The 72,089-nt window shown below is 42.6% G+C and overlaps 1 protein-coding gene across 1 annotated transcript; it reads left to right on the plus strand.

Annotated features, from left to right (window-relative positions):
• The first annotated feature begins 872 nt into the window (after positions 1-872).
• OPN5 (opsin 5) lies at positions 873-54,314 on the plus strand. The gene is made up of 7 exons (XM_074946788.1): positions 873-981; positions 24,849-25,004; positions 38,058-38,177; positions 40,060-40,230; positions 42,126-42,460; positions 51,619-51,848; positions 54,251-54,314. Exons 2-7 carry the CDS (start codon positions 24,875-24,877, stop codon positions 54,312-54,314), a joined length of 1,050 nt encoding a protein of 349 aa, XP_074802889.1. The 5' UTR covers positions 873-981; positions 24,849-24,874.
• Positions 54,315-72,089: the final 17,775 nt, after the last annotated feature.

Genomic DNA, 72,089 nt, shown 5'->3' on the forward strand with positions numbered 1-72,089 from the left:
TGCTGTTAGATGTGAACCTACACTGGCTAAAGCAAAGTGATTCTGCAGGACAGGCCATGCAGGCTCCTGAAAAATCTGTCTCTATTCTGATGAAAGGTTGTGGTTGACTCTGAGATTTCATGACTTTACATTTCTTTCACAGATACTTAATTTAAAAGTTTTCTTTAGTGATTTCTGAGGGCCAGCTCCTCGCTGCTGTAAATAGTCATCACTCCATTACTCTACACAAGCAGAGGGTCAAGCCCTGAATTTTAAAGCTGTGTACAATTTTGCCAATCAGTGGAGGGGGAAAACATCAGTGAAACAGAATAGCAAGAGATGTTTCTATTTATAACAACAACAATAAAAAGCCTTTTACTATTTAGGATGTTTTCTAGCCCATAGGGCAAGCATTACTTATTAAGGAGAAAAACCCCTAATCCTTAAACTTTAAAAGCATTCTTAATTTTTGTGCCACAGACAATGCACAGGATTATTATTATGGCCTCTGATTTACACTGGAGGGACTTTATCATTCCCAGCATGTGACTTTTTTGTTGTTCCATCTAGTTCTGCTGCTACACATCTTTGAGCCACACTTCTCCTCATTCATTCATAAGTACCGAAGCAGGGTTCTTTTTTTCTCTAAAAATGTCATAGCAAGCTGATTGGGGAAGAACCAAGGGGACTGGATGCTCTAGAAAATGATAGATCTTACCACATGAAACTATTTGCTACAGCACCACCAAATCAGAGAGAGAGAGAGAGAACAAATACTGAAACATGCAGAGCTATTAGCCTGAGAAGTCAGAAAGGGGAGGAGAGAGTGATCATTTTTATAAACAAAACCCTCCCTCCGAATTCTAAAACTTGGAACACTTAAGCAACACAGAACATGCTGTGGATTTATGCTTGCTGAAAGATTGCTTTGATCCAGATATTGACATAAAGGGGAATATTGGATCTTTGGAGGGAATGCACTATACAGAGCTCAAGAACAAGGTATTGTCTTCTGTTATAACTCTTATTAAGAAGAAAATTGAATAACAAAAGTGTGTGTGTGTGTGTGTATGCACTGTGTGTAATGTGTGCATATACACTGTCAGATATTTACTCTGTGTGTATGTAGGTCTACTCTTCATCCACCTTTCATTTATGCATGCATATCCTTCTTTTAGGGCCAGATCTGGATGACCTTCGCTCATATTGAGTAATTCTTTACTAGACAAGAAGTCCCATCAATTTCCATGGGACGTCCCACAAAATAAGGTACTACCCAGCATGAGTGAGGGTGCCAGAATCTGGCCCTTAGAAAGGTATCTAATAAATTCAAAGCTGTGGTTTTAAATGAAAGTTTTGATATATAGCAATTATGTTGGTTTCTCCTGCCCCCTTTAGCTGGTAGCATGTCTCCTATGTCTGTGTGAGATGAGTGGGCAATCCCTTCACTGGGAAACATTAGAAATGTAAAATATTGATTGACGGTTTTCAGAGTAAGAAATAGTGAATGTGTCACAACAGCAGCAAAGCTGGAGATCACTAGAGTACACTTCATGGGCTTGCTGAAGGATTTTGTTCTGAGGATCTAGAAGATATAAAAATCCCTTCCTCTAGGCTTTCTATTAGGTTTGACATAGTGTGTCTTATATGTAGATTGATACACCTATGGGCAGATCCTCAGCTGGCATAAAATGTCATTGCTCCATTGACTTCAGTGGAGCGATAGTTTACACCAGCTAAGAATCTGGTCCTTTGTATATAGGAAGTGTAAAAAAACTTAACTGTTTAATCTTTATTGTAATTTTTAAAACCCCATTTTAAATCAAGAATTAACACCAAAGTGCTTGTTAGGAGTGGTATATCAGGACAATAATACTAATGTTTATGGACAGCTTGAATGCAATGAGCCTGTGTTTTTGTTTTTCTGGAGTACACATTTTCATGTACACACATTGTGCAAATTTGGAGGGCTGAAACAGTTGCTGTTTCAGTGGCCAGCAGGCAGAGAGACAATTTTAATATATACTATATCCTGTAACTGGGGGAGTGAGTTCTCTAGTGGGGAGAGCAGAGGAATGGGCATCCGTATTCTTGGGTTACAGTCCCAGCCATTGACTCGTTGTAGTGCAAGTAACTACACTGCTCAGTAATTAACTTTACACATTGTAAAATACTTACGTGAACACATAACTCAGATGGCTTTTGAAAGACTTCATTCTTCTATGTGAGAAGTGAATACATGTGACCTTATAGGCTGGTCAACACTTCCCTCACTTTGTCAACTGTAACTCTCTATTGGTAATTATATACAGTACAATTATGTAGACAAGGCACTCTGCATATTGTTCCATTCTCCCATTGAAGGTGGAGTAGGCCCATTAATAGGAGACCTCTACCTGAAAGAGTTCTAGGATGTTTGGCATAACAATCCTAAATAATAAAAGGTCTGTTAAATTAAATAATTACAGACAATATTTTTTTTGTGGACTTGAATTTCTTTTCGGTTTTATTGATTTTTGTTTTGTTTTGTTTTTGTGCAGGGAGATTTTTGTATTTGTATTTTTCTCCTGCATTCTCATATAGGAAAGTACAACACAAAATATCATTGCAATAACTCAGTATTATTCTGTGAAAATTGTGCACATTGTTGCTTTGCTGTTGCTCTGTCTTTGGTCTGATTTCTGGGGTTTCTGAAGTTGGAGCTGCTATTTTGTGGGCATTTTTGTTCCCAAATACTCGCCTTCATGTCTGGACAGCCTTCACTGGTTTGCTGATTTTTACTACTGCTATTGAGACACCGGTCATCACTTGATTGCTATTGCTTTGACTTTTCCTAATTTTTGATCACTGTAATTGATTTAGAGCTCAGTTCTGCAAGCACTCAGTGTAGTGGTTACTACCACGAATAGCCCTATTGAAGTCCTGGACTATCCACAAGAGCAAACCAACAGTAAATATTTGCAGCTTTTATTACTTTGCAAAGCAGACTGTGACTCTGTTGTGAAGGGTGCTATTAAAATCATGTTGCTGTTATTGAAGCACTAGTATTTCCGGAACAGAGGCATCCACTGTTGAGATATTATCTCGTGTTAGTCAGAGTCTGACCTGTGGGGCACAAACATTCTTGCCACATCTTTTATTTTTATTTATATTTTTTATTAATTTTTTCAAATATAACAAATATACCAAAGCACCTGATTCATGCCACATCTCATAGTCTGGTATCACACTGCAAAGTATATTTTTTGGTGTTCTTTGCTGAGCCATAGGGATGGACCCCAAAGATGTTATAAGTTCAGACGGTTCTGAACATTATCATGCCTCCCTCACCGGGAGATGGTGAGGATTAACTAATTAATATGTTTTCTGGTTTAGCTTCCCAAATGTGGTTATTACTTGGACTATCAGAGAAATGTGTGATTAAGGATGTATATCTCTAGTAGAAACCAGCTTAGAGAAAGCGGTGCTAATTGGAGAAAATGACTGAATGAGGAGAAGCAGGTGGTTAAGGGGTATGGCACTGATTGTCATGACATGTGTTGGACTCCTTTACAATTCCATTGTGGATTTAACAGTCAGGACCGGGAGGCATAGAAGGACGCAGACGATGCTGGTGTACCATCACAGGCACATTGTCTTGTGAACTACTAGAGACTTGCAAATCTTGACCAAAGCAAAGGTTGCTTCATCCAAATGAACAGGGAAAGAAATCACTGGAGTGCAGGAATCACAAACGGAAGTCCCCTGAGGCTGTAGGGGTTTGAACTTGCAAGGGCTGAACATTCCGTAAAGTATGGACTGCCCATAACTCCCATTGAAGCCAGCTGGGGGCTGATGGTGTTCAGCATTTGGCAGGCAGGAGCCCGACATGCGGCATAGATTCCCTTTCTTAATGATTTTATAATAGTTGTAAAACACAAGCGTGAGGCAGCTTATCAATTATCTGCATCTTTATCAAGCCACAAAAGCCTGGAATTTGGCACTGGAACAGCTGAGGAGAGAACAGCTGGGATTTGCAAGGGATATTTTTAGTTGGGATCTCTCTGGCTTGAACATCCTAAATGTCCAAGACGAAATCTGGAGTTGCTTATCACTTGATAATGAACATATGATTGTGTTTTAAATCTTTCCTTTGTTAAGTTTCAGTTCCCTATATGAAGCAAAATGTTTGCAATGACTCTATGTTGTACAATTATTCTTAGATCTAATTGTGGAGACTAACTTAGGAGATACTTGGAAATGTTTATTACCTTCTTCTTCCTTGCTTACCCATCAAATGGGGTATGCGCCACGAGTCCTCTTCCTCCAAAGTGCTCTTTTCAATGCCCTATCCTCTGTCACACCACATGCTAACATGCTGTCATAAATATAAAGGGAACGGTAAACCCCTTCAAAATCCCTCCTGGCCAGAGGAAAAATCCTCTCACCTGTAAAGGGTTAAGAGGCTAAAGGTGTCCTCGCTGGCACCTGACCAAAATGACCAATGAGGAGACAAGATACTTTCAAAAGCTGGGAGGAGGGAGAGAAACAAAGGGTCTGTGTCTGTCGGTATGCTGCTTTTGCCAGGGATAGACCAGGAATGGAGTCTTAGAACTTTTAGTAAGTAATCTAGCTAGGTATGTGTTAGATTATGATTTCTTTAAATGGCTGAGAAAAGAATTGTGCTGAATAGAATGACTATTTTTGTCTGTGTGTCTTTTTTGTAACTTAAGGTTTTGCCTAGAGGTATTCTCTATGTTTTGAATCTAATTACCCTGTAAGGTATCTACCATCCTGATTTTACAGAGGTGATTCCTTTACTTCTATTTACTTCTATTTCTATTAAAAGTCTTCTTGTAAGAAAACTGAATGCTTTTTCATTGTTCTCAGATCCAAGGGTTTGGGTCTGTGGTCACCTATGCAAATTGGTGAGGATTTTTACCAAACCTTTCCCAGGAAGTGGGGTGCAAGGGTTGGGAGGATTTTGGGGGGAAAGACGTGTCCAAACTACGTTTCCCAGAAAACCCAGTTAGAGTTTGGTGGTGGCAGTGGATATTCCAAGGACAAAGGATAAAATTAATTTGTACCTTGGGGAAGTTTTAACCTAAGCTGGTAAAAGTAAGCTTAGGAGGTTTTCATGCAGGTCCCCACATCTGTACCCTAGAGTTCAGAGTGGGGGAGGAACCTTGACACATGCTTTAATTTATGACATTCCATCTCTTCTTCTCGGGGCGGCCTCTCTGTCTTTTTCGTTCAGTCATGATCTCTTGGACTGTCTTACCCACATCATTGCCAGAACTGTGCTTTACATGACCAAACTAGCTGAGCCTGCACTCCTTCATTTTTTCATTTATGGATGTTACTTTGAGCAAGTATCAAACATACACAGTCCTTATGTGGCCTTTCTTGCTTACGCCACTCCTCCCTCCCAACATTCACATTTCTGTGGAAGAAATCATTTTGCTCATGTTTCTTCTTTGTTGCCCAACGCTCAGCACCATACATTAAAACTGGACGGACCACTGTTTTATAGACTTTCCCATTTAATTTTACTGGTATCTTCCTATCACACACTAAACCACTTATCTTTCTCCATCTGAGCCAAGCATTTTTTATCCTTTGTTGTTACCATGTCAAGTAATTTTGTTACAAATTATTTTATTTTGGCCTGATCCCATGCCAGTTCAAACTGATGGAGAGGTTTGCATTGACTACATTGGGCATTACGTCAGCTAGAAATATACGAAGTGATCTAGTCCAAACATCAGAAATGCCTCCCTTTACCAAAAAGCAGAACAGGGGCACAGCATTAGATAATTAGGGCTATTGATCAAATCTGTGGAAACATGACGTTGCATTTAATAAGTGACCATGTAAAAGAAAATTTGGGCAAAATACATAAATATAATAATTTAAAAAATATTGAAAAAAGAAATCTAGTATAAACTGCCAATGAAATAAATTCATTTTAACCTAATTCATTGTTGTTTTATAATATAGCCTTTGATTCAGCAAGATGTGTGTAACTTTAAGCATGTGTTCCCCAAGGTACAATCTGGACCATTAAACAGCTGTCTCTCCCAGTTCTCCCACGAAGGGAGCCTCTTACGCTGCTTTACTATGAGATCAGCCACTCCTGGCCAGACAACCCAGTCTTCAGCATGTAACTTGCTCCCAGTTGCACAGTATTGAGTGCTACTAGCTAGCTACTCATAGATTAAATTGAAGAATAACAGCAGCACGTTCTCTAGTCCCAGACTGCTCCCTAGAAATGTGCATCTCATACTGCCCAGTCCACTCATTGCGTGGTACAAGATCATATAAAGTCCGTCATTTCTTTAAAGGAAAATGGTAATGCACCAGCCTTGTTGTCCCAAATGGAGTTGCCCACACACTTTAATTCAAACACACTGGGTAAGATAAAACAGTAAACCAAGTTTATTAACTACAGAAAGATAGATTATAAATCATGAGGCATAAAAGTCAGAACTGGTTACAAAGTGAATAAAAATGAAAAAATGTAATCTAATGTCTAAACTTAGCAAGCTAAATAAATGTAAAAGCAAAATGTTTGTCTCACCATAAACTGTAGTACATTTCACAAGCTGGCTCTCCTTTCAGCCTGGGACCCTTCCCTCTTAGGTCAGAGTCGTTCAGGTATTCTTTGATGTCTTCAGTACAGAGATGGGAGGAGGAGGAGAGGTCAAGTGGAGGCCACTGTCTCTCATTTTATACTGCCCTCCTCTTTTTGACCTGGGGTGAAGGTCACAAGCTGTCTGTTGAGGACGTGAAATTTGCACTGTCCCCACTGCTGGACAATGTGTGCTTATGTAACAAACACACCTCCTGGGTGTGGTGTTCTGTCCCCTCTAGTGGCACCAAGACCACTTAGAGAAAGAGAGATAAAATGAGTCTACTCTACAGCCCTAGCTAACAGCCAGTTGCCTTTTAGCTCATGTGGTAGAGGCTCATGCAGTAAGGTCCACAGGTCTCCGGTTTGATCCTGCCCACCGACAACCGGGGTCTGTCGGTGTTACCCTTAGATGACTCTTTAACTGGCTGGGACCAGTATGCCTTTCTCTCTGAAAAACTGGTTTGTGGGTATTACCCAGAATTATAGCATGTTTCAGTAACATTCATACAGTAGAATCTTATAACTTCATACACAGTGTCGCTACACATATCTCAAGAGGACAATAATGCTTAGCAGATTATGAGTTTTCAAGTGATACCTCACAAGGCACACTTTGTACAAAATTTATCATAGTCTTGTAAAAGTGATGAACAAAACTGTCACAGCAGTCTCATTATCTTCAAGTCACATGCTTGTGTCCCTTGCTGAATCAGGACAATAACGATAATTTCCAATTGGCTGAGTTTCTCAAGGTAAAGCATACTGAAACTTTGTTAAAAAATAACCTAAATTGGAAGAGAAGATACAGACAGACAGTCCTTAGGGCATCCCATACTGGGGAAACTTTTTATTATATATTATAACAAGAGAAGGGTGTCCAGGTTGCTGCACTGTCTAGATATTTTTCTTGTGGATTCAACAGGCCAGACAGTGAATTCCATTTACTTTGGTAGTGACAACAGTAGAGCATTTAAGGCATTGTTAATTTAACTGATCCCTGACTTTGAAAGGTTTCATTTTCATTCCACATTGGGCATGAAAAGATTTTGAAACCTCAAAATGGTTCATGAAATGGAAATGTTTTCTGCCCAGCCCTACGTATTACACCCTTTTAGATCCCAACCCTGTGAAGTTTCATTGAATTCAATGGAACTACTTGGATAAGTAAAGTTACACATGTGCCATATCTCTTTGTGGGCTTGGAACCTTTGTTAGTGAATTGTTACCCAAACTTTGTTCACATTGTTAATGTCCTATGAACTGTGGCTTCCAATGTGATTTTGCAGCAGACTCGTTTACTTGTAAAATTGAAGCTGATCTAGTTCAAGTCCTATGATATTTTTCATCTTTTGCAAAGTAGCAAACTGATCTTTATCAAATAGTTGTAGCCTTGTTCTTCTAATCTTTGAGGTTTTCCATGAAAGTAGCAAATCTTGATGCAAACAGTTATAGCAACTATTGCAAAGTGTTGTTCCTCTGTTGCCTTTTTCTCCAGTTTCTCTTTATCATCTGGAAGATACTGCCAATTTTTGATAGTTTTTGTGACTCTCCATTTGGGCATAGGTCTCAAGCTATTAAGGCCCAAATGATGGACTCAATGTGTGATGCTAACAAAGCCCCAAAATGAAGGACTTTAAATCCCATTTAAAATGCTGTGAATATAACACACTTTTTCTATAACCTTAGTTTCACAATTCTATATTTCTGATGAAAACAGAAGTGTAGGGGATGCCAAATTTGTGTGGAGCAAAGGTAACTTTAGGACTAAAATGAATGATGTCCCTCAAAATGAGGAATTCTTCAGAAGCATGCATTTGGCTACAATTACGAGGGCTATTGTCAAAGATATTAGGGGGAGAGGCCAAGGAGCACATTTTAAACTTCGGACAAGATAAGACTCTTTTTTTCCTTCACTTTAACATAATGGTCCAATTTAACTTTGGTCTTTTACCATTCCAGATGAAATTGTTTACAATTGTATGGAGGTTTTAAAAAGAAATCTATTTGGTATTGTGATAAGGAGGAAAGTTTTTGTTTTTTTGTTTTTAAAGACAATCACTGTTTGCCACTTCACCATTTTCAATACATTAATTCTTCCAAGCCAGTTAATGAAGGAGGGAATATAGTACAAAGGGCCAACACAGTGTTATACACCACTTTATTTTGTGAGCTTATCTGGAATTTATAAGCTGATGTAGTGGGGCCTTAACCCTGTGCTGGCCTTTTGTACTGGAGTGAATTTTACCCTAATGGATTAGACCATTTTTAAAAATCCTCCATAACTCGCTCCAGTAAGATGTTTGTGGTATATATGTCCTTGATCTCAAGCCTTATACTGGTATCTAGGTACTTAGGGCCTAACCCAAAGTCTATTGAAGTCAATCGAAAAATTTAAATCAGTGGGCTTCAGATAAGGCCCATAAAGCCTTTTTTGGGACACTGAGGGTATATCTACACAGCAGCTGGGAGGATGATTCCCAACTTGGGTAGACATTCACATGGAAGCTCTGCTCAAGCTAGTGCTTAAAAATAGCAGTGTGGCCATGGCAGCACAGTTTGTGGATGGTGGATCAGGTTAGCTGCCCAAATACAATCCCACCCAACCCCTGTGTATGGACTTGGGCAACTAGCCCAAGTCGCCGCCCATGCTGCTATTTTTAGGCGTGAGTTCGAGCAGACCTACTGCATTTATTTCTACCCAAGCTGGGACTCACTCTCCCACTTGCTGTGTAGATCTACCCAAACAAAGGGCAGTGATTAATTGCTTTCTTTACCCTTTCCCAATCCTTACGGAGGATTTGTTTGTCTTTATTTTAAATCCAGAGATGTGTTGCCCCAATTCCTCAGAAAAAAAAATTGAATTAAGCCTGCTTGGTACAGGAGCACATAGCATCTGTATGGAGAACAAAAGCAAAAAAGGAACTTTGGCAAATTGGTTATCCTGGATGCCTTTATTAAACTCCCAGTTCAGGAAAGTAATTAAGTATGTGCTTAACTTTCAGTATGTAATCAGTCTTATTTATTTCAACAGGACTGTGTATGTGCCTAAGTACCTTCCTGAATCAGGGCCATAGGCCATGTCTACACTAGCAATTATGTCATAAAAACTTGTCTCTCTCAGGAGTGTGAAAAAAACAACCCGAGTGACATAAGTGTCGCCAGCTTAAGTGCTCACGTGTGCAGTGCTGTGTCGGTGCGAGAGCTTTTCCCGCTGACATAGCTACCACCACTCATTGAGGTTGTTTTATTATGTCGATGGGAGAGCTCTCTTCTGTCAGCATAGAGTGGCTACACAAGCAATCTTACAGGGGTGCAGCTGCGTTGGTACAGCTGTGTCTCTGTAAGTTCGTTAGTGTGGACATGCCCTTTGTCTTGGTGTTTGTACCAGGGGTCCAAGGGTAGTATTAAATAAAATTGGTGAAAGGCCTCCTGGCCTTCATCTCCCTTCCATCTTAAAATGTACAGATTTATCCCCTATTCACAGTTATAACAGCCATAGGACCGGCATATATCCCCCTCGTCCAATGTCAGAAGTGCGAGGGGCGGACCCTGTTTGTCAGCAGGGGAGTCCCCATTGGCCCAGTGTGGGTTGGTACACCACATCACACAGTCATCTGTGCTCCCTGGGGGATCAAATAATTGGAACAATGTGCTCTCGGGACCTCTAGCGAGGTCAAACAAATATCTATCCGTGGCCCATGGGTAGCTCCTGAGTGGGGCAGAGCAAACAGCAACTGGAGTTCTGACCCTCAGGGCAGGGGAGAACACAGTCAGTTTGTAGCCCCCAGGTGGGGCAGAGCAAACAAGCAGTAGCCGCAGCTAGTGGCAAGGTGCTTCTCATGCATCTCCCCGGTTGGCAGTGACTTCGCTTCCCCGTCAATCTGTGTGGCCGTCTGGTCGCTCCCAGCATAGTCCTGGTCTATGGTTTCCGCCCCCTGGGAGTCTCCAGCATCTCCACAGGAGCTTGCAACACATGTTCTTCCTTCTCCTCAGCCAGACCAAACTGAGCTGGGCTGCCTTCTTTTGTCTGTCCCTTCCACCTGGAGCATGCGCAGCAGGTTTGAGGGACATGGCCTCCTGAGCCCACAGTGATTGATCCATCCCCATTGGCTCAGAGCAGGGTGGGTACACCCCATCACAAGAATTTTCCCTAAAATCTCATCACCACTGATTGGAACAAGTGACTACAGTCACTCTAAAGCTTATATCTGTATTAGCAGAGTCTTTTGATAGATCCCTTCTTCTCCTGTCTTATTTTGTGCCACAGCCTATCCTGCCATGTACTCACATGATGTTATTGTTATTAATATTACACCAGTGCCAGGGTACACTAAGCAAGATTGAGACCCCTTTCTGCTAAGCACTGCTCAGACACAGAATAAGAGGTACTCTCTGACCTGAAGAGCTTGCAATCTAAATAGAAAAGCCAGGCCCAGATTTGGGAGGAAAAGGTTATAACACACAAGCAGAGGGAGCAATGTGATGGTCAGCAAATGGCTTGTTAATGCACTTTCCATTGTAGATTTTGCTTCTAGGTCTAGGGGCTCCAGGGGAGGGGAGAAGGGGAACATTAGGTGTCTCAGCTCCTCACTCCCGCCCCCGGCCCCCGCCATTCTGTGTTCTTCATGATGAAAGCTGCCTGGGTAGCTTTACTCACATGGGGTGAGAAGGCATCGTGCTGACTTTCTGCCAAGGGATGAATTTAATGCATGACTAGTCCCACTGACATCAATGGGGCTACTCACATGAATAAAGCAGCTCATGTGCTTAAGTGATTGCATCATACACGGTGGCTGGGACTCAACCATTTTTACAGAGTTTTCAACAACATTGTACAGAACTGGAATGAAGGAGGCATGAAATTCTGTGGGCATTATTTTAATTGTGTTAATATCCACTGATAATATTACATTCAAATCTTGGCTTTGCACATCAGTTATAGTAGTAAATTGTAACGTAGTCAACGTTTTGTTTTGTTTTTCTTTTTTCTTTTCAAGTTCACCATTTCTAGGGATTGGAGAACCGGACAGAGGTTGGCAGATGGAAATACATAATTTTCTAATAGCATCATGGTTCTTTGATGAAATAGCAAAGACTCGTTGCACCAGGCTCGTCATTCCTTTGCTATGCATTGCAATATTGTCCTTAGTTTCTTTAAAACAAAATTTGGAAATCAGTGTTTGAGGCACAGATATTAAAATAAATTGAAAAATTCTTACCCTGGCCTTGTATTAATACCATAAAACCATCTTCAGTCTTTATTGTTATTTTCCAGCATTGAATGGGAAATATTTGTTTACCAGGGTTGCAACTCCTATTGATTTTGAATGACAAGAGGAACAGTAAACTCACTAATCTGTTCTGCTTTAGTTTCTAGTGTTCTTGAATCAATTCTATATTCGAGTTCCTTTTTGGATGTAAGAAAAGGCATGCTTTCTTATTTTAGGATAATTTAGGCCTTTTGTAATAAGAGGCTGAATTCATTTCTCCACCAGTCAATAAGATAAACTTTTAAAGAAATAGCCCATTTTTAAAAGTCAAGAATACCATGGTTTTGGTACAAACTAGGAAAGAGAAAATCCATTGAAATGAGATAAAGCTACATTTTTTTGTATAAAAAGATAAGGTTGGATTTTCTCTTTCCTGGTTTGTACCAAAACCATGGTATTCCCGACATTTTCTTAAATCTCTAAGGGCTGAATTTCCACCTTGCAGTCCAGCCAAAGCAGGGCAGAGCATGTAGCTCTGCAGTCCGAAGAGCAGGGCAGGAAGCTGACAGTGACTCCAAAGGGTCACAATCTATTCCATGCTTCCCCCTTGCTTCAAGTGGGGAGTAACAGCCTGGTGGTGACTGCGCTCCCCCAAACCCAGTTTGGCTGGTATTGGAAGACTTGCTATTTGCTCCCCTACACATTTACATAGCCAGGCTCATGACTGAGTGCAAAGAGAATCCACCCGACTCACACTAATAACAGTGAAAAAATTGTAAGAACTGGTGCAGCCTGGGCCTTCACCACTGGTGTGTTTTTTGGGAAAATTCCATAAAATGAAAAATTTCATAAGCTCATAATGACCATACTGGGAGCAATGATTCATCTAGCCCACTATCCTGACTTCCTACAGTGGCCAGTGCCAGATCTTCAGAGGGAATGAATAGAACAGGGCAACTATCAAATGATCCAGTCCCTGTTGTCCAGTCCCAGCTTCTAGCAGTCATAGTTTTAGGGACACCCAGAGCATGGGGTTGCATCCCTGACCATCTTGGCTAATAGCCATGGATGGACCTATCCTCCATGAACTTATCCAATTCTTTTCTGAACCCGGTTAATTTTGAGGTTTCAACATTTGGTTACAGACTTTTTGAAAAAATTTCATGAAAAAGCAGACAGTGAGTGAGGACCAACCCATAAAGTCAGTCTCTCTTTCTTCCCAGAGAATATTTACTTACGTAAGATGGAACAGTTTGAACACAAGTGAGTGAGAGCCCCCACCCGGAATCGCCTGATGTTTAGGGAACTCACGTGGGATATGGGAGACCCAAGGTCAAGTTTCTTCACTGAATCAGGCAGAGGAGAAACTTGAGCCTGGGTGTCTCACGTCTCAGATGAGTATTGCAGCCATGAGGTGGGTCTTGCCCCCTCTCTCTGGTTTTCATTGGAAACTCCATTCTGAATCGGAGAAGTCTGCTTTACAAAACTTTTGTCAAAACAGATACATTTCTTCCAAAACTTTGTTTTGACAATCGGTATCATCTGATGAATAAATATTTTGTAAAAAAAAAAATTTCTTGACCGGCTCCATCTGTGCAACACCTATATCTCATTGAACTCGGTAAGATCTGGCCTTTGTTTTTATAGTAATGTATATAGAACCCTATTGGTGTAACCTCTTTTAAATCCTACAGGCATGTTCCAGAAGGATTAAAAACACATTTGCAGAGTTGTAAAACTTTTATTTTCATAAATCTTACAAAAAAGTCACTATGAAAAATTTATTATTAGAAAAACGGTGAATAAGTCCTTCTGCTATACTTATTTTATAAATTATTCCCACCATCATTCTGTGTTGCTATTGTTGTTATGTGTATTGTGGTAGCACCTCTGAGTTCGAGTCATGGACCAAGATCCTCTTGTGCTATGCCCTGTACAAACACAGAACAAAAAGATGGCCCCTGTCCCAACTGGCTTAACGTTCTAAGTATAAGACAAGAGACCAACAGATGGATAGAGCCAGATGGGAAAGCACAGAGAAACAATGAGACAATATTAGCATGACAGGCAGTGATCTTGGTACACCTGAAGCCTAACGCTTGTCAAGTTTTTTGTAGGCATCATGGCAAAGGCGAGTTTTAGGAAGGGATTTGAAGGAGGGCAATGATGTGGTTTTATGGATGTTTATGGAGCGCTCCTCTCAAACGTGAGGGGCAACGGGAGAAAGCAGAAAGGTGCTTTTTTGAAAATTTAACAAGGATCATTTATATAATGTGGATTTGTAACATTTACTTCCAGTTCAAGGAAAATAATAAAGAATGAGGAAATGTTGAAAGAATTGCGCATGCTTAGTCTAGAGAAGAGAAGGAAACCTGCAGCTTTCCTCTGGTGACAATTTAAGAACCAGATTTACTGAAGTGGGCTTCTTGGTGGAGTGGAATGTGAGCTGCAGATTTGAAATATAACAGTGTGATTTACAAATCTAGACAATATTCTCCTTTGTGCCATGTAGAGAACTGCTGTTGCTGCCGATGGAGTTTTGCAAGCAGAACAATATGCTCCTACGTATGCTGACATTATGTATTTAGGTTGCAACCAAAATGTGCTGGAAGATTCCAAACACAGAGGAAATTATTTCCCCACTCACATAAATGCAGCTACTCCTAAGGTTCAAATATAACAGATGTTTAAAAGTGTAAAGCAACTCTGCACGACAGACTTAGAAGAGAATGTAAAGAAGGGTTCAGTTTCAAACTGGAATGGGAGGGGGGATTTTGAAAGGCAGAATGTAATTGCCCAGATTAGAATTAATTTAACCAGAATTCCAGGACTAACACCCCTATTCTGAGGAAAGTTAGTCTTGTGACTAAGGCATTGGACTGGGACTTGGATGGCTGGGGTGCTACAGACTTGCTCTGTGATTTGGGGCAAATTGTAAAATCTCACTGTGCCTCGTTTCCCCTACGTAAAATGGGGATCATAGGAATTCCTTTCTCTGTAGACTCTCTTGTAGAGCACTTAGCACTATGATACCCTGATCTTGGTTGGGGCCTTTAGGGCTACCATAATTCAAATAATAGTAATAGTTTCCACATGTGATCGTGGCCTTGAGATTTTATATTTTATATTAATATATTCATAGATTTTTAAGACCAGAAAGGGATCACTGTAATCACCTAGTCTGACCTCCTGTGTAACACAGGCCATAGGACTTCCCCAAAAATTATTGCTAGAGAATATTTTTTAGAAAAACATCCCATCTTGATTTAAAAATGGACAGTGATGGGGAATCCACCATGACCCTTGGTAAATTGCTCCAGTGATTAATAACTTTCACCATTAAAAATGTTTCTGGTCTGAATTTGCCCAGCTTCAGCTTTCAGCCATTGGATTGTGTTATACACCTTTCTCTGCTAGACTGAAGAGCTCATGTAGATACTTGTAAATTGTAATCAAGTCACTCCTTAATCGTCTCTTTGTCAAACTAAATAGATTGAGTTCCTTCAGTCTATAACTCTGAGGCGTGTTTTCTAATCCTTTAATTATTCTTGAGGCTCTTCTCTGAATCCTCTACAATTTATTAACATGCTTCTTGAATTGTGTACACCAGAACTGAATACAGAATTCCCAACCGTGGTCGCACCAGTGCCAAACACAGAGGTAAAATAATCTCTCTACTCCTACTTGAAATTCCCCTGTCTATACATACCAGAGTCACATTAGCTCTTTTGACCACAGCATCACATGGGAGCTCATGTTCAGCTGACTATTCACCATGACCCCCAAATCTTATTCAGTCACTGCTTCCCAGGACAGAGTCCCTTATCCTGTAAGTATGGCCCATATTCTTTGTTCCTAGATGTATCCATGTATGTTTAATCATAGAATTAGAGAACATCAGGGTTGGAAGAGACCTCAGGAGGTCATCTAGTCCAATCCCCTGCTCAAAGCAGGACCAATCCCCAACTAAATCACCCCAGCCAGGGCTTTGTCAAGCCTGACCTTGAAAACCTCTAAGGAAGGAGATTCCACCACCTCCCTAGGTAACGCATTCCAATGCTTCGCCACCCTCTTCGTGAAAAACTTTTTCCTAACATCCAACCTAAACCTCCCCCACTGCAACTTGAGACCATTACTCCTTGTTCTGTCATTTGCTACCACTGAGAACAGTCTAGATCCATCGTCTTTGGAACCCCCTTTCAGGTAGTTGAAAGCACCTATCAAACCCCCCCTCATTCTTCTCTTCGGCAGACTAAACAATCCCAGTTCCCTCAGCCTCTCCTCATGAGTCATAAGCCCCCAATCATTTTTGTTGCCCTCTGCTGGACTCTTTCCAATTTTTCCACATTCTGCTTGTAGTGTGGGGCCCAAAACTGGACAAGGTACTCCAGAAGAGGCCTCACCAATGTCAAATAGAGGGGAATGATCACGTCCCTCAATCTGCTGGCAATGTCCCTACTTATACAGCCCAAAATGACGTTAGCCTTCTTGACAACAAGGGCACACTGTTGACTCATATCCAGCTTCTCGTCCACTGTAACCCATAGGTCCTTTTCGGCAGAACTGCTGCCTAGCCATTCGGTCCCCAACCTGTAGCAGTGCATGGGATTCTTCCGTCCTAAGTGCAGGACTCTGCACTTGTCCTTGTTGAACCTCATCCGATTTCTTTTGGCCCAATCCTCTGATTTGTCTAGGTCCCTCTGTATCCTATCCCTATCCTCCAGCGTATCTACCACTCCTCCCAGTTTAGTGTCATCTGCAAACTTGCTGAGGGTGCAGTCCACGCCATCCTCCAAATCATTAATGAAGGTATTGAACAAAACTGGCCCCAGGACCAACTCTTGGGGCACTCCGCTTGATACCAGCTGCCAACTAGACATGGAGCCATTGATCAATACCTGTTGAGCCCGACGATCTAGCCAGCTTTCTATCCACCTTACAGTCCATTCATCCATCACATACTTCTTTAACTTGCTGGCAAGAATACCATGGGAGACCATATCAAAAGCTTTGCTAAAGTCAAGGAATAACATGCCCCCTGCTTTCCCTTCATCCACAGAGCCATAGAAGGCAATTAGGTTAGTCAGGCACGCCTTGCCCTTGGTGAATCCATGCTGACAGTTCCTGATCACTTTCCTCTCCTCTAAGTGCTTCAGAATTGATTCCTTGAGGACCTGCTGCATGATTTTTTCCAGGGACTGAGGTGAGGCTGACTGGCCTGTAGTTCCCCGGATCCTCCTCCTTCCCTTTTTTAAAGATGGGCACTATATTAGCCTTTTTCCAGTTATCTGCGACCTCCCCCGATCGCCACGAGTTTTCAAAGATAATCGCCAATGGCTCTGCAATCGCATCCGCCAACTCCTTTAGCACTCTCGGATGCAGCGCATCCGGCCCTGTGGACTTGTGCTCGTCCAGCTTTTCTAAATAGTCCTGAATCACTTATTTTTCCACAGAGGGCTGGTCACATCCTCCCCATGTTGTGCTGCCCAGTGCAGCAGTCTGGGAGATGATCTTGTTCGTGAAGACAGAGGCAAAAAAGCATTGAGTACATTAGCTTTTTCCGCATCCTCTGTCACTAGGTTGCCTCCCTCATTCAGAAAGGGGCCCACACTTTCCTTGACTTTCTTCTTGCTGCTAACATACCTGAAGAAACCCTTCTTGTTACTCTTAACATCTCTTGATAGCTGCAACTCCAAGTGTGATTTGGCCTTCCTGATTTAGCCATATTACAGTGCATACTGATCACTTGCACCCAGTTTACCAAAGCCATCCAGCTCAATTCGAATCAGTGACCTGTCATCTTCATTATTTACCACGCCCTGAATTTTTGTGTTATCCCCTTCATTATGTTTTTGCTTTTAAACAAAATAAATCAAATTATTTTTAAATGGCCTGTATATCTGCAACATATTTTCCTAAAATTAATAAACTCTGGCATAGATATAAGGTGTAATGCTACCTGTTTGGGATCTCTGGCACACCATTCGACTTCTTGCCACATGTTAGTCACTCCAAAGTTTCCTCTGTCAGCTTGTGTTGGGACTCTAAACTTTTCATTACCACATCATGGGGCAGGAGAGAAAGAAACATCTACAGTCAGAATAACAGTCTTACTGCCAGATGACTAATTCACGATGCAATGTTGCACTTCTTTCACTTTGGAAAATGCACAAGACCACATCTCCCATGGATAACTTATACGTAATTACTGTATGAACAGGGGTTTATCAGTATATAATGGAGCAGTGTGTGCTCCTGGTGTCTGACTTTCTTTGAACTGATCTGTCTTTTGTGTGTGTGGAGCAACTAGAGAATGGGACACCAGTTGTCCAGATGTTAGAGGACTTCCACCATAGTTTTATTTGTCTGGTACATTTTCCCCATCTCATGTGGCTGTTGTAGAAGAGACCATAGAGAGAGTGAATAGGTGAGATAACAAAACATATTTCTGTGTGTGGGTTATGTATAGCTGAAAGCTGTTCATTCTAGCCGAACTGCAGGATCCTTAGCAGCACATTATTGAGCTGGTTGTGCAGGGAGAGGCTATAAATATAGAGCGATGTTGAGAGCCAGACAGGGAGAGTTATTTTTCCAGACAAATACCCCTATTTTTCTCCTCTGGAGAAAAACAAAACGCTAGTTAAAGATCTGTAGAGAAAAGTTTATTTCTCGATCATCTTCTGAGCACATTGAGTAAAGTAAAAGAGGGTATTTTCCCCCCTCTTGATTTGATTAAGTGCACACACAATAAGTACTTCCCAAGGAATTGACTGTGAATTTAAAAAAAAGTTTAGGTCCCGTTGACATTAGGGAAACGTGCTACTCTGTAATGAACACCTAACCTGCTTCACTGGTATAAAACATGGATTGAATAGAGACACTGGATGTATGGGTTTGAAGGAACAAATATGGACACCGTGTAGAATCAAGCACGTGGGTTTATTACGCACAGCGCTGGCAGAGTGTCACCTCGCTTATTAGGCTCAGAAACAATGTCAAACAATTGATTACAAAGAATTATATGGATTTTCCATGGGCAGAGGGAAATGACAGGGTAGGCAGTCCTAAACCCTTGGATAGGTCTAGCAGCAAGACAAGATAAGCACAGTATCCAGTGGTCAAAAAGTTACATAATGTCTCCACCCATGGTTTCAGGTTAACACATGACACTTAATTAGTACACAGGTGTTTTCCATTAAACAATATATAAAGTGTGTTAGTATAAAATATACATATGTTGAATTCTGATTTGGGATCCATAGATAATGAAAGGTTTCCTAGTAGCAGCCGCGTTAGTCTGTATTCACAAAAAGAAAAGGAGTACTTGTGGCACCTCAGAGACTAACAAATTTATTTGAGCATAAGCTTTCGTGAGCTGTAGCTCCCCTGATTGTCCAACAGGTACACACCTAGGAGTTAAAGCAAAAGGACAAATGAAAAGTATATAGCAATAAAGATTGTCTTTTAATTATTTATTTGTGTTTCTAAGGCAGGTACTGACAATGGCTAGGAGGAGAGGTGCACATCTGTGAGAGGGAGGATATCATATCTCATACTGATATGTTTGAACCTCTTCCATAAACTCAAGGCTGGTGTGTAGGAAGGCACCTCTTCTACAGAAGAAACAGGGCCCCTTTCATTCCTATGGTCTGTTCGCAACTTTGAGATAAAGCCCCCAATTATAATTTCCACCTGGCTTCTTGCTGACCAAGCTTATCTTAGCAAAAAGCAAGGTTGTCCTTTGTTTGTTCTGCTTCTTAGCTAATATTGTTCATTATTTGCTAGGCCTCTGTCCTCTTGAGGAAACTCTGGATTTTGGGCCTGTAAAAAGAGCGGACGCAGTCTATATATCAGGTTGTAACATAAACCGCATACGGATTTTAGCCCTTCACGTTATTACAACAATCTATAACTCCTCCCCTCCCACAGCTTTTTTTCCCCTTTCCCCCTGTGACTGGAGAGATAATGGGCCACTTCACTTTGAATGGTCCCTTGAACTATGTATTAACTACTTATGCTAAACAATCTGTTCCATCTTGTAATTTAGCTGTGTCTGCATAATTCCCAGATCTGAAGATGAGCTCTGTGTAAGCTTATCTCTCTCACCAATAAAAGGTCCAATAAAATATATTCTCTCACTCACCTTGTCTCTCTAATATCCGGTAACTAACATGGCTACATCAGCACTGCATGGAACAATGGAAGATATCGAATTTTGCCATCTGAAGCAATGTTCCCTCTAATTTTTCACAGGCCGTGTTCGCAAAAAATTTATTCTGTGCAAATTATTGTGCTTCTGTGCAAATTTTTGTGCACGCAGTGTTTCGCCGTGTGCATGAGGTTTAGGATCTGTGTGCATGCACACAGCTTAGAGGGAACAGTGATCTGAAGTAGAAATTCCACAATATCAAGAAAAAGGAAGCACAACTTAACAGCGACATCTACTTACTAAGCAAACGTAGGACACAAAACATCATCCGCAGGGGTTTCACCTTCTATAACCCTCTGATCACTACGTACAACTCCAAATATGCTGAACAGCTCTGCAAAAGGACTTCCACAAAACTGAGGAACCACTTACTGCATCTCAGATACTCCAGAAGGGACCACCTCAGACAGGAAATCATCACATGCTCCCACGCACTGGAAGAAAAAATCAGGAAATTTACCTGGAAATCATGCAAGAAACCCCAAACAGTTATCAAAAAAACCCGAGGACAGCCAACTAATATAAAAACAAAAAGTGGAACCAACTACAACAACTTAACAGCCCACAGAATACCACCTCCGGGAGAAACCATGGCAACAGGACCCACGACATGGACACTACACGACACCCCAACATCGTCAATGTATCAAGACTACCTGAAATGGGGTTGGCACCCACCTCACGTGACCATCCCCTCTGGTTGGGTGTGTCTGCATTCTTTCAGTTCTGGTGACCCTTTTTGGTGGTTCTCAGATGTTTTTTTCAGCAACTCAGCCCTCCAGCCAAATCACACACATTGTCTGTATGTGAACCAGAACATACCCCTTCTGAGGGATACAGTCCACCCCTCTGGTGATGGTATCTTTATCCCTCCCTGGGCTCAGTCTTTAAGTAGCCCTGGTATGGGGCTGTATCCCCAGGGCTTCCTCCCTGGAGACAATATCTTCCTGTGGCCCTCCCCGGGCTCAGTCCTTACTCAGTCCCAGCAGCCAGCTCTCTCGCTCCCTTGGTCCCTGCCAGCAGACTGTCTTTGGTCCTGCTGCTCTTCCAGCCTGCCAGGCATGCAGTCCTTTCTTCTCCAGCTCCAAGCAGCAACTAACTATTGCTGTGTTCTGCAGCTCCTTTTATAGGGCCCTCCTGGCTCCTGACAGTTCCAGCAACCCTTGTGATTGGTTGCTTCCTCACAACCACTCTAGGCCCCTTGGAGAACCTCTCCACTACTTCTTTCCTGGGATGGGTATGGCAGAACCCTGAGGCCTCCAACAGGGGGCCTTTGGGCCTACTCCACCCCATTACATTACCCCTAACCAGCCGTGCTATCTGTCTCTCCAAGGGACTGAACTTCTGCCCCTCCACAGAACCTGATACCATACAAACATATTGAGAACTAGAAGAATTCTTTCACCGACTCTGCCTCAAACAATTTTTACAGAAAAATGACACCACTGCGCACAATTACCACATCCTCACCAACAATCAGAAGAAAAAATAATCATCTGACTGGATGATGGAACTACAGTTTGGATCATTACATTGATTGCTTCAGGAAAAAAATTGACTATGAAATCCTTAACAAACATCACATCCACCACAATCTCTCCACAGTTGAGACGACAGCTAGACAGTCTCTGAAATCCAACTACCAAATAGGAATCAAACCAGCAGACAAGGGGGCACCATCATAGTCCTCGACTATGATGACTATGTCAAGGAGGCCAACCGACACCTCTCATAGAATCACAGAATATCAGGGTTGGAAGGGAGCTCAGGAGGTCATCTAGACCAACCCCCTGCTCAAAGCAGGACCAATCCCCAACTAAATCATCCCAGCCAGGGCTTTGTCAAGCCTGACCTTAAAAACCTCAAAGGAAGGAGATTCCACCATCTCCCTAGGTAACTCTGCAACATCACTTACTAAAAAGAACTCAAAAAACAACCCACACCACAATTTACCAAGGAATTTAAGGATATCATCAAATTCTTCCCCAAACAACAAGAGAAATTTTATATTCTCATTCCCTGTGAGCTCATCCCAGGGACTTTCCACAGGCTTTCCAAGATACACAAACAAGGAACCCAGGCAAAACTATTGTATCTGGCCTCATCACTCTTACTGAAGGAATATTGGGACTCATATAAAACATCCTTAAGCCGCTCATCACACAAAGGGCTAGCTTTCTCCAGGACACAACCAACTTCCTCCAGAAACTCCACAACATGAACAGCCTCCCTCAGATCATCATCCTTGCAACCATGGATGTAACCTCCCTATATGCCAACATTTCTTTTCAATGACAGCATTGTTGCCGGCCTTATATATTTACAAGATAATGGACAACCATCCAATAGTCACCCCAAACACATCACCAAACTCATCCATTTCATCCTCACACATAATTTTACATTAAACTATAAACACTTTGTCCAAACCATTGGAACAGCTATGGGCACTAGGATGGCTCCCCAGTATGCCATTCTCTTCATGGGCCACCTTGGAGAAGAATTTCTGGACAAATGCATCATGAAACCAATGACATATCTGAGATACATAGATGATATTTTCATCCTCTAGACAGGAAACCTAAACTCCCTCCGAGATTTCTACCAAAACTTCACCATCCATCCACTAAACCATCTGTGGAACACACCCACACTAACATCAACATCCTGGACACTACGATCAGCTTCAACAATGGAATCCTCCAGTTAAAATGTTGAAAAGGTTTGTGAACAGGACATTCAGAAAAAAAATGTAGGTTTAGGTCAATGAAATTGTTTCATTTTGATAATTTTAAAATGTTTCATTCAGATTTCAATCTTTTATTTATTTTGTAATTGTTTTTACTATAATTATCTTAAATTTCAAAACAAAAAGTAATTTTGAACTGAAAAAAACAATTTTTTTTGGTTGAAAAAGCCAAAATAATTGTTTTGATTATTTCAGACCTTTTTTCAAAATGTTTTTCAAGACAAGAAATTAACTGAAACCATCCCTTTCTAACAAAAAGGTTGGGTGTTGAATCAGGGTTTCCTACAAAAAAGGTTTTTGAAGAAAATTTCCCAATCAGCTCTACGTATTAGGTAGATTGACCATGTGCCTCTGGAACTATGGAATGATCCTCGTTTCCTGACTTTCTGTCTGGTTTTGCAAAAGATGCTGTCCTGGCTTGCTTTTTTTTTCTTCTTTTTTTAAACTCACTGCAGATTTTGGCCACTGGTGAGCTGAGACAGTGAAAATAAAAATAGGCTGACTGAGCCCATGATCAGCCAATCAGCCTCTGTCAGGCGTGTCACATGTTACCATCCTGCCATTCCCCCTGGTAAGACTTCCTGGTCAGCCCCCTTTCCCATGGGACCCTGAGCCAGCTTTCCTCCAGAAATGGTCTGATACACATAGACTATAGCGCATGACATGAGGCAACCGCATGGATCCTCAGAACAAAATTGGCTTTTTGTCCTTGATTTCCTGGAATTTTCCATTTGCAGTTGATTTTTTTTTCTTCCTTAGCTTGGCCTTTGCTTTCTTCTCTTTCATTTTGGTGATTGAGTATTGGCTTCTGCCATAAGGTAGGTTTGGATGGCACACTAAAGGTGGCCAGGTTCTCAAGCATATTTCTGATTTTCTCAGGTAGGGTGGGTGTTCCTAGCTCAGGACTTGGCACTAAAAAGGTGGTGCTTGCAGCTCCAAAAGGCATTGAGAATGCAGTGGTTTTGGAGGGCTGCAGTGCAGAGGCCAACTCTGAGGTATCATAGAATCATAGACTATCTGGGTTGGAAGGGATCTCAGGAGGTCATCTAGTCCAACCCCCTGCTCAAAGCAGGACCAATCCCCAATTTTTGCCCCAGATCCCTAAATGGCCCCCCTCAAGGACTGAACTCACAACCCTAGGTTTAGCAGGCCAATGCTCAAACTCCTGAGCTATCCCTCCCCACCAAAAGGTAGCTCGATCCCAAATTATTAAGGGCTTTATTATCTAGAACCAGGAACTTGAACTGGACTCAGTAACCCTTTGAGGTGCCGGGGTAGGGAATATATAGTCTCAGTGGGGCTATTACATCCACATTTTTCTGTAGAAGCTTTATAAGCAGAAATACCCCTGCTTTTCCTTTTAGCCTGAAATGCTTTTGATGGACATCAAGTGAGGGACCCAGTCTTGGACCGTCACAACATAATGGATACGGAAGTGAAATCTGACTTTCAGAATAAAGCTGCTACAACTCCATTTTGCATTGTGCCTTTCTTCAAATCTGTGTTCTGAATCTGCATCACTCACTCATTGTGCCAGCCTCTCTGTGCCTCGGTTTCCCTATCTGTAAAATGGGGATGATAACGCAAACCTCCCTTAGCAGGGAGCTCTGAGATGTATGGATGAAAAGTGCTATACAAATGTGAAGTATTATTTACTAAATATGGCATGTAAGTAGGATCAATACTATGTTTTTTGCATCTAAAAGGAGCTGCCTATGTGAAAGTGCTTGGATCAAGAGTTGTAAGAGTGGTTGCAGGGGCAGATGAGAGTCTATTGCCACATGAACAGAGGGGCTGGAGAGTAAAGACATTGCTCAAGTATATTACATTGCTGAGACCCTTATAAGTACTGTACCTACATACATAGAGAAAGTCAGGTAGTAACTTGCAGCAAGACACTGGAGGAGGGGGAGGGTTGAAAGCCAGGAGTACAATTTTGAACTGGACCCTGAAATGAAAGGAGAGCTGGTAGACCATAGATGGGGATGGGGCGATGTGGTTGCGCTCTTCTTTATCTAAACAAAAATTCCATTGTGATTCCTGGTGGCAATTCTAATCTCTTATGGATTCCATTATTTCACTTTTCAGACACTGCTAGTCTGTACGTGAGTGGCATGGCATCAAATCACAGCACTTCACCCCAAGATGACCATCTTCCTCATTACCTCCAGGATGAAGATCCCTTTGCATCAAAACTCTCTAGGGAAGCTGACATAGTAGCTGGATTTTATTTAACAATAATTGGTAAGGCTCTTTAATTATTTTGTTAATGGTGTTGTAAGTCACTACATGGTCTGTCAGGCACCCGCAAAGAAGGCTGCAGCCAGTCATGTTTGTGGTGCACCAGATAGAAGAAGAAAAGATGTGGTGGGATGGTGGGTGGGGAACTTAAGTAATAGGAACATGGGTATTGCCAGACTGGATCAGATCCATGACCCATCTGGTCCAGTATCCTATCTGTGACAGTGACCAGTACTAGATGTGTCAGAGGAAAATGCAAGAAATCCTTAAAGGACAATTATTCGGTAAACTGCTCATAGGAGTTGCTTCCTAGCCTCGGACAATTAGTGGCTGGCTTCTGCCCTTATAACATAGGAGTTTATACTGCTTTCATTTTTAAAAAAAGATCTGTCTAATATAACTATATGGATAATGAGAATAGCCACAAACACCCAATCATATTTGAGTCTTGCTAAGCTCTTGGTCTCAGTGATCCTGCATGTCAATGAGTTCCATGTGTTGAGGAAATACATCACTACATGCATGGGTTTTATATTTATTGTCTTTCATTGCATTTCCCCTTGTTCTATTTAATATTGCACGTAATACCAGGGGCTCCCAATTTATCTTCTTTATAATCATTCATTATTTCATATATCTCTATCAGACCCTCTCTTATTTGTCTCCTCCCAAAACAAGCTTGATATTTCAATCTCTTCTGCTATGAAAGTCTCTTCAAGATTTGAGTAATTGTTATTGCCTTTCTTGGCACCTCTTCTATCTGTTGTTATTCAGTAGTATAATGTCACTCTATAAATCAGGGGCGTATGCTCATATAGAGTGCTGTGTTCAGAATGTGTTTCCTGGTTTCAGTAACTGAACCCAGTATTCCATGTGAAAGGTACATCATTGATTTACACAGTGACGTTACACTATTCTCAGTACTCTTTTCCTGCTCTCTATGCAGCTTAGCATTTTGTTTGCTACCCCCCACTTTTTTCTTTCCTGCTGCTGTGTAAACAGATGTCTTCAGTGAGTTGTCCAAAACAAACCAACCCTCAGGTCTTTTTCCTGAGTAAGTTATGTTTACTGAGATTCCAGGAACTATGTAGGACTCAGAGTAGTTGAAAGTATTCCTTTCAAAATACACTGTCTTGCCTTTAAATACAATAATTTTTAAATGTAGATTTCAATATATAAACTTTAAAAGAAACATCTCTCGCAGGCTCTAAGCAGCTTTGAGAAATAATAAAAAATACAATCAGAGGAAGACAAAGAAAAGCAGTAGTAAACTCTCTGCATAAAAGAAACCAGGCCACATAACCAGAATTTCCCCACCTCAGGTCCCGGAAACCCTAATCCTTTACAAATAAAACTTGAGTGGAACCTTTGAAAGTGTGTGCCCACAAAGATGGCCTTTGCATGTCATACATGAATGGATGCACTCTTGCCAAAGTATAGAGGTCCAGAGAAGTGTGGGGGGCCCTTAAAAGTGGCCTCTGTGAAGAAGCAGAGCATTGTGTCTTTAGTATAAGTAGGGAATTACTGATACTAAAGTAGAGTGATCATCTAGTCATTGGGATATTAAGCAAGAAACACTTCAAAAAATTACTGTTAACGCCCACGCTAACTGTGAAACCAATGGTACAAAAGGCATGATAATCTTGAGTTAGTGAAAATGCTGCCAACACACTGTCTACTAGGCCTCTGAGCTTCTGATTATGTTTCACGTAAACAAACAGCGAAGTTAGATTAAAAGCATAAAATACTCTTGCTGGATGGTTGCAATGTAACACTTCTTTATTTCTAAGACTTTAGAAGAACACAGAAGAACCCTAAACAGAGAAAGACAAAGCAGACTGCTCCCTAAAATAGAGAGGCACAACTCACCCACCCTGCCCTTGACTCTGATCCTAGCCATGCTTCCCTGCAGAGCCCCCTGCCTGCAAGAAGGACCAGGAAAACCACTGGGAATTTAAAGTGATAGATCACAGTTCTAATAGTTTTCAGTACACCACCCTTCTGAATTCAGACTCCTTCTGCTCTGATACTATAGACCCCAGTGTTCATGAACTTGATTCCAAACATGTGAGCTTTCAGTTATGCGGCTGAGAGGGATTAAAAAGTTGGGATTGGGCACTACAATCTTGTCCAAAAAAAGGAGAAGGTCAGTGAGGGCATTACAGAGGGATTGTGGGGCTCACAAAGATCATGAAAGGAGTCATGCTAGGTGGTCCTCATCTCCTTTTGTCTGGAGACAGTGGGAAGGGTTCCTCAACAAACCTTTTGTACAGTATAAAATGGTTTTGATTTGATTCAAGGTTTGAGTGAACCTGGTTTTGTTGTAGCTGATCTGGTTAGCTCATCATCATAGGAGACTGCAGTAGACTTTTGCTTGTATTAAAATACACAGCGTCTCATGTGTCCATGTTTATGTGGAAGATAATCATTTAATGACATTCCACCAAATTCATTCTAATAAATCATTCTGAGCAAATCTTTATTTCTCATGCCAGCCATTTCCCTGTACACTGCTTTGTGTTGTCTTTTCCCATGGTACAGCAGTACTTTCAAAACAAAAATAAGGACTATAGAGACATAAGCCTCCCTCCCCGCAGAATTTGACCCCTAACCTAAATAGAGAGTGCATATCCCCAGCACACTGCAGAGTATAGCTTTGCAGATGTGGAAGAGAGAAGGCTATTCTTGGTTCAGTTGACAGGGATCTGTGAGTAAGTGCATCTTCTGGCTGAAATCTCAGTCCCTCAGAAGGGTTGCTGGTGCAATATTTGGCAGTGCCAGAGGAGGATTATGATAGTGCCTGAAGGTCCTGACCTCGTTCTAAAAACCTGCAAAGGGGATTTTTTTAAATTTGCCCATAGAACCTACATCTGACCAGAACATTTCTGACATACGTCTTCCCTTAAAAAAATGCTGTTTTGTTGTAATTGAAATATTTCACAGGAACGTGTGGATTCCTACAAAACTTTGCTTAGAAAAAAATGGAAATGAAGCTCTTTGGTGATGTTGAAACATTCCATTTCAACATTACCAGAGTGGAACATTGTGATTTTTCATTTTAAAAAATCCCCTTTCATTTCAGAATTTATTTTATTTTATACTTTTTTATTGTTTTTTTTAAAATAAACAGTCAAAATCAAAACAAAGCATTTTGACTTTGGTGGGGGGGAGGGAATTTCAGCTGAAACTATTTCCCAAATTTGACCTGAATTTATGAATAGTTTTCATCAGCCCAAGATTGCATTTTCTGGAGAATATACTATTTGTCCGAAAAATTTTGCCCAGGTGTAGAAAGAATAGCTCTGAGGTTTAAACTATAGTATCTTAATGGCAATGTGTACTAACTCAGATGACAGTAATGATTATTTATATGTCAACAATTGGGTAAAGCATATTAAATAGTGATTGGTAAACAGCGAGGAAACCTGTTATCCTCTCCATTGGTTTACAGTACAAACGGCCTCTGAAGCATTAAAGTAAATCCTCTGAAACATCTGGTACTGGCCATTATCAGAGACAGTATATTGCACTAGATGGATCAGTGTTCTGATCTACTATGACAATCCCTGTATTTTTGTTAATAGCAATGCTGGTATATGGGGTCACGTGTATGGATAAATAAAAACCATATTGCCCACCTCACCATATTTGACATTAAATAATTATTATAATGATTTTGCTTGTAGATGAATGTGTTTTCTGATTAGATGATCTTTGCCCAATTATTAAAGGGTTAAATTAGGAATTTCACTTGTTCATAGTATAGACTACATCTTAATAGGCATATTCTAGAGGACTGACGTCCCCTCTCATTCACCTTTAGACTGCCTCTTTTCTGCTTCACATTTACACAATGTCCTCGTAGCAATTGCAACCATTGCTTACATATAAAAGAAATATTAAGCCCGCTAAAATCTGTTCAAAACAATATAATGCTTTTAATAACACTTTACCAGTTGCAAATAAGGAGAATCCGTACCATGCAACCAACTAGCTCTCACACAGGTGGAGAGCCACTGCCTTATATAATTGCATTATAAGTTGTACAATACTTCATAGTGGTTTTTAATATTTTATTTTTCTTGAAAAGTGTTTAGTAAACACATGCATTTGTCACAATGAACAATTTGTATCTGCTGAATTTAGCCCTTTCCCTGTTTGAGAATTGTCGCAGTTTGAAGTAAATAAAACTATTTGACATACAAACGCATTTTGGCCTCTGGGTTGTTTGTGTACTGCTAATAATGAGAAGTCACCTGAGTTTTGTTGTTTGGAATTATCTATTCGAGAACTGTGATTGGTCACCCAAGTCCCATAGTATTTTGAACAATTTTGAAATTTAAATAGCTAAATTTATGCACCTAAATCCATAGCTAGGCATCTAGTAAGTAGCCTGGCTTTCTGATTTGCTGAGCACCCACAGTTTTCATTGACTTCAACTAGAATTGCACGTGCTCAGCACCTCTGAATACTAAGGCACATGGTCAGGTACCTAAATATCCCAAAGCTGGAATTTAGGGTATGACTGCTCTGCAATCAGGGGATGTGACTGTAGCTTATGTAGATATCCCAGAGCTAGCTTTAATCTACCTAGCTCGGGTACTGGAGCAGTAGCTGTGAGAGTAATTACCCAGGGTTCAGGGTGGACTTGTACAGTTCACGCTGAAGTGCATGCTGCTGCAGGATCAGTATCATTGCTGCAATACCTGAGCTAGCTAGATGAAAGCTAATTCGGGTATTGTCAACATGAGCTACAATCACACTCCAGGATTGCAGTGTAGATACATCCTTTGAGGGCTCTGACACTCTGACAATGTGAGGCAGCAGCTTGGAAAGGGTTAAGGCATCCCTGACTACCTGGGTGGAATGTATAAGGAAGAGGAAGCTGGGTCCAGTGGGCCTTCCAGGTGCTGAAGTAGATCCAATCCCTAGAGTCTCTGTTTGCTGCTACTTGTGTTTCTTATTGTCAGTGACAGAGCTGAGACAAATTTGAATTTCCATCCTATGGGAAATTCCAGCATATTGACATTTGTTTTTGTCTCGAATTTTGAATTTTTTCACAGAAATGAAAGTCTGAAAAATCTCAGTACAGAAATGGTGAAATGATTTGTTTGGGTTTATTGAAATGGTTCAAAACACTTTGTTTCAAGTCAGTTCAATATTAAATTGCATTTTTGAAAGAGGCACATGGCCTATGTTCATATCATGTCTAGCACAATGGGGCTTTGATCCTGATAGAATTTCTAGATGCTACTGAAATACTGTCACTGAAAATAATGACTTAGCACTTATTAGTCAGCTGTATCTGAAATAAATTTACTGGAATTACTTTTGGATTTCCAGCCTGTTGAAAATTATTGGAAAATATCAGGAGATTACAAGTATTTTTGAGGGGTTTGCCAAAAGTTATCATTTTATAGCACCACAGATGATATGCCTAATTTCACTAGAGCTACAATGTACAAATAGGCATAAAAAGGAGTAAGATTACATGTAAACAAAACTGAAGTAAAATCATTCACAAAACCGCAAGGAACACGTTAGTGGGAAAACAGGATTTTTGTATCTTCCTATAATTAAGAATAAATTCCTAGTAGGAAACTATGGCGACATAACATTTTAAGATAATCAGATTTCTCATTTAAAAAAACCCTGTGTGTGTGTGTCTCTATATAATTATATAATTCCCCTTTAAGGGATCACATATCCCACAGTGTCAATATAGTGAACTTAGGGTCAGTGATAAGCTGCCAAAATTTTAACAACTGGTTCCCTCCTCACCCCATGAGGGGGTCGTGGCCTACCCCACCCCGGGAACCCTACCCCATCCGCTCCCCTCCCCGTCCCCTGACTGCCCCCAGAACCGGGCAGGAGGGTCTCATGGGCCACCGTAGTGGATGCCCACCCCACCCCTAAGAGCCAGAGGGCCCGCGAATCAGCTGTTTGCACAGGAAGCCTGGGCGGGCTGAGAAGCAGGCGGCAGCTTCAAGCTCAGGCCCAGGGAGGTGGAGGCGAGCTGGGGCAGGGAGCGGTTCCCCTGCGCCCCCCCCCCCAAGGGTTACCTGCTGCAGCATCGGTGGCCCTCCTCGCGCCCCCCCACCGCAACTCACCTCTGCTTTGCCTCCGTCTCCACCACCTTGGGACTGAGCGTGAAGCCGCCGCCTGCTTCTCAGCCCTCCCAGGCTTCCCGTGTGAACAGCTGATTCGCGGGAAGCCGGGGGGGGGGAGAAGCAGAGCGGGGTGGCACGTTCAGGGGAGGAGGTGGAGCGGACCGGGCGTGGGGCGGGGCCAGGAGCTGCCAGTGGGTGCTCTGCACCCACCAAATTTTTCCCGTGGGTGCTCCAGCCCCTGAGCACCCATGGAGTTGTCGCCTAAGGCGCCACATTTGGCCAGTTGTTAAATTTAGAAGCCCTTTTAGAACCGGTTGTCCCTCATGGGACAACCGGTTCTAAAAGGGCTTCTAAATTTAACAACCGGTTCCAGCAAACCAGTGCGAACCCGCTCGAGCTCACCACTGGTTAGGGTGATGGTAGAGTGGCAGCTCCAAGACAAGGCTCTGTGAGTCCCCAGCTGGTGAGCAGAGAGAGATTGTTGGATTAATAATGGATAAAAATCCTTTCACCTGTAAAGGGTTAAGAAGCTAAGGTAACCTTGGTGGCACCAATGAGGGGACAAGATACTTTGAAATCTGGAGGGGGGGGAAGGCTTTTGTCTGTCTGTCTGTGTGATACCTTTGCCGGGAACAGATCAAGGATGCAAGCTCTCCAACTCCTGTAGCGTTAGTAAGTAATCTAGCTAGAAAATGAGTTAGGTTTTCTTTGTTTTTTGGCTTGTAAATTTCTTGTGCTGGAGGAAATGTGTATTCCTGTTTTTTTGTCTTTTCGTAACTTAAGGTTTTGCCTAGAGGGATTCTCTATGTTTTGAATCTGACTGCCTGTAAGATTATCTTCCATTCTGATCTTACAGAGTTGGTCTCTTCTCTTTTTTTGTTCTTCTAATAAAGTTCTGTTTTTTAAGAATCTGATTGGGTTTTGGGGGTCTTAAAAATCCGAGGATGGTTTGTGCTCATCTTGTTTATTCTCAAGCCTCCCCAAGAAAGGGGGTGTAAGGGCTTGGGGGGATATTTTGAGGAAATAGGAACTCCAAGTGGTCCTTTTCCCTGATTCTTTGTTAAAGCACTTGGTGGTGGCAGCGTTTTACCTTTGTAAAGACTTTGTGCCTTGGGGAAGTGTCAAGGTTCCTTCCCCACTCTGAACGCTAGGGTACAGATGTGGGGACCTGCATGAAAAACCTCCTAAGCTTATCTTTACCAGCTTAGGTCAAAACTTCCCCAAGGTACAAAATATTCCATCCTTTGTCCTTGGATTGGCCGCTACCACCACCAAACAAATACTGGTTACTGGGGAAGAGCTGTTTGGACACGTCTTTCCCCCCAAAATACTTCCCAAAACCTTGCACCCCACTTCCTGGACAAGGTTTGGTAAAAAGCCTCACCAATTTGCCTAGGTGACTACAGACCCAGACCCTTGGATCTTAAGAACAATGAACAATCCTCCCAACACTTGCACCCCCCCTTTCCTGGGAAATATTGGATAAAAAAGCCTCACCAATTTGCATAGGTGACCACAGACCCAAACCCTTGGATCTGAGAACAATGAAAAAGCATTCAGTTTTCTTACAAGAAGACTTTTAATAGAAATAGAAGTAAAGAAATCACCTCTGTAAAATCCGGATGGTAGATACCTTACAGGGTAATTAGATTCAAAACATAGAGAACCCCTCTAGGCAAAACCTTAAGTTACAAAAAAGATACACAGAAATAGTTATTCTATTCAGCACAATTCTTTTCTCAGCCATTTAAAGAAATCATAATCTAACACATACCTAGCTAGATTACTTACTAAAAGTTCTAAGACTCCATTCCTGTTCTGTCCCCAGCAAAGCCAGCATAAAGACAGACACACAAACCCTTTGTTTCTCTCCCTCCTCCCAGCTTTTGAAAGTATCTTGTCTCCTCATTGGTCATTTTGGTCAGGTGCCAGCGAGGTTACCTTTAGCTTCTTAACCCTTTACAGGTGAGAGGAGTTTTTCCTCTGGCCAGAAGGGATTTTAAAGGGGTTTACCCTTCCCTTTATATTTATGACAGGAAGTTTTAACCTAAGCTGGTAAAAATAAGCTTAGGGGGTCTTTCATGCAGGTCCCCACATCTGTACCCTAGAGTTCGGAGTGGGGAAGGAACCTTGACACAAATAAAATGTAAAACGCACAGTGAAGTAAGAACTGATGTGTTTTAAGTTCTGTTTGTTGGTGTTTTAACTCTAGAGTTAACCACAGTGAGCTAAAACACATTTCAATGCTTCAATCGTTGTATACACTAAGTGTTCTAATCCTGTGTCTTTTCCCATTGTGAGCAACTCCTCTGAGAGCGGTGCTGGAATCAATGAGAAATGAGTATTTTTTGTACTGTTGGACATTTCTGTTAAGGTTACAGCTGGGTGAAAATTTTCAGTTGAAACTTTTTTTCAGTGAAAAATGCAAATTCAGGACAGCCGAAACATTTTGCAAATCCATGTCTGTCGCAGGGCAGGGCTTCTCCTGAGCTTCAAACACTAGCTGCCTTGCCCTGTCTCCTTTAAGAAGGTTTATTCTCTTAAAACAGGCAAGTAAACCAATAGAAAACAGTCTTTGAACTCACCTCTTTTCTTTCAGGCTTCAGATAGGGTTGCCAACTTTCTAATAATGGAAGTCTGAGCATCCTTGCCCTGCCCCTTCTCCAAGGCCCCGCCCCCACTCACTTCATTCCCCTCCATACGTTGCTCACTTTCCCACACCTTCACTCACTCATTCATTTTCACCAGGCTGTGGCAGGGGGTTGGGGTGAGGGATCCATCTGGGGGTGTGGGCTCTGGGGTGGGGCCGGGGATGAGGGATTTGGAGTGCAGGAAGGGGCTCAGGGCTGGGGAAGTGTGTTGGGGTGCAGAAGGGTGTGAGGGGTGAAGGCTCCGGGCAGCACTTACCTCAGGTGACTCCCAGGAAGCATGTCCCTCTGGCTACTATGTGGAGAGGCAGCCAGGGCATACTGCCTCTGCCCACAGGTGATGCGCCTGCAGCTCCCATTGGCTGCAGTTCCTGGCCAACAGGAGCTGTGGAGCCAGTGCTCAGGGTGGGGGCAGCGCACAGAGCCTCAAGGCCACCCTTCCAGCTAGGAGCCAGAGGGACATGCCAGACACTTCCTGGGAGCTGCACAGAGCTGGGTAGGGAGCCTGCCAGTCCCGTGCCAACCGGACTTTTAATGGCCCGGTCAGCAGTTCTGATTGAGCTGCCAGGGTCCCTTTTCAACTGGGTGTTCCAGTCAAAAAACCCTTGCTTCAGTGCCACCCCTCCCAGGATTCTCTGGGGCTTCTGCTCTGGACAGTTCCCAGATCTAGTCAGCTATGTTCCCTTCCTGGAGCAGTAGCCCCAGGGTTGCTTCTCTGAGCATCTATCCCCTTGCTCCAGGGAACCACCACAGGTGTTAGCTCCACTCTGGTGTGATGTCCTTTCCACATGCACAGCCTGTCCCCATCACTCCCTTCCACCTCTCACTTCCTGCCCTCTGATGGCCCTTTATAGACCAAGATGTATCCCAGACCCCTTGTCTGGAGTAGGCTCATCCGTTACCCTGTGACAGTGTCAAATCGGGTGAATTTTGTGTCAAAAACAAACAAACCAAGTGTTCCAAAACAAAAAGTTGAAATATTTAATTGAAGATTTTGAAACGGAAACATTTTGACTTTTCATTTTGAAATTTACTTCAATTTTATTTTTAATAAAAAGGTTTATTTGTTTGTGTATGTGTGATATACATATAATTTTTGGGGTTCACCAAAAATTTTGCTTAGGGTCAACCCAAAATGAATATTTTTTCAGTATGGCCAGAGAACCCCCCAAAATCAGTTATTCACATATCTCTAGCTAGGGTCTTTTCCATTCCTCTCTTTCTTTTCTAGGTGATTGTGATGGATTTGGAGCTGCCCTGTGATAATTTGAGTACTATATGTTGGCCTGAATAAGGGACCAGGGCGTAGGCAGTCTGGCCTAGCGATCACAGCTGGATTGGGGTCCACACATCGGGGCAGTAGTCAGTGAGGGGTTGGAGGAATCACTAGAAGAGTCAGGGTCATAGTCAGCCTGGGGTCAGGGACAGTACCAGGCTAAATCAGATTCAGGCCAGAATTGGAGACCAGAGATCAGAGGTAGATCTGGGGTCCCAGCATGCCTGAAAACCATATGATTGCCCAGACAACTTCCTGGGCCACCCTCCAGGGTGAAATAGGGCACTTGGCCAATCAACACGCTGCAGGGTACCGTCACTCTGGGTCCTTTGGGCAGTACTTCCTGTGGTGCCTACTCTCCACAGTGCTACCTGGCTGCAGCACTGCATTACCGCCTGGTCTCACTGTGGTTCCATCAGCTAGTCCATGCTCTGCAAACCTAGGGTCTAGTCTACGGATCCTTACAGCCTGGTTATTGGGATGTTATTTAGCATATGACTATATTGGTTAAAGTTAATAGGAATTTTTTCTGGATGCAGGCAGCAAGGAGAAGAATGGCTGAAGATAGCCTTCTATCAGCAAACACTTGAGTTGTTAAGGGATGATGGCAGAACTATTAGCTTTGATGACTCTCTCTCAGTCTCTGACCAGCCTTCAACTGGTTTAATGAGGAATGACCAAGGCCTGCCAAACGCAGGAGAGCAAAGGATTTGGGCAGACGGGTGTTAAAGAAGGGCAGCCAATCAGGGACAAAGAGGGTGGGGAGGTGGGACCAGACTCAGACCCAGATACAGGAGCCTGCTGGTGTTGTCTGCAGAAGTTAGGCTAGGGGCTCGTCTACATGGCAGGATAATGAGTTGTATGTGATGGGGGATCTGGTTTCTAAAGTGTACTAATCTGTTGTGCATTAATTGGTCCATGCAGACCCTGTAGCTGTGCACTAAAATTTCCCTAGTGTGCTTTAACATAGAAAAATAGCATGATGTTACAGTATTCCTATAGGGTCTCCTTGGACCAGTTAGTGCACTTTAGAAATCACACCCCCGTAGAGCGCATTACCTCACTGTATAGACAAACTTCATTATGGGATGGCTTTAGGTAAGAGAGACACGCATGTAGACTGTTGTTTTAAAATCCTTTTTCTCTTATGCTTTGATCCTACTGCTAAATAAACAATACTTTTGTTTAAAAAGGCTGATTGGTCACCATATACCACTGGTCACTGGCTCCTGAAGGGAAGAATCGCAGGTGCCAGAATTCAGTCGGACCTGCAGGGTAAGAACAGTTAATACACATTGTACTGTGGCCCAGGTCGTAGTCTGAGAGTGGAGGAATCGTGTGATTCTACCCTGAGGCAGGTAAGAGCACAGGGCCCAACCATGTGGACGTGTACACAGAGAAACCAGAAAGGGGACAAAGATGGCTGCAGCTAGCCCTGTCACTGGAACAACTGTATTCTAAATTGCTACCTTTTTTTATGCTTTAATGTTCGCTACATTCTTTCACTAATTTTAAGCATTTGGTTGTGGTCACTTTAATTTTGACCACAATCTTTACGTTTTACCGCCCTTCAGCTGCTCAACTCAATATCAAAATGAATTAACATGATTTTTAATGCTCCTGGTATGAGGCTAGTATTGGCTTCATGTACTACAGTTAGGTTCACAGCCCAGATCCTATTGATTTAAATAGGACCATGATCAAGCTCCTTGTTATGTTTTTTTTTAATGAATGTCTGAAATGCATCTTTATGTTCAAATAAAAATGGAAAAAGGAAACCCAAAGCTGAAGCAGTGAGCACATGTTTTGGAACTAAATCCTCTGTGGAAATAGAAAATGAGCTGTAAAAGTGGAGCCGGAAGGTCTACTGCTGTGGATGATTGTGTACGGGGGGAAACGTGTTTTCATTTAAACTGCCTGTTAAGTCAGTGTGGATTTATCCCTGGGGCTGGGGTTAAACGGTGTATAGCAATGCACTTTCACAGTACACCACTGGAGTTGTTTCAAATTGTATAACTGAGATGCCTTGTTACATCCTCTTATTAGTTGCTACCATGGTCCACGACGTTGCTTTTCTCTTTTTGGGGGAGGTACACTGGTTTTTCTCTAGTGGGAACTGTAGAGGGTCTGGGTAACCAGGAAAGGGAAATGGAGTCAGTAGGGCGATGGGAGGAGGACAGATGCTATGATTCAGAACAGAGATGGGGTGTGGTGAGTTGCAGAGGGACAAGATTAAAAATAAATAAATAAGGCCGGTTATACCATTTTTGCACTCACACTCATTTCTAACAAGTTTATACAGGACATATACTGTACACCACTGTTTGGCACATTTCATGCTGAATTTGTCCTGGTTGGGAATTTAATACAAGACAAGAGTGGCATCTGCTTATATCTAGCCTACATTTGGCTGGCTGAATGGGATTGGTGGCAGTGACATAGCAGTCAGCAGCCTCTGGTTTGATCACTTTTTGTCTTTTATAACTTTCTTATAGTACCCTGGCCATAAATCAAAGCTGCTTTTTGTTCTTAAATCACCCACAGTGGAGACAAGCAGTTCAAATGTCGCCTGGCATCCCCCAGAGGATGATTTTTCCTTTCACTACAGCAGTTCCCAGAATGGGATTGGATTGAGTGCACTATAATCTCCAGGACTTTGTTTTGTCAAGATCTAATGATGGGACACCTCACTATTCCATAGCCTATTATCTCAGTTAGATGTTGCATCTAAATTCTCCCTTACCTAATTCCAACTTGTCACTTTTAATGCACTATCACACACAGTTCTTCAGTTTCCTCCATTTACAGCCTTCCACGTGGTTGTTCCCTAATCCCACCCACTTGGACTGTACTCATTTTTGTTACTCTTCTCTGAATTCCTTCTAGTTTGTTGACCTCTCTCTCTCTCTGGAACTGTGAAGCTCAGAATGAAAATAAAAACACTGTTGTGCCAAAGAATTGTGGGGAAGTGTTTCTCAGCACTTTTGTTTACATGCAGTTTATTTTGATATTTTTATTACAGGGGTCCTTTCAACTTTTGGGAATGGCTATGTTCTTTTTATGTCCTTGAAACGGAAAAAGAAGCTCAAACCCTCTGAGATAATGACTGTCAATTTAGCCATGTGTGACTTGGGGATTTCAGGTAATTCAGTGTTTTATTTCTTCTTTTACATTTCCTCCCTTTTTATTTTTATTTCTTTTTTGGCCGTGATATGTGAGGCCAAATTCTACCCGGTGTTGTGCAGATGGGACTCCGCTATGTGACAGTAGGAAGCCAGGGTGTGTTTGTGATGGCGGAACTCAGCCCACACTGTTTCCATTCCATTGTTTCTACATTAAAAAAAAAAAGGAAAGAGTACAACAGAGAAATTTTAGGGAGGAGCAAATCCCCTGGAAAGAGAATGAAAATGAAGAGAAATATGACCTATTCCAGCGGTCCTGAATCAGGCAAATGGCCCAGGCAGGTTCAAATCTCAGAAGCTCACATTGTACCATTTGGCATTGTTAATACAAAACAGCCTTCATGACAGCTGAAGAACACTATATTTCAGTTTTACCAAATGTTGTACCCAGGATATAAACACATAATGAACAAACCCCATAGAACGAGGGATGAGGAATGCTGAGGGCTTTGAGATCTTCAAATCTAATAGTTTTCTACCTAGTTACCCTTTTAAGAATGGGATGCCGCCCCTTTTCCTTCCTGTAAAAAGCCATGCTCTACTGTCTGTGTCAATTTGTAAAGAAGAAGCAACCCATGAAAAGATTCATATGCCCAACTCTCAACCTGAATATGTTCAGGGGTGAGAATAGACACCCTTTAGAAGACTGTGCAGCACTGTGGAGGTGCCTAGCTCTTGGTGATACTTTATTTTTTAATCTGATGCTTGTGCAAATCTCATTACACTCATGAGAGTTATACACACCTGGGAGAAGAACTGTACCCACCTTTTGAAAAAAATGGCTTGGACTGCAGGAGTGGGAGGAAATCCACCCGAAATCCACACCTGATATTCACCCAACTAACCACAGGGTGTCATCCGTGTGGTACAAATGATAGCTTAAAGGAACAGACGGCTCCAAACTTCCTTAGATCCCAGTATCGTTATCTCTCATTTGTTAATACACCTTAGAGAAAAGTCATTGTCATTATGCTTTCCAGGAAATGGCATGATTGGGTCTGAGAATCTGTACAAGATGATATTTTCTGGCTGAGTGATCAGCCTGTGGATATACAAATAAGTCTCTGCTGTGGGATTTGCTTGTTTCTAAGAGTGTTAGCATAAAAATGTCTGCTCTAACCCCCTTAGAATGCTACATTAGATATTTTCCATCTCTAGCACTTAGAAATGCAGCAAATGAATTCTAGATAGGCAAGAAACAGCTCCAATCTCATACGTCAATTATGCCCTGTGAATCCAACTCATTTAATCGTGAAGTATCAGCTTGCTGGGGATGTTTGCAAACATGCATTCATTTCTGATGCCATCTACTGGATAGCGCATGCCTGTAGTGTGCAACTCACAGTATGTTTAGGATTGTGGTTACAGCAAGCATTTTATGATCAGGACTTCTGGGTTCTATTCCTAGTTCTAGTCCCTGTTCCCAGACATAGAGTGTGATCCTTGACCAAATCAATCTCCCTATGCCTTTGTGTAAAAGGCCTATAATGAACATTGAGTGAATACTTTGCAACAAATAATTAATGTGATTAGTTCAGCCTTTTTCTGCTTATGTAATGCTGTGACTAGCACAGGGCAAAATTGTTTGGATGAATAGTTTATTTACTGAAAAATACAATTTTAATCAACCTGAAACTATTTGCAAATTTGACAAGTTTGACCTTACTCCTGGACAAAAAGCAATTACCTCACTCAACCCTATGTTTGAAGATGCCTATATTATCATTGATCTCCCCTCAGTGTCCTGTCTTTTGAATAAAGGTAGTTTTTTGTTTGTTTGTTTTAAAGATTATTTTGACAGTACCAACTTTTCCAATGACCCACTGTTTCCCCTCTTTGTAGTTGTAGGAAAACCATTTAGTATTATTTCCTTCTTCTCTCACCGATGGGTGTTTGGCTGGCTGGGCTGTCGTTGGTATGGATGGGCCGGCTTCTTCTTTGGCTGTGGAAGCCTTATCACCCTGACAGCTGTCAGCCTGGATAGATACCTGAAAATTTGTCATTTAACTTACGGTAAGAAGGAAAATTTGCATTGAGTGACACTATGTAGCTATTTTCTCTCCCCATCCTCGCTGGAGACTTGTTTAGAAGCATTAAGCTGAATTGTATAAGAATCATGTTCCCTATTCCTAGGGTGACCATATTTCCCAAAAGGAAAACGGGGCATTGTGCGAGGCTGGCCCAAGCCGTCCCCACCCTTCCCGTGGGGCTGGCCTGAGTTATCTCCTGAGCCCTGCCTGCCTGTCCCCTACCCCCCCGCTGCATGGGGCTGGCATTGCTGCTCCCCCTGCACATTCCTCTGCATTGCACCCCACTTTTTTGACAAAAGTGGGCATTTGTCCTGTTTACTCTTGCCAATTGATCAAGTTAGCAAGAGCAAATGCCCACTTTTGCCAAAAAAGTTAGGACGGCCAGGACAGGGCTTAAAAAAGGGACTGTCCTGGCTAAAAAAGGATGTATGGTCACCCTACCTATCCCTCAGAACAGTGGGAAAGTTCCTAAAGGTCAGGTTAGGCCCAAACAGTAATTTAGTTTACAAAATCTAGTGTCAGAGGAAATGCTTTCAATGCCTTTTAAAAATTTCCGTTATTAAACAATTTTTTGCTGTGTTTGAAACCCAGCACTGCAGCACTGAAGGTGCCTAAGCAAAAGTGAACAGGGTTAGGAACAAAACTGACGACTTTGATTGATCTATTTTCATAGTCCAAGTAAAAATTATAATAAGAGAAATGAAGAAATAATATGAACAGTAATGAGTAAATTAGTAAATTTAGATTTATATAATTATTTCAGTTGTAATAATCCATAGTACTGAGAGTAGTAACTGAGAAACATAGATTTTAAGGTCAAAAAGGACCATTATGATCATCTGCTTTGACCCCTCTATATCATAGGCCATAACATTTCACCAAGTAGTTTCTACATCAAGCCTATAACTTCTGGTTGAGCTAGAATGTATCTTTTATCAGAGGATTAGCCATCTGTATCCGCAAAAACAACGAGGAGTCCGGTGGCACCTTAAAGACGAACAGATTTATTAGGGCATCAATTATTGGGAGTGTACCACATACACCCTGACTAAATTGGCCTTCAACACTGGTTCTCCACTTGTAAGGTAACTTCCTCTCTTCATGGGTCAATATATATTTATGCCTGTTTCTGTAATTTTCACTCCATGCATCTGAAGAAGTGGGTTCTTTACCCACGAAAGCTTATGCCCAAATAAATCTGTTAGTCTTTAAGGTGCCACCGGACTCCTTGTTGTTTTTTTTAACATATCTTTTGGGAATACAACCAGTCTTGATTTAAAGACTTCCGGGCATGTCTGCACTGCATCTGGGAGTGTGCCCTCTCAGCCCAGGCAGACAGATTTGCACTGGCTTTGCTTGAGCTTGCATGTTAAAAATAGCAGTGTGGACATTGCTACAAAGGTGTGGCTTGGGCTAGCTGCCTAAGTCCAATCCTGCCCAACCCCCTGGGTCTGAGCCCGGGTGGCTAGCCCAAGCCACTCTTGTCATGCTGCAATATCCGCGCTCTGCATAGGCTAGCATGAGTCTGTCTACTTGGGAGGCATGCTCCCAGATGCAGTGTAGACATACCCCAAGTGTTGTAGAATCCATGACATCCCTAAGTACATTGTTCCAATGTTTAGCTAACCTCTCTGTAAAAAAATTACACATCTTATTTCCAGTCTGAATTTGTCTAGTTTCAATTTCTAGCCACTGCATCTTTCTATACCTTTCTCTGCTAGACCAAGAAAGGTTCACAAAAATGATAGTGACAAATGCAACAAAGAGTTGGTTTGTAGTAAATGGTCTGACCAGCTCTTAATTGCAGGTGTAGAATTTCAAGTTGTTTTTAGCCAAATATATATAATCTGACATTATAATTGTTGAATTATCTTCCAGGAACCTGGCTTAAGAGACATCATGCCTTTATCTGCCTGGCAATAATTTGGGCCTATGCTACATTCTGGGCTACTGTGCCATTTGCTGGTTTGGGGAACTATGCTCCTGAGCCATTTGGAACCTCGTGCACTCTGGATTGGTGGCTGGCTCAGGGTTCAGTGGCTGGACAGGCATTTATTCTGAATATTCTTTTCTTCTGCCTCTTGCTCCCAACTGCAGTGATTGTGTTTTCCTATGTTAAAATCATTGCAAAAGTCAAGTCTTCTGCCAAAGAAGTTGCTCATTATGACACCAGGATTCAAAACAGCCATGTACTGGAAATTAAATTGACCAAGGTAGGTAAGAGACATTTTTATCAAACTCTGTCAGACCGTAAAACCAGGTGGGAAGAACCCGTAGATCCTATAATTGGTACTGAATATTTGTGAAGCTCTAATGTGTCAAAGCAAAAGGTTGTGGTGGCCTGCGATGTTAGTTGCAGCCCTTATTCTCGCTGTATCTGCAAGGCACAGCTGAAGGAAGGGGAGGATGGAGTTGTGATTAAGGCACTTAGAATGAGACCCTGGAGATGGGTCCAGTCTGAAGCTGTGTAACCTTGGATCAATCATTTGATCTGTGCCTCAGTTTCCCCATCCATAAAATGGGGATAATAATACTTCCCTACCTCACAGGTGTGGTCATGAAGATAAATTTAAAAATGTTTTTGAGGCACTCAGGTATCACTGTGAAGGGGGTCATAAAATAGATAGATGAAAAGCGGGGTTTTATTACTGGTGAAATAAAACTATGGACAATTTGTATTCTTCTATCAAAGAAGATACACGTACAAGAAAATGTGGTGATCATGTGGATTTCTTTATGATTAAAGATTCACAATGAATTTTTTATAAAAATTAAAGTCCAGACAAAATGCCAAGATGGCCTCTGTTGTCACAAATTTTGGTTACCCCAGCCTTATTTTTGCAGTTCTTTTTTTAAGAAACCCTCCAAGAACCTTGGGAATATAGTAGTGTGTTCCCCATCCGACTGTACCCTTTTTCTGTTTGGCAAACATGTCAGCCACAAGCTTGGCTGACACTGGAGGATTGAACTGGGAACCTCCAGCGCTAAAAGCATCAGTCTCTAGAGCCCGAGACAAAGAGACAAAGTTTCCAGAAACAGAATCACATCTTCTGTGGCTCGGGTATGGGGGGTGGGAGGGAACTTGTAACACACTGACTAGTAGGATACACATTTATTTTCTTTCCATGTTTGGAAATGAACTGAAATTAACAAGTGGTTGCAATGCATATAATAGATTTATAGATTCACAGAGTCTAAGGCAAGAAGGGGTCATTATGATCACCTAGTCTGACCTTCTGTATAACACAGGCCAAAGAACTTCCCCAAAATAATTCCTAGAACAGATGTTTTAGAAAAACATCCAATCTTGATTTAAAAATGGTCAGTGATGGAGAATCCACCGCGACCCTTGGGAAATTGTTCCAGGCATTAATTACCCTCACCGCTAAAAATGCATGCCTTATTTCCAGCTGAATTTATCTACCTTCAACTTTCAGATGTTGGATTGTGTTATATCTTTCTCTGCTAGGCTGAAGAGTTCATTATTAAATATTTGTCCCCCCTGTAGATACTTACAGACTGTAATCAAGTCACCCCTTATCCTTCTTTTGGTTAAGCTAAATAGATTGAGCTCCTTGAATCTATCCCTATAAGGCTTGTTTTCCAAACCCTTAATCATTCATACAGCTCGTCTGTGAATCCTCTCCAGTTTATTAACATCCTTCTTGAATTGTAGACACCAGAACTGGACACAGTATTCCACTCACAGTTGCACCAGTGCCAAATATAGAGGTAAAATAACATATCTACTCATACGCGAGATTCCCCTGTTTATGCATTACAGACTTGCATTAGCGCTTTTGGCCACAACAACACACTAGGAGCTCATGTTTAGAGCCCAGCAAATCCGCAGATATCCGCTTTATATCCACAGATATTCACATCCATGGATGCAGATGTGGATATCCACGGACCATTTTTATGGACGATGGATGGATGCGGATCCAAATTTTATATCGAAAGCTTTGCAAATCTGCAGATATCCGCTTTATATCCACCAATACCCGTGGATCATTTTTGCGGATCGCGGATTCGATGTGGATACAAATTTTGCATCTGCTCAGGGCTCTACTCATGTTCAGCTGATTATCCACCAGGATCCTCACATCTGTTTCAGAGTCACTGCTTCCCAGGGTAGAATCCCATATCTTGTAAGTATGGCCTACATTCTTTGTTCCTACATGTATACATTTACATTTAGCTGTATTAAAACACATACTGTTTACTTGTGCCCAGTTTACCAAGAGATCCAGATTGCTCTCAATCAGTGACCTGTCCTCTTCATCATTTACCACTTCACCAATTTTTTTTTCATCTGAAACTTTATCAGTGATGGTTTTATGTTTTCTTCTAGGTCGTTGATTAAAATGTTAAATAGTGTAGGGCTAAAACCTGATCCCTGTGGATGCCACTAGAAACACATTCACTTGATAATCATTCTTCCGGCAACTCACGGAAGCTACTAGATTGCATGCCCTGATTCTCATGGGTGACTTTAATTTTCCTGATATCTGCTGGGAGAGCAATACAGCGGTGCATAGACAATCCAGGAAGTTTTTGGAAAGCGTAGGGGACAATTTTCTGGCGCAAGTGCTAGGGGAGCCAACTAGGGGGGGCGCTTTTCTTGACCTGCTGCTCACAAACCGGGTAGAATTAGTGGGAGAAGCAAAAATGGATGGGAATCTGGGAGGCAGTGACCATGAGTTGGTTGAGTTCAGGATCCTGACGCAGGGAAGAAAGGTAAGCAGCAGGATACGGACCCTGGACTTCAGGAAAGCAGACTTCGACTCCCTCAGGGAACGGATGGGTAGGATCCCCTGGGGGACTATCATGAAGGGGAAGGGAGTCCAGGAGAGCTGGCTGTATTTCAAGGAATCCCTGTTGAGGTTACAGGGACAAACCATCCCGATGAGTCGAAAGAATAGTAAACATGGCAAGCGACCAGCTTGGCTTAATGGTGAAATCCTAGCAGATCTTAAACATAAAAAAGAAGCTTACAAGAAGTGGAAGGTTGGACATATGACCAGGGAAGAGTATAAAAATATTGCTCGGGCATGTAGGAAAGATATCAGGAGGGCCAAATCGCACCTGGAGCTGCAGCTAGCAAGAGATGTCAAGAGTAACAAGAAGGGTTTCTTCAGGTATGTTGGCAACAAGAAGAAAGCCAAGGAAAGTGTGGGCCCCTTACTGAATGAGGGAGGCAACCTAGTGACAGAGGATGTGGAAAAAGCTAATGTACTCAATGCTTTTTTTGCCTCTGTTTTCACTAACAAGGTCAGCTCCCAGACTGCTGCGCTGGGCATCACAGAATGGGGAAGAGATGGCCAGCCCTCTGTGGAGATAGAGGTGGTTAGGGACTATTTAGAAAAGCTGGACGTGCACAAGTCCATGGGGCCGGACGAGTTACATCCGAGAGTGCTGAAGGAATTGGCGGCTGTGATTGCAGAGCCCTTGGCCATTATCTTTGAAAACTCGTGGCGAACGGGGGAAGTCCCGGATGACTGGAAAAAAGCTAATGTAGTGCCAATCTTTAAAAAAGGGAAGAAGGAGGATCCTGGGAACTACAGGCCAGTCAGCCTCACCTCAGTCCCTGGAAAAATCATGGAGCAGGTCCTCAAAGAATCAATCCTGAAGCACTTACATGAGAGGAAAGTGATCAGGAACAGTCAGCATGGATTCACCAAGGGAAGGTCATGCCTGACTAATCTAATCGCCTTTTATGATGAGATTACTGGTTCTGTGGATGAAGGGAAAGCAGTGGATGTATTGTTTCTTGACTTTAGCAAAGCTTTTGACACGGTCTCCCACAGTATTCTTGTCAGCAAGTTAAGGAAGTATGGGCTAGATGAATGCACTATAAGGTGGGTAGAAAGCTGGCTAGATTGTCGGGCTCAACGGGTAGTGATAAATGGCTCCATGTCTAGTTGGCAGCCGGTGTCAAGTGGAGTGCCCCAGGGGTCGGTCCTGGGGCCGGTTTTGTTCAATATCTTCATAAATGATCTGGAGGATGGTGTGGATTGCACTCTCAGCAAATTTGCAGATGATACTAAACTGGGAGGAGTGGTAGATACGCTGGAGGGGAGGGATAGGATACAGAAGGACCTAGACAAATTGGAGGATTGGGCCAAAAGAAATCTGATGAGGTTCAATAAGGATAAGTGCAGGGTCCTGCACTTAGGATGGAAGAATCCAATGCACCGCTACAGACTAGGGACCGAATGGCTAGGCAGCAGTTCTGCGGAAAAGGACCTAGGGGTGACAGTGGACGAGAAGCTGGATATGAGTCAACAGTGTGCCCTTGTTGCCAAGAAGGCCAATGGCATTTTGGGATGTATAAGTAGGGGCATAGCGAGCAGATCGAGGGACGTGATCGTTCCCCTCTATTCGACACTGGTGAGGCCTCATCTGGAGTACTGTGTCCAGTTTTGGGCCCCACACTACAAGAAGGATGTGGATAAATTGGAGAGAGTCCAGCGAAGGGCAACAAAAATGATTAGGGGTCTAGAGCACATGACTTATGAGGAGAGGCTGAGGGAGCTGGGATTGTTTAGTCTGCAGAAGAGAAGAATGAGGGGGGATTTGATAGCTGCTTTCAACTACCTGAAAGGGGGTTCCAAAGAGGATGGCTCTAGACTGTTCTCAATGGTAGCAGATGACAGAACGAGGAGTAATGGTCTCAAGTTGCAATGGGGGAGGTTTAGATTGGATATTAGGAAAAACTTTTTCACTAAGAGGGTGGTGAAACACTGGAATGCGTTACCTAGGGAGGTGGTAGAATCTCCTTCCTTAGAGGTTTTTAAGGTCAGGCTTGACAAAGCCCTGGCTGGGATGATTTAACTGGGAATTGGTCCTGCTTCGAGCAGGGGGTTGGACTAGATGACCTTCTGGGATCCCTTCCAACCCTGATATTCTATGATTCTATGATTCTATGATTCCCCATTTACATAATTACATTTTCAGATCTATCAGTTAGCCAGCTTTTAATTCATTTAATGTGTTCCATGTTAATTTTATAACATTCTAGTTTTCTAATTAAAACTTTGTGCATACCAAGTCAAATGCCATACAGAAGTCTAAGTATGTTATGTCAACAGTATTACCTTTATCAGCCAAACTTTTAATCTTATCAAAAAAAGATGTATTTTCCACTGAATGCATCCGATGAAGTGAGCTGTACCTCACGAAAGCTTATGCTCAAATAAATTTGTTAGTCTCTAAGGTGCCACAAGTACTCCTTTTCTTTTTGACAGGATATGTTTTCCACAAACCCATGCTGATTTACATTAATTACATTACCCTCCTTTAATTCTTTATTACCTGAGTCCCATATCAATCACTCCATTATCTTGCCCTGGACTGATGTCAGGCTGACAGGCCTATAATTTCCTGAGTCATCCCATTTACATTAGCTTTCTTCCAGTCTTCTGGAACTTCCCTAATGCTCCAAGGCTTACTGTAAATCAACATTAACAGTACAGCAAACTCCTCAGTCAGCTATTTTAAAACTATTGGATGCGGTTATCTGGACCTGCTGATTTAAAAATGTCTAACTTTTGTAGCTTCTGTTTAATATCCTCCAGAGATACTAGTGGAATGGAAAGAGTGTTATCATCACCATATGTTGAGACTATATAATCTGTTTTTCTCCAAATACAAAATAGAAACATTTATTGAACAATTCTGCCTTTTTTGCATTACTATTGATAATTCTACCATTTCCATCTAGTAACGGGCCAATACTATTGTCAAGATTCTTTTTGTTCCTAATATATTTTAAAAATTCCTTGTGATAAACATGTTTCTACATAGTATACAAAGCCAAAACATCATTGGGAATTCAGACTATGTCAAGGTTCCTTCCCCACTCTGAACTCTAGGGTACAGATGTGGGGACCTGCATGAAAAACCCCCTAAGCTTATTTTTACCAGCTTAGGTTAAAACTTCCCCAAGGTACAAACTATTTTACCTTTTGTCTCTGGATTTTATTGCTGCTACCACCAAGCATCTCACAAATATAACAGGGAAAGAGCCTGCTTGGAAACGTCTTTCCCTCCAAAATCCCCCCAAGCTCTACACCCCCTTTCCTGGGGAAGGCTTGATAAAAAATCCTCACCAATTTGCACAGGTGAACACAGACCCAAACCCTTGGATCTTAAGAACAATGAAAAAGTAATCAGGTTCTTAAAAGAAGAATTGTAATTGAAGAAAAAAGTAAAAGAATCACCTCTGTAAAATCAGGATGGTAAATACCTTACAGGGTAATCAGATTCAAAATATAGAGAATCCCTCTAGGCAAAACCTTAAGTTACAAAAAGACACAAAAACGGAATATACATTCCATTCAGCACAACTTATTTTATCAGCCATTTAAATAAAAACAGAATCTAACGTGTATCTAATTAGATTGCTCACTGATTTTTTACAGGAGTTCTGACGTGCATTCCTGCTCTGGTCCCAGCAAAAGACAACACACAGACAGAGAGAACCCTTTGTTCCCCCCCCCAAGCTTTGAAAGTATCTTGTCTCCTCATTGGTCATTTTGATCAGATGCCAGCGAGGTTGTCTTAGCTTCTTAACCCTTTACAGGTGAAAGGGTTTTTCCTCTGGCCAGGAGGGATTTAAAGGTGTTTACCCTTCCCTTTATATTTATGACAGACCACCTGCAGCATAATCAGTCAGGCTAATACAGCCATGGGAATAGTTTTGGTTAGTTAGCTGCTGCTGCCTTGACAGTAGAAAGAACCCCAGATTCTGGTGGCCTTATTTTCAGAGATACCGAGTACCTGCAGTGCTGCTTTCACAATCATATTTTGCACTTCTGTAGCCCCTTCTGTGCAAAGATCTTGATTCTAAATCTGGAACATTTTGATCCAATATTACAGAAATATGAAATCAGCTGTTATGAGATTTCTGCCATCTGGAAGGACAGACGTTTATGTGCAATTTCTGTCAGATCTGAATCAGTACACTGGAAGCCATGTCCCATCCAGTTCCAGATCCTAACTGGAACCCAAAATGTTGGGGCAGGTTTGGGTCTGGGGAGTGAAATCCCATCATCCACCTTCAAAATTTCAAAGGGGGTTGAATTTGAGTTTCCCTTTTTGGCTCATGAATGTTAGACGGCACAAAAAAAAAGGGGAGGGGGAAGGTTTACAATCTTTATGTAATTTACTTCTTCAAGAATATTGAAATCACATCCACTAAGAATATCAACACATGGAACAGAGGTTGAGAATAACACAATGTCTGAAAGGCTTTAGCTGGCTTGAGAACAGAGCATTCACTGAAGATTTGTATTGTAATCCTACTAATTACTTCTCCCAAATGACTATTCATGTACTATTATCTATTAGGATGCTGTGCAATACCCTATGAATTATGGTAGTGCTGTCAAACATGGACTTCAGTATACAATATCATGTGATGCAATATGGAACCTGTATCATATTGCATATAGGTGTGGACACACTTGTTCAGGTAAAATAAGTGACTCAAAACTTTAGCTCAATTAGAATATTTTTTGACTTTTGAACAAACTGTATGTAGATCTTCTTTTCCTGACCTCTTATGAAAATCTTTTATGATTTAATAGGAATGTAACTAATGAGGTTCTGCAGAAATTAAATAGGATTCTACAGACATTATTCCTACAACATCAGAATTTAACAGAGAATGAGATCCCTGCTATGCGCTGGTTAAAAAAAACCTGTAGAAGTGTTAAATTCTCAGCAGTGTCATTTTGGAATGTACCAGTGAAATACAATAGTTATGGCTATCCCTACAGGTCTGTCAATGCGTGTGTTTGGCAAGTGACAAGTGCACATTCAGTTTCTCACCTGTTCACCCTCCGAAGTAATCAGATTGTCTGCATTTTCCCAGTGAAAGATGGGAAGGATTCTTATTAGCTGCCTGGGCAGAGGGAGGAGATGAGGCTGACTTAGGACTCTAACCCTCCTATTACAACCAACCCTCCACCATGACCTATTGCCAGCTGCTCCCAGGGTGCTGGTGATGCCGTCACACAACATCAGTACTGCCTGCAAGGGAGGAAGAATCTTTATGTTGACTCCGGCTGCTGCAGTCTGTTTTCCTCTCCCTAGTCTTTTGTCCTCACTGCACTGACTGGCAATGGGGAACAGGGAGAGGAGAACGCTAAAGCTCCTCCGATGCACACAACACTTGGATAGCAACCTAGTTTTCTTTCTGAAACATTAACAGGAAATATTTCAACCCAGTCCTGGAAATCTCTCTAGAGTCCTTGGTCTTACAAGGTTTGTAGTGTGATTGCAAAGGGGTTCAAATGAGTGGTAGGAAGAATGGCCTTGAGCTTTCACCATAAGGCTGGGCTCCAGGAGACTGGGATTCTGTTCATGTCTTTGCCACTGATTTGCTCATTTGCCGATTTGGCAAGTCACTTAGGTCAAAATTTTCAGACTTGGGTGTACGGAGTTGGGCACCTAAATCCCTTTTTAGGCCTTTCAATAAGTAATTTTATATTGACAGGTGCTGAGCACTAGCCAGCTCCCATTGACTTCAAGCCTTAGACACCCCAGTTTGAAATTTTGGGGCTCAGTCTTGCTTGACCTCGGTTTGCCATTTATGAAATAGAGACAAAATAATACTTACTACTTCTCAGGGGTGTTGTGAGGCTCAGTGAATGTGTATTTGGAAAGCAGTTGGGGGAAAGAGGCTGTAGAAGTAAAAAGTATTTCAGATAAGCACCAAATCTGTGGCTTAAGCAGCACAAATTTTTAAATGATCCCAGATCACTTTAATGTTATCTAGGACTTTGACATTTCAAATAATTTCTCTTGGTGTTAAATTCCCAAGAACAAGGTGACTTTTGTTTTTATAAAGGATATATATATATATATATATTATAATATTATAATATATATAATAATATAATATATAAAAGATATATAAATATCCCTTTTTTAAACATCTTCCCCTCTTTGTTCTCTCTCTGTGTGTGTATATATATATATATATATATATATATATATGTAGTAAATACTCATTTAATTTAACTTCAAAGAATCATAATTCACTGGCTTTTTGTTCAGTTTCTTCACTTTTAGTCTGGCCTAATGACCTCAAGGAAAGATTTGGGCCAACGGAATCCCTATTTGTTCTATAAATGTCAAGCAAAAGTACAGCTGGAGATAGATAAGGAAAAGTGAAATGAATTACAGCATTGGTGCATACTGCAGACCTTATCTGACATGGGGGTCATTTTTCCTTTCTGTTGCATGCACCCTTGCATTGTCTGCAACACTGGGAAAGATGAGTACTGTGCAGTGCAGTGCATCAATAAAAGACCATTCAATTAGGTAACTGTTTTCTCTCCTTTCTTTTTATTCTCACAAGGTGGCAATGTTGATCTGTGCAGGATTTCTAATTGCCTGGATCCCATATGCCGTGGTATCCGTGTGGTCAGCTTTTGGACAGCCAGATTCAGTGCCCATTCAAGTTTCAGTCATCCCAACCTTGCTTGCAAAATCGGCAGCTATGTACAACCCAATTATTTACCAGGTCATTGATTGTAAATTTTCCTGTTGCCGCTCATTGCAGAAGAAGAGCTCCTTGAAGAAATCCAGGTAAATTTTGGAAAAAAGTGGGCAGCCCAAAAATATTTTGATTTCTGGATACTCATTTCCTTACTCTAAAATCTTTACAGAGCCTAAGCATTGCAATCCTGCAATACAGAAATGGTCCATCTGGCCTAGTTTCTTTTTTTCACATAGTGGCCAGTGCTGGACACTACACAGGAAGGTTTCACCCCTCCCCTACTAATACACTTAGCTGTACCACATCTGTAGTATAAAATGAGGGACAATTTCTTCTTGGGTGTAACTGGTGATCAGCTTGTCATCTGAAGCACAGAAATAGTTTGTGTAGGTCCTGATTCAAAAAACATGGAAGTGAATGGAAAGATCCCCGTTCACTTCAATGGGCTTTGAATCAGACACATAATCTTACCATCCTAGCTAATGTAAGCACTCAACCCTGAAAGGAACTGATTCCCAGTGAAGTCAGTGGGAGCTGCGTGTGCTCAGCACCTTCCAGGATCGATCCCTAAATGCAGGTGTTAGTCACAGAAGTGCCGAATTAAAAAAGAATCTTTCTAAGCTATTTGCTTTAGTGATATAATTAAGGCAAAACCAGCCCTTACAAGCCTCCAGTGTCCCTGGGGATGCATAGGGTGTATCCAGGGCCAAATTTGGCCTCTTAGCTGTATGGGATGCTGAAGTGTTGGCACCATCTATGCATTTTATTTTCTTTATTGACAAAGAATATCAATTTGTTGTTCATCACCAAGCCTGTGGAGAATGGTGTTGAGGGCCCAGCAATGCTGGGAGATTTAAGCATCAGCATTTCAGATTCCAACAGCATCCTCTGGTGCGGAAGTACAAAATAGAATTTTTCACAGAATTATAGAATTACAGACCAGATCCTATTCATCACCCATTCCCTTACCAATTACAGAACTGCACCCTATAGTGCATTTTCCTGCCTGTTGTCCAGCCTAGGTTTAAATATCCCAAGCTTCCACAGCTTCCTTTGTCCCCCCAACCCCGGAGCACCTGGCAGACGGGTGGCGCGAACACTGGCTCCAGCCTCCCGGAGTCCTGGCTGCAGACCGCCCCCACTAGCACCAGTCCAGAGCAAGGGCACCAGAGCCCTCCCAAAAGTGTGGGGGGGAGGGGCTCTGCCCGAGGTGGCGGCAAAGGCAGCCCCCTGCCCGTGTCCCAGGCCCCCGCCCAGGGTAGGTGGAGGGACCCAGGATCCCCACAGCTGCCCGCACAGCTCTTTCCGACCCAGCTCCAGCTGAGGGGGGCATCGGAGCTGCAGCCTGGCCATGATTAGAGCCAGGCAGGCAGCTGTGGGAAGCCATGGCGGCAGACCCACTACCTGACCGCGGTGTGGGGAGCCCGAGCAGTCCCCGCCCCCTGGGCTCCCCGCCCACCCGGGGCAGATGGAGAGTCCGCAACTCCGCAGCTCCTTTCAGCCACCTGCGTGGCTCTTACCGTGGCCAGGCTGCAGCTCTGAGGCCCCCCGATCTGACAGAGCTGGGCCAGGGAGAGCCACGTGGGCAGTTGTGGGGAGCCAGCGTGGAGTTTCAGACCCTTGTCTTGCCCCAGGCGGCCGGGGAGCCCGGGGGTGGGGACACGGGTTGGGGGCTGCTCTCAGCCCCCTACCCCACACCTCAGGCAGGTGGAGGGTCCGCTGCGGCTCCCTATAGCTGACCGGGCTCCATGCTGGCCTGGCTGGGGGTTGGGGTCTCGGGCAGGGGGGAGAGCGAGGAGAGAAAGAGGGTGGGGTCTGCCCTGGCAAAAAGTGGATGGGCCAGGTCCATCCACTTTCAAAAAGTGGGAGGGCTATGGCCCCCTGACCCCCTCCCCTGTTCCAGTGGTGGGAAGCAGGAGGGGACTTGGGGGCAGAGTGTGGGTGAGACCATGCAGGCAGTTTGGATAGCCTGAGCCTTCCCCTGTCTTTGATACCCACTGCCCATGAGTCAGGGTGTGGTTTCTACACCCCTGACCTACACAGCTATCCCGATATAACTTTTCCATGGAGACCAGGCCTTAGAATGCATCCCTAGTCTACAACTGTCTTTACATATTACGTGGAAACAAGAACCATCTTATCAACCAGAATTAATGGAGGTTGTCTCCCTCTGCCACAGTACCACTCCGCTATAACCCCCCAGGCTAGTCCATATATTGGTTTTGGCCCTTATATTTCATGTGGAAGGGCTCGGGGAGTGTAAGGACTGAGTGTGTGTCTAGCTTTTGTGCTGGGGTTCCACATGGGAGGGAGGTTTTTTACAGTCTCTCCCAGCTTTTACACCTGCGGAAAGGCTGCTCTAGCCTTAGGTGAGGACTTGAGAATTTCTGTATGTTTGGTGATGAATAAAATGATCTGCAGGAATGGAACCTTAATCATTTATAAAGCCAGGTTATTTCAGGCAATATGACTATATTTTTCCTTCCTGTAGGCTGTATACGATATCTGGAAATAGAGAGCCAACAGAAATGAACGAAACCCACCTGGAGTTGTGACAGCATATGGACAGGTGTATGGAAACATGCTGACAATCATTTTCTTCTCAACTTCTTCCTTTGCAAATTAGTTAAAATACAGTGGCAGATTTATTTTGGTATTTCTTTTCCCCTCTAACCTACATACCATGTGATTTTTCACCCTATCTGGAGTATCAACATTAGAGCTGGGCAAATAGAAGAAGAAAATATAGAGAATATTCATTTCAATTAAAACTGTGAATTCACTTTGGCCAGATTCATAACCCTTTTTATTTATTTTCTGTGCACATTCATATGAATGACTCTTTTTCTTCATGGAAAGTGAGAGTCTCATGAGTACCCATGCTATGCATTTGTAAGGCTATCTTGAAATCGCTTGATTTCCCTCTTCCTGTTTATCAACTTTATCCAATCCAAGGAGCAGAATCCTTGAAGGAAAGGCAACATTTAAGAGAGAAGTTCAGCTAATAGCCTGTTTGAGATGAGTTGTTACACCCAGACTATAGAAGACGTGGTGCTTGTCATTCCACAGTTGCACTATAAACAGTTCTCACTGTATCGGTTGATTTTCAGACAAGGGACTGAAAAGTGTATGTTGTAGATCCTGGGTTGGGAACAAGGGAAAATACAATTTCCCCTTTTAAAATAGTTAAGTAAGGAAATGAGTTGAGGAAGTTCTGGAAGAGCCTTGTGGTAGGCTCTTCTAGGGAAGCTGGGATTCCTCTCCTCCTTCCCCTCCCCTGAATAATTTCAGTATGACCAACACTGCATTTTGCACAGTGCAACCTACTGACAGCCAAACCAAGAAAGCGGGCTTCCATTTGGCGATGAAACGATTCTGCAGCTCTTAATCAGTCCTTACTCATGTCCATGGATGTTTAGCCTAACTAAGGACTGACTGCGACCTGCAGACTGTGGCCCTACAAATAGAGATTTGTTATATCAGAGTTCATGATAGTGGTAAGAGTTACCAGCATTCTGACCAAATTCCAACGAGGTTGGTTTCATGGTTCCTGCCTAAATTTCTCCTTCAATTTCAAACTTTTCTTCTTCACTTCTTGCCCTGAACAATTAGCTGTGTTACTATACATTGTTAAATAGCTGTTGTGTCACCCCAGAGGTGGCTGCATTTTGGTGATAGGTGAAGCATGTGTCCAAGTGCAGTCCTAGATAGAGATGTTTTCCTGATTCAGGGCCTGAAGCATTAAGTGTATAATACTCTAATTTAAATACAGGTAACTTATGTAAACCCTAATAAGGCCTTGTAGCTTTCATCCAATTAATAGATTTTAAGGCAAGATGGAACTAGTAGATTATCTATTCTATTACAGGCCATGGTATTTCACCTATTTATTCCTGCACTGAGCACAACAATTTGTGTTGGACTAAAGCACATCTTCCAGAAAGACATCCAGTCTTGATCTGAAGATGACAAGAGATGGAGAATCCACCACTTCCCTTTCTTGCTTGTTCCAATGGTTGATCATGCTCACCATTAAAAATAAAATTCATATTTCACAAGGACAGTGTATGAAAATCTTATAAAACTTCCTCATAAGATCCACACTTGTGATTGTTGTAATCTGGGCTGGGACCCAAATACTTGAGTCAAATTACTGAAAAAATAAAAGCAAGTCAGTATGAATGAGTGTGAAATATGACTCTGAAAGACCTTTTTATGATATTTTCAGTAATTTAGTGTCTTAGCTATGTTAAGGAACTTCTTGGTTTTATGCATAAATATTAACACAAATGCTGAATAAATATTATAAATAATATTATACATTTACATATCTCATTAGATGCCTTATATGCACACTCAGATTAAACTGTCCCAATTCAAAGTGATGTCAAGTAAAGTCATAAAAACTTAAACTTGCTTCCAATGCCTCCTGGATAAAGAAAATTATTGAATTCCAGTCCTAAACAGGACAGCATTATCCTTTAATATTTACCTATCTTGGGCACCTCAGTTGGCTCAGTGAGATCTAGCCCTGCTGTCTATTTCAAGGTTACAGTTCAGCTTGCAGATGGTAAAGTCACACAGACCATATGGATGTGAAGACTTTTTGATTAGCTTGTTATGTAGACATAGACAATGGAGAAAATGGAACCCAAACATAAAGTTGTAAGTACTTCCCGTACAGATTTCAAAGGCTACTGAAAGCTCATCTTGGAAGGATTAGCTTTTTATCCGTAAACGTCGATTTCACCATACCCACATAAACCGACGAAAAAAATGTTTCCATAGATGACATTTACAGATAGGCAAAGTAAGAAAAATTTTGTTTGAGAATTTATTAGTGTTTGATTGAAGGATATTGATTTTGTACATTTTGACATGTGATGCTGACAATTTGTGTTTTAACAGTTATAACTCTAACTTTTTTAATCTCGATATGTATTGTCATTAAACAATTCCTATCTGATCCCTGTACTTCCTGGCCCTTCCCCTAATTTCCCACAATGGTGAACATTTAAATTGATAAAAATAGAAAAAAATGCTTAAAACCCATAATTTTGTACATCTGTAAAAATGTAAAATGATAAAAGGCTTAACAATAAACACCAATATTATATGTCAAAATTATAAAAAAATAAAAATTGAATTCTGCCAAGGTTTCTGATGTAGCAAGAGATACCAGGGCTGGCAGAAGATTAAACAGAAACTTTTATGTTATCCAAAAAATTGAAGAAAGCAATGCACTGAAATGTAAAAAGTTAACAGTATCCCCAGCCTTTGAAGATTTTGAAAAGTGTCTGCTCATACAATGTAAGCAGAATTGAAGCAAAGGTTCCCATCCAGGGCAGTGGAAGAAGCATGTGAAACCCTGTTGCTTGGTTGGTTTACTTAGCATGGGTGCTTGATGCCTTTGATTCTGTTTTGGACTTTTGACACTCCCCCCTCCTCTCTTTGGAACCTGCAAGTGTAGTCAGCATTGACCCCACCATTTTGATCTGGTTTACACTCAAGAGGCAAATTTATACCAGCTGAGAATCTTCTCCAACACTGTGGAGAATCAGGCTTCCTGAATTCAATGGAGTTACTTCTGATTTACAACGGTGTGACTAGAGACTGCCCCATTGCATGTATTTCTGGTCCCCATGGTTTAGCAAAGATATAGGGAGGGAAAGGTGGAAAAATGCTACGGTAAAAGCAACGTAGGCTCTATAAGATGATAATGCAAATGAAGGCAGGGAATTACTCACAGTTTCAGAAGATAGTAGAATAAAAAACAAACAAACAAATCCTGATGCTAAAGAAGGAAAAGTTGAGCTAAACAGTCTCAGCTACAAGAGCACTTGAGCAATGGAACAGGCTCCCAAGTGAAGCTGTTGGGGCACCATTTCTGTGGATATTCAAGAACAGATTAGATAACCCACCAGTGGTGTCTTTATTATAAGGAGAGTCAGTAGCGACCCCTGTCTATAGGTCGCTATATTGCACACAATGAAGTCATCTTCTTGTGAACTCGCATGCAGTGCAATTGCAACTCCATTTATAGTGAAGTAGAGTGAAGGTTAGAGGTTGTTGCAAAGCTCTGAGGTGTGCAAAGTCAGTTAGGGTTCACTCTGCTTAGAGTTACTTTTCTGTGAAAGAACTGGCTTCCCTCAATAAAGTTCCACTTATTGCATACAGGATATTTATTGGTAGCGCCAAATATGCAACACGTGTCGTTCAGGCTGAGATGAAATATTGCAATTTATGATATAACCCTTACTTTGAAATGTGACAAAATATGTTCTCTGCCTGATACTTATATTGTGAAGTTGTTATTATTATTATTTATTATTTGTGTTACCACCTAGGAGCCCTAGTTATGGACCAGGACCCCACGGTGCTAGGTGCTGTACAAACGTGGAACAAAAAGACAGTGCTGGCCCCAGTGAGCTTACAATCCAAGTATAAGACAAGAGACAACAAATGGATACAGACAGATGGGGGAGTACAAACAAATAATGAGACAATACTTTTGTTATATCTCAGATCTGGATACACTTAAATATTTTGGGGGGAGGTGGTGATAAAATAGGTAGACAAATGGTTTTTGATGACAGCCCTATTTTCCCCTCTGATATGTGCCTGAGTGAGATGGGACAAAGCTCCCCAACATCAGTGAAAAGTAGCCCCATCTCACACTGATCCCTAAACTCAACATGTTTAAACCAGGGCATTTTCAACAATGCCAGTGACTGTTGAGAGTACAATTGTATGTACAGCATGTTATGTTTAGAAACCACTAGGCTCATGTATATTGTAACTGAAGGGGAAAATAAATGGTAGAAAATGTCATGAATATATATATAAAACAACTACTAGGGGCTTGTGGTTATATATTTTGATATTTTAGCTATATAAAATACATTTTAGATATATTCTAAAAAAGCAGAATATAGTAATATAGGAAATGTACCTTGACTTTTGGTGAATAATAAGTGAAATCCAAATCTCATTTCAAAACTTAACTATATATGCTATATATAGAATCATTCCTAGTGCCAGAGGCTCCACTGTAAGCTATTCAGAAAGTAATTTAAATATAGTTTTATATTGATGTTTTCGTATTGATTGATTGATTGATTGATTGACTTAGTTTGGCAGACAGGTTAGTAGTTCTAGAATGAAGTAGGTAGTTGAACACTTGTTAGTGTGGAGTTCAGTGTCATGACATTATCCTACCTTGAGTGCATCAGAGCCAAACTCACAGAGATGAAAGAGTTAACTTCCCTCTTTGCTCCATTTAGTGGATCAAGTTCTCTGCTGGTATATATGGCTACAGCTCCATTGAAGTCTGTGGTGCTTCACCCATTTATGCCAGCAGAGAATTCAGCTGGCCCTGTGTTTGCACATTAAGTGTGAAATCCTGATCTAATTGAAATCAATGGGAGTTTTGCCATTGACTTCAGGATTTCACCCTGAAAACGTGAAACAAAAAGGAGCATGGTTTTTGTGATGGTTCCTTGCCATTGTGTGGTTTGCGTTCCTCTTGTTTTGCTTTAACAGTGAAATCCACCCAACTCCACAGAGTCAGTGCAAGGCCCTTTCCGCCACTTACATCCCACACTAGTCTTTACTGCAAGGCTGAAGATGGGCTTAAGTACTGTGCTTGATGCTACAAATGTATTCACATCTCAGAACTTGGTTACAACACAATTGTCGCCTAACCTAGCTCTCAACAACAGGCCAGGCGTGCCAACATTTAGTGCGGGCTCATGAAGTGGTTCCTACTTTGAGGGGTTCCATTGACATTGTGGGAAATGCTAAACCTAGTCAAAAGGGCTGTCTGCAGGCAGGGGTGGATCCTAAATTCAATTTTTTTTATATTCCTTGGACCTTGGCCAGATGAAGGACCTGATTTGGATCTCACTTACAGGGGTTTTACCCTAGTGTAACTCTGTAACTTCAACGATTTGCAAAAAAGTAAGTGGGAATAGAATCACAGTCTGACCAACATCCAGTCTTTATAAAAGTTGAAACAATTAGCCCAATTTTTATTAATTTATTCTGTTTTGAGTAAGTTGACCAGTTCAAAGCCACCTTAAACCCATTGGAACTAGCCTGCTGGATTCCTACCCAGCGTGAGGGAATTTTTCAATAACATAAGGCTTCCAAAGAATTTCCTATGCTACTGCCTCCCAGCCCCCTTGGCCTAAGGGCATGGCCAGTGAAAAGGTGACAAGCTATCCAAGTATCAGAGAAGCATAAACTAGTTTGAAGCTGCCTGTGTCCACCACCCGTGGCTGGTGCCAAGGGTAGCTTGGCCATGCCTGAGAATCTGAACCAGCTATAAACTGAGTTATAACCAGGTTCCCACACATGGCTTTATTAATGTAACAAGGGTCATACATGTTTGCTTCTTGTCACCAGGAAACTCCATCAACCGGAAGGCCTGGGATGCATTGCCCTAGGGATGGGGGTTCCACAACCACCACTCCTAAGAGAAGAAGATAGTTGGTAGTGGTGGTTGGGGACTCCCTTCTAAGGGGGACAGAGTCATCCATCTGCCGTCCAGACCGGGAAACTCAAGAAATGTGCTGCTTTCCTGAAGCTAGAGTTCAGAAAGTAATGGAGTGTCTGCCGAGACAGATCAAGCTCTCAGACCACTACCCATTCCTACTTCTCCACATGGGCACCGATGATACTGCCAAGAATGACATTGAGCGGGTCATCACAGATTACGTGGCTCTGGGAAGAAGGATAAAGGAGTTTGAGGCACAAGTCATGTACTCATCCATCCTCCCTGTTGAAGGAAATGGCCCAGGTAGAGACAATCAAATTGTGGAGGTAAATGCATGGTTGTTCAGATGGTGTTGGGGAGAGGGTTTTGGATTCTTCAACTATGGGATGTTGTTTCAGGAAGAAGGATTGCTAGGAAGAGATGGGATCCACCTAACGAAGAGAGGAAAGAGCATCTTCACAGGCAGGCTTGCTAACCTAGTGAGGAGGGGTATAAACTAGGTTCGATGGAGGGGATGGAGGGGGATGGAGACCTAAGGGGGATGGAGACCTAATCCCTGAGGTAAGTGGGGACATGAGATACCAGGAGGAAACACAAGAAGGGGGGTGTAACAGGGGAGGTCTTCTGATTCATACTGAGAAACTAGTGCAATTGGCTAGGTATCTTAGCTGCCCTTACACGAACGCAAGAAGCCTGGGAAACAAGCAGGAAGAATTGGAAGTCCTGGCATAGCCAAGGAATTATGATGTGATTGGAATAACAAAGACTTGGTGGGGTAACTCACGTGACTGGAACACTGTCATGGATGGGTATAAAATGTTCAGGAAGGACATGCGGGGGAGAAAAGGTGGAGAAGTTCCACTCTATGCAAGAGAGCAGTATGATTGCTCAGAGCTCCAGTATGAAACTGGAGAAAAGCCTGTTGAGAGTCTTTAGGTTAAGTTTAGAGGTGAGAGCCACAAGGGTGATGTCGTGGTGGGCGTCTGCTATAGACCACCAGAGCAGGAGTATGAGGTAGACGAGGCTTTTTTCGGACAAGTAACAGAAGTTTCCGGATCACAGGCCCTGGTTCTCTTGGGGGACTTCAAACTCCCTAGCATCTGCTGGGAGAGCAATTCAGCAGTGCACAGACAATCCAGTTTTTGGAGAGTGTTGGGGACAACGTCCTAGTGCAAGTGCTGGAAGAACCAACTAGGGGCTGTGCTTCTCTTGACCTGCTGCTCACAAACAGGGAAGAATTGGTAAGGGAAGTAGAAGTGAGTGGCAACCTGGGCAGCAGTGGCCAGTGAGATTGTCAAGTTCAGGATCCTCACAAAAGAAAGGAAGAAGAGCAGCAGAATACAGATCCTGGACTTCAGAAAAGCAGACTTTGACTCCCACAGGAAACTGATGGGCAGGATCCCCTGGGAGGCTAATATGAGGGGGAAAGGAGTCAAGGAGAGCTGGCTGCATTTTAAAGAAGTCCTATTGAGGGCACAGGAACAAACCATCCCGATGTGCAGAAAGAAAAGCAAATAAGGCAAGCGATCAGCTTGGCTCAACAGAGAAATCTTCGGTGAGCTTAAACACAAAAAGGAAGTTACAAGAAGTGGAAATTTGGACAGATGACTAGGGAGGAGTATAAAAATATTGCTCGAGTATGCAGGGGTGTAATCAGGAAGGACAAAGCACAATTGGAGTTGCAGCTAGCAAGGGATGTGAAGGGTACCAAGACCGGTTTCTACAGGTATGTTAGCAACAAGAAGAAGGTCAGGGAAAGTGTGGGACCCTTACTGAATGGAGGAGGCAACCTAGTGACAGATGATGTGGAAAAAGCTGAAATACTCAATGGTTTGTTTTTTTTGCCTCGGTCTTCACAGACAAGGTCAGCTCCCAGACTGCTGCAGTATGGGGAGGAGGTGAGCAACCCTCAGTGGTGAAAGAACAGGTTAAGGACTATTTAGAAAAGCTGGACATATACAAGCCCCTGGGGATGGATGCAATGCATCCAAGGGTGCTGAGGGAGTTGGCGGATGTGATTGCAGAAGCATTGGACATTCTCTTTGAAAATTCATGGCAATTGGGTGAGGTCCCGGATGACTAGAAAAAGGGAAATATAGTGCCCATCCTTAAAAAAAGGGAAGATGGAGAATCCAGGGAACTACAGACTGGTCAGCCTCACCTCAGTGCCTGGAAAAATCATGGAGCAGGTCCTCAAGGAATCAATTTTGAAGTACTTGGAGAGGAAGGTGATCAGAAACAGTCAGCATTGATTCACCGAGGGCGAGTCATGCCTGATCAACCTGATTGCGTTCAATGATGAGATAATTGGCTCCGTGGATACGGGGAAAGTGGTGGATGTGATAAACCTTGACTGTAGCAAAGCTTTTCCCACAGTATTCTTGCCAGCAAGTTAAAGAAGTATGGGCTGGATGATGGACTATCAGGTGGATAGAAAGCTGACTAGATCTTCGGGCTCAACGGGTAGTGATCAACGGCTCAGTGTCTAGCTGGCAGCCAGTATCAATCGGAGTGCCCCAGTGGTTGGTCCTGGGGCCTGTTTTCTTCAACATCTTCATTAATGATCTAGATGATGGGATGGATTGCACCCTCAGCAAGTTCATGGATGACACTAAGCTGGGGGGAGAGGGAGATATGCTGGAGGGTAGGGATATAGGGTCCATAGTGACCTAGGTAAATTGGAGGATTGTGACAAAAGAAATCGAATGAGGTTCAACAAGGACAAGTGCAGAGTCCTGCACTTAGGACGGAAGAATCCCAGGCACTGCTACAAGCTGTGTATCGACTGGCTAAGTGGCAGTTCTGCAGAAAAAGATCTGGGGGCTTACAGTGGATGAGAAGCTGGATATGAGTGAACAGTGAGCCCTTGTTGCCAAGAAGGCTAACGGCATATTGGGCTGCATTAGTAGGAGCTTTGTCAGCTGATCGAGGGAAGTGATTATTCCCCTCTATTTGGCACCGATGAGACCACATCTGGAGTATTGCATCCAGTTTTGGGCCCCCTACTACAGAAAGGATTTGGACAAATTGAGAGAGTCCAGCGGAGGGCAACGAAAATTATTAAGGGCTTGAGGCATATGACTTATGAGGAGAGGCTGAGGGAACTGGGCTAATTTAATCTGCAGAAGAGAAGAGTGAGGGGGGATTTGATAGCAGCCTTCAACTACCTGAAGGGGGGTTCCAAAGAGGATGGGGCTAGGCTGTTCTCAGTGGTGGCATATGACAAAAGAAGGAGCAATGGTCTTAAGTTGCAGTTAGGGAGGTCTAGGTTGGATATTAGGAAAAACAATTTCACGAGGCTGGTGGTGAAGCACTGGAATGGGTTACCTAGGGAGGTGGTGGAATCTCCATCCTTAGAGGTTTTTAAGGCCCGGTTTGACAAAGCCCTGGCTGGGATGATTTAGTTGGTGTTGGTCCTGCTTTGAGCAGGGGTTTGGACTAGATGACCTCCTGACGTCTCTTCCAACCCTAATATTCTATGATTCTATAGTTCTAAATAAGTTTTCCACCACAGCAGCTCCTTCAGCATAAGTGGAGTTGCATCTAATTTATACCAATACAACTTGGAATAGAATCAGACTCTGCTTTCATTATGTCTACCCATTATGCCTAGGCATAACGAAAGAAGACTGTGGTCCTGGTTCTTTACTCTCCTACATGTCATAAATCAGGAGTAACTTCACCAATGTCAATGGAACTACCTTGTAAAAATGTGGTGGAAGTTAGAAGAGACTCATGTTCTATTAGCCCAGCCTCCATAAATGTTTGCCTTCAGTGTACATTATACAAGAGATGGCTGATGTATTGTCGCATTTTGAAGGGGTAGTTTTCGTGGTCTGACTGTTTTTGGTAATAATCAAATGGTACACAAACATTTAGAAGTGAGAAGTAGTCACATCATAACCAGCTGAGAGCTGATGTTGAGCGGAATGCACTCAACATTCTACCCAGCTGTTGGCAGACAGCTGACAAATGTCAGTGTTAAAGTGCCAGTGTCAGCAAGTAACATTTAATGCTGCCTACAGCTGTAAGGTGAAAAATCATATAAAATATTTACCAAATATTTATTACTACGTTTTGTAATATAATGTAAGATCAAAATAATGGGGGAACTATGAACAAGACTATTAATGCTCCTGAGACTTCATAAACTGCTACGACTTTGTAATTAATAGTAACTCATTAATTATTATCTACTGTAAATATTTAAAACGCTATATATGCCAGTGCAATATATGGGATGCACTTGTAAATACCATCCACATAATTTCTCAAGTGATGTTGCAGATTGACTCTGTTAGCAATATATAGCAATATGTTGTGTAGTAATATAAAACCCTGTGCACTGCCTGCCATTGTAACCGTGGTTTCTGTCATTGCATTGGAACAACACGTCATTTATTTTCACCTGCTTTCTCGCTAAACATGTACAGTCTAGACCAACATACTCACTGGTAGACTTTGTTTTTTGTTCCACAGTTATGTTATTGGAGTGTGGTTTTAAATAAAAAAAAATAGCACCACATTGTTGCAAGTTGTTTCATTTCCGTGTTAGGATTGCACGCTTCAGACTAAAGGAAGCAGCGATATGAAATTTTATCTCAAGCATAGATAGGAATATAGAGCCTGATCTGTATCCCAATGACATCAATCAGAGTTTTGCCATTGATGTCAGTGGGAGCAGGAATAGGATCAGGCCTACTGTGGTATAATGGAAGGAACATAGGACCTGTAAGGTGAAAATAAATAATTTTTGTAGAAGATGAAAAGGAATCTCCCACTGAAGAGTTAAAAACACCAATGCAAAATCCCCCAGAAAGGTAAAATGGCTCAGTTAGAGTGTAAAATTAAAGGGAGACCATCCAATGCAAAATCAGACTTCTGTCTGAAACTATTTTTACCTTCTATTGTTCTGAGTGTGAGGTGTGGTACAGACCTTTTGAGATCTGAGGGGTTCCCTTGTGGACATAGTACCTCCACCTCCAAGCTTACAAAACATCAGGGGAAAGGAGGGGGAGTTTTTATTATTTCTATCGTGGTAGCACCTAGAAGCCACAAGTGATGGGCTAGGACCCCAGTGTGCTAGGTGCTGTACAAACATAGAACAAAAAGACTGCTCCATCCTGAAAGAACTTACGGTCCAACTAAGTAAAAAGAGTGTGGTTGTTTCCTTGCTCAGGGTGATGAGGAGGCAGGAGGGTGTCTGATTGAGCTGGATGGATAGGTAGGGTAGATTTCTTGCCTTAAAGGAGGTGTCCGTCCACTGTGATCTGTGTATATATGTGATCTGTGTAATATAGCATCCTGGCCTGTGATACAACCACGCTGTCCCTTCCTTACAGGTCAGGGGAGAGATAGAGAAACTCTCAAACTGATTTTGCAAGTCAGCATTTTGCAGCATGCTGGGCCAATGCAATGCTGTAATGTTGAGGCTGCCGTTTGTTGTGTTGTACAAACTCGAAGCGACAGCTCTTCCTCTGGCTAATGACTAGAAGAGGACACCCCTAGCACATACATTCTCCAAAAGAAGTCTCTGGCCCTGCAAAGGCTCATGCACATACTTCACCGTAAGCACATGGGTAGGGCCATTCAAGTCAATGGGACTCCTTGAGTGCAAAGAGTTAAGCATGTGGGTAAGTCTTCATAGGATCTGGGACTTAGTGGTTCCTTGAGCACCTACAGCTTGCATGAATATTTACAGGAAGTGCAATGGTGTGAGGCTGTTGGTGGTACAACCTTGATGCCAATGACAGCTGTGGGCTGACAACACCTCTGACAATCAAGCTACTCATTTGGGTGCCTAAATTTATAAATTTTGTCCCAACTGCCTTGTTCTCCCTCCCTTTTCCCTCACAGGGGGTGTGTGACCCAGGAATCTCTTGGTGCCAACTGGCAGAAGGCATAGGGGGTACATAGTTATTTGTTCCTACCTACACACACACACACACAGTAATAATTCACTAAAGGCTGGCATGTGAGGTCTCTACCAAGAGCCAGTAGCTCGGTGGTCATCATAATCAGTGTGAAATGTATGTGCAGATAATATTTAAGAAGCTATCTATCTATATAAAATTATGTTCTTAGTGACTTGGGATTAGTATAGGTCAACAGGAGGTGACTTACCTCAGGAGTGTTCCTTTCAAGGAGGAGGTAATAGATCCTTACCGCTCTGCCTCGTCATGTACATTGGGCATTGTATGTCTCTCAGAGGATGTCTGTTTGCATGCTGAGCCAAATGCTACTCAAGAGATTGCAAAATCCTCCAGAGGAAGTTTACAAGAAGAAATAAACAGCAGGAGAGGAGTCTGTTTATGAATACAGACAAAGGTTTGTTGGGATGTATCTGGGGGTGAAACAGACACCTGGAATCTTTCACCTAGGAGGCAAGCTGAGAGCGTGAATTGGCTCATGCATGGAGATCACATCCTACCCTGGCTGTACAATGCTGGAAGGACTTTGGGTCACCATTGCTCTGTAAGACATAAAAGTGTCCAGTTAAATAAGTCTAGGTTCGAGAATGTGCGTTATGATTGTATTTAATATGGAACCACCTGCTTCCAATACTTCTCCCTGCTATCACTTGCATGTTGGTGCTTTGTTACATAAACTTATACTAGTTCGCACTGTAAAACATAGCTATGTGCTGTGAGTTAAGTGGAGCAGTGATCTGAAGTGTAACTGCTAAGCTGGGATTTACTGCTGCTTTGGGAGCCACAGATCAGTGAATACTGAGAGCGTCCGGTGGACCAGGGGCTGGACACTTCAGGGAGATGCTTGGGGGTTGCTGTGTGTCTATCGCTAAGCTGCAGAGAGAGAGAGAGAGCGGGGCCTGTGTAGGCCCAGAGGGGAATGTTTGTGTTGCCCGTGGCCAGTGGAGTTGGGAAGTTGGCAGACACAGACAAGGCTTCCTCATGCTAAGGGCTGGCAGTGGCGAGGTGCCTCACAACCCTAGGAATCCCCAAGAAGTGTCACGGAGGGGCATGGCTTATCCCAGCAATATACTGTCAGTATACTAATAAAGGACTCTGACAAAATCTCCCCCTGAGTATGTGCCCAACTCCATGTAGTATGGTATGGGATGGGTATTGGAGGTGTGCACCTGAAGAGAGCTGGAACAAAGGACTGTGGAATCTATGCATTGTTTTTTTTTCCTTTGAGCAAAATGACCAAAATCGGGGGATGGGATAATGCCATCTTTCAGATCACTTGTGTTCACTTGCACTTGGCTGGGAATATTTGGCCCCGGGCTTCTCCTGGCTTTCACTGGTGGAAACACCCTGTGGGCCCCCAGTGAGAAAAGTCTCCCAGGAACACGGTTGCAGTTGTCCATGCTGCCCTTTCCACCTCTTCCGCTCTGGGATGGGAGCTGACCAAGAGACCCCACACAGTGGGTATAGCTGACTTAAGCAGAGGTGGAGCGAAAGACCCAGTGGATATAATAATTTGGGCAGCCTCAGCTGGTGAGGTTTGGCCTGGCTGGATTTTTAAGTTGGCCAACCCTGACTGGACATCTCCCCCACCCCCAAGAGAGGAGACATGGTAGCTCCCTCTCCCCCAGAGTGAATTTCCCCCTTTTTTCTGTACAAGACCCAGGTGGATTAAGTGTTGGGGTGGAATGACTTCATATGCCATTAGCTGCAGCTCTGGTGCTAGTGCATAATGGTCATAGGCAGCAGTGTTATTTACCAGCTTTATGCTGAAGAGAAAATCGTTGCCACTGTCTAGGTTGGGTTTATTATATGACTTGGGAGCAGCACAGGGAAAAGCACCATTTATTATTTAGATACAAGGAGAACCAAGTGGTCGAGTCAGACAGCAGGGGAAGAGCAGCGTCTCTAGCCCAGGAGTAGTGAGCAGCCGCCGGCAGGCAACTCGCCTCGGCACTAAGCAGATGGCAGCGCAGCACAGGCGTAGACACAGCCAACACTGTTGCTGCTGCTGCCCCCCGTCCCCACCCCCCCCGTGGACTTGCCATTTCCCGTCCTTCCTCCCTTTGGCTGCAATGCTTTATAGTAAACAAAGAAGCTGCAAATGGAGGGGGGGGCAGGGAAGACTGAGTGGAAAAGCTCATAAAGCATCACTGGGGTAAATTTCCCCCTGCCTCTGTCCGGTTCACTTGTGGTTGGGCTAGCCTGGTTCTTGTGCACTGTGGAACCCAGCTTTATGGGGAAACACTGTAACCCAGTGCCCAGGGAGGTTGGCAGAGCGGGTAGAGGCCTAGTTGCTACTACACGCACTACTCCAGCCCCGAGTCTGCAACGGCAACCGTGGCACTACGTTGTTGGCTGGGGGAGGATATTTCTTCCCCTCCCACCAGACCTACCTTGCCTGAGCCTGGCTATTCGGGCTTGGCAGGGGAACAGGCATTGCCCTGCTGTACATGCAGCCAGCCCAACCATATGAGGGCAAAGGGCAAGGCTGCAGGAGCTTGTTCTAGGGAGGATTCACCCTGGCGTTGCCACCACCGCCATTCTCGCAGTGGGACTCTCTCAATAGGGCAAAAGATTCTAAGAGGAAAAGCTTTCTCACCAGGCTGGAATTGCAGTCGGTGCAGCTCCACAGGCAGCTAGTGGCTGCCCCAGACCCTCATGAGGTTTTCCTCTCAGGTTCTCTCTCTGCCTCACCTAAATCCTGCTCTTATCCTTTTCCCACATTGTCCTGCACCTTATGTAGAGGTTTACATGGGTGTCAAAGGGCGGGGAGGGTAGTGTTTAAACACCCACAGTGTGTAGGGCAATGGAGAAATGGGCCCACAGACTCTTAGTTGAAACCATGGCAGCGTCTGGGAGCAAATCTCAGACCACCCCTACTGTACACAGTTGTCGTTAGTCAGGACTTCTTGACAGCAGAAAGGACAGAGCTTGGAACCTCCTGCTTCAAAAACCACAGCCCCAGCTGCTGTTGTAAGACTTCAGCCTGAAATGGCAGAACTTGCTTATATTCAATAAATGCTACAATGATTGTTCTCAGGAGATTTCAGCCACAGCAGGAAGACAGGCCCTTTCCAATGTGGGATCTGACCCAGAACCTTGAGGGATGGGTTCGTATCCAGGTCTTTTAATCCACTTTCATGCCCAGATTTGAAAGAGTTAAGATTTAAGGGCCAGGGCTGGCACATCTCTGACCATGTCATCATGACACACACATCACCAGTTGTGTGGGAGCACTTTGGGCACTCATCCCAGGACTGAATTGGCCTGTGATAACTACCTGAGAGCTCATACAAAGAGTAAAGCACACAAGTGATACGATTGTTGGTCCTGTTTTGTGCAGGGGGTTGGACTAGATGACCCCCTGAGGTCTCGTCCAACCCTAATATTCTATGATTCTATGATTGCACCATTAAGTCATAGCTTAAAGATTGCCTGGTAGATTTTCATACACTGAACTGAATGTAAAGCTTTTGCACGAAAGCTAGTTGAAAAAGAATTCAAGCCTTCTTGGATCTGAGAGTTGCAACAATGGACTGGTTAGAGCAGCTCCTTACTGGGTCTGGAGCAAAGGAAATATTTGCATTTTGACTTCTTTGATGCTAGACGACTTTGAGGGGATCCAATAATAATAATTTTAAGTTAATAAAGAACTAAGCAAGTTTATTTTTTCTTTAAAGGTCACCCTTGTAAATGACATAAAAGGAATTTTCTGGAGATAACGTTTCTCTTAGATGTTTCAAAAGATCGTAATACAGCTCTTTATAAAAGAAGGGAAACTTATTCTTTAACCCAAATCTGTTACTCTGATATGCTGAAATAGAAACAAAGGTGTTAGCAACAGAAGTTAAATTAGATTATGAAAAAAAATCAAAATAAATTACTTTAAGATCAATAGGAAACCTCTGAGTTCAAAACAGAACACCAGAGCAGAGTTATACCCCATGGAGATTTGGAGATTAGTAATTTCCTCCCTTTAGTAAGCTTTTCTTTAACAGAAGCTAAAAATGGGGAAAGAATTGATGTAGGATTTAAAAGCAATAAGGCTCTGACTAATGTAAAATTGACAAGTGAAGATGGTAAAACAACCAGTGTTTGCAACTAAGCAAATTATGTGGTTTGGCCATCCTTACTAAAGTCTTAGAATCACAGAAGATTAGGATTGGAAGAGACCTCAGGAGGTCATCTAGTCCAACCTCCTGCTCAAAGCAGGACCAACAGCAACTAAATCGTCCCAGGCAGGGCTTTGTCAAGCCAAGCCTTAAAAACCTCTAAGAATGGAGATTCCACCACCTCCCTAGGTAATCCATTCCAGTGCTTCACCACCCTCCTAGTGAAATAGTGTTTCCTAATATCCAACCTAGACCTCCCACACTGCAACTTGAGACCATTGCTCCTTGTTCTGTCATCTGCCACCACTGAGAACAGCCTAGCTCCATCCTCTTTGGAATCCCCTTTCAGGTAGTTGAAGGCTTCTATCAAATCCCCCCTCACTCTTCTCTTCTGCAGACTAAACAAGCCCAGTTCTCTCAGCCTCTCCTCGTAAGTCATGTGCCCCAGTCCCCTGATCATTTTTGTTTCCCTTCTCTGGACTCTCTCCAATATGTCCATATCCTTTCTGTAGTGGGGGGCCCAAAACTGGATGCAATACTCCAGATGTCGCCTCATCAGTGCTGAATAGAGGGAAATAAGCACTTCCCGTCATCTGCTGGCAATGCTCCTACTAATGCAGCCCAATATGCCGTTAGCCTTCTTGGCAACAAGGGCACACTGCTGACTCATATCCCGCTTCTCAACCACTGTAATCCCCAGGTCTTTTTCTGCAGAACTGCTGCTTAGCCAGTTGATACCCAGCCTGTAGCGGTGCCTGGGATTCTTCCGTCCTAAGTGCAGGACTCTGTATGTGTCCTTGTTGAACCTCATCAGATTTCTTTTGGCCCAATCCGCCAATTTGTCTAGGTCACTCTGGACCCTATTCCTACCCTCCAGCATATCTACTTCTCTGCCCCCAGTTTAGTGTCATCTGAGAACTTGCTGAGGGTGCAATCCATCCCATCGTCCGGATCATTAATGAAGATGTTGAACAAAACCAGCACCAGGACTGACCCCTGGGCACTCTGCTTGATACTAGCTGCCAACTAGACTTCGAGCCGTTGATCACTACCCGTTGAGCCTGACAGTCTAGCCAGCTTTCAATCCACTTTATAGTCTGTTCATCCAATACTGTGGGAGACCGTATCAAAACCTTTGCTAACGTCCACATATATCTCATCTTGGGAAAGTGTCATTAGTATTTTCAAAATGTGCATTTAAATTTATTTCATTTTGATTCTATTGCACAGTATTACATGTTGCAACCATAGCTGTGTGACCTGGGGATGGACAACCTTCATAATGTTGGGAGCTTGCATTTTGGGTCTGCTAAACACGCCCAGAGTTCCAAAACTTTTTCCAGATGAATTGGGCCTCTTGAATTCAGACAACTGGGACAAAAATCTCCATGGAAACACTTTTTTTGAGAGGTTGATTGAGATTTTTGTTAGGCTATCGTTGCCCCAAAACATCCTTTCTGATGATATTTTGGCATATGTGAGTCTAGTGAGAAACAGATGTTTGGAGTCTTAGATACAGCAGTGACTATAAATACCGGTACATGACTTCTTGGTCTCATTGCTCGGTTAGCACTGCCATGCAGTGTCTTTGGAATAATAACAATGGCAGAAGGTCAGAACATGTTATGTTCATAACAGAACATATTTTTATTATTGTAGAAGGGTACAGAGGCGGCTTCTAGCCTCCTGCTGATACACTCAGCTTCCTTCTATCCTCGAGGCAGAAAATATGCACTCTTCAACTTCCTCTCAGGTGCTTCCTGAAACACGGACCCTTCCCATCTAAAAGGA

This window comes from Natator depressus, chromosome 3, assembly GCF_965152275.1.
Source record: "Natator depressus isolate rNatDep1 chromosome 3, rNatDep2.hap1, whole genome shotgun sequence".
NCBI lineage: Eukaryota > Metazoa > Chordata > Testudines > Cheloniidae > Natator > Natator depressus.

Excerpts from the sequence above, each read along its gene's own strand:
- OPN5 (XM_074946788.1), top strand. The coding sequence starts at position 24,875 with ATGGCATCAAATCACAGCACTTCACCCCAAGATGACCATCTTCCTCAT. Across the intron at positions 42,461-51,618 it reads TGGAAATTAAATTGACCAAG|GTGGCAATGTTGATCTGTGC; the intron begins GTAGGTAAGAGA and ends TATTCTCACAAG. Across the intron at positions 51,849-54,250 it reads AGCTCCTTGAAGAAATCCAG|GCTGTATACGATATCTGGAA; the intron begins GTAAATTTTGGA and ends TCCTTCCTGTAG.